The 71,617-nt window shown below is 49.2% G+C and overlaps 1 protein-coding gene and 1 pseudogene across 1 annotated transcript; both read right to left on the bottom strand.

Annotated features, from left to right (window-relative positions):
* Positions 1-22,019: 22,019 nt before the first annotated feature.
* Positions 22,020-57,587, bottom strand: SLC25A37 (solute carrier family 25 member 37). Its single transcript, XM_045853401.1, has 4 exons — positions 57,260-57,587; positions 27,034-27,262; positions 25,009-25,065; positions 22,020-23,202 (listed from the first exon to the last, which is right to left on the bottom strand). The coding sequence occupies exons 1-4, from the start codon at positions 57,467-57,469 to the stop codon at positions 22,682-22,684; spliced, it is 1,017 nt and encodes a 338-aa protein (XP_045709357.1). The 5' UTR covers positions 57,470-57,587; the 3' UTR covers positions 22,020-22,681.
* A 1,505-nt stretch (positions 57,588-59,092) lies between these two features.
* LOC123828589 lies at positions 59,093-61,210 on the bottom strand (annotated as a pseudogene).
* Positions 61,211-71,617: the final 10,407 nt, after the last annotated feature.

Genomic DNA, 71,617 nt, shown 5'->3' with positions numbered 1-71,617 from the left:
GTGAAGAGGACACTGGGAGCTGGGGCTGGGGACACCCCGGTACACAAGGACACACCCTTTGTTAGGCTGTGCTGGCAGCTAAAGGTCGCTGGGCCTGAGCCCAGCTGAGCCCAGGGCCACAGGCCTCCTCCCACCCCGCCCACCTCAGAGCTCCCTGATGTCAAGGGCAAACAGCAACACCATGCAAAGGAGGAAGTCGCCTTTGTCTCAGTCTGGTGCTCAGTGAGGTATGTCGGAGATGACACCTGCTCAACAACCCAGGTAAATCAGAGCGCTGTGTTCTGGCTGCCTCCTAGCCCCATGGTTAGCTCAGGTGCTCTGTGCGCCAGGGCGCACATCCTGGTCACATTTCCTCAGGCCTCACTGTCCCAAGCTGTGTTTCAGGGTCAGTAATCTTCCAGAAAAATTGCAGACAGCTCTGCATTTGCCCCTCCTAGAAAGGTGTTCCTCTTTTGTGCAATAACTTCCTGAAAAAACAATAGGTGCAAATCTCATTGTTACCAGTCACAGAGCATAAAAAATGTCCAGGAGAGTTCTCCCGAAAGCATGCCCCTTCTGCAAATCGCAGTCTCCTTTTGTCTCCCATCACACACACACATGCACACACGTGCACACAAACACACATGCACACCTATGCATTTGCCTGCTTCCCGGGCTATTGAATCCTTCTTGGTACATGGTGGGGACTTTTGTCTGCTGAGCCAGGCAGTCGTCACTCTCCTGGTTCCTGAAATCACCTGTGCCTTACAGCAGTGATTCTGGGAGGTATGACTTGACCTTATCTGCTGGATTTCAAAACCACTTTCTGCTGGATTTCAAAACCACTTAGGGGAGCTTCAAGCTCCTGACAGAATTTCCTCTTCTTTTTGTGGCACAGCTTCTTCTGCTAAACTCCCAGCTGCACCAGGCATTCCCACTGTTGCAGAAGAAGGCAGCACCTTAACTCAACAGGATAGACTTTAAAAAGCATGCAGTTAGGAAATAAAAAGAAATGGTCAGATTGCGATATGAATGCCCTTTCATATTGTCCAAATACACCTAGAGTTTATCTTCTTACTTCAAGGTTCTCACTTCAACTGGAAAGGATCCATTAATAGTGCTAAATGAAAATATGTATGTATATACACACATATATAGCTAAATGTTTAAAGTTAACTGTAAATCAAATTTAAATGGTTAATTGCCTTATCACTGACAAGGGAAAGAGCATCCACTAATAAGAAAAAGTCCTCCAAACCCTGATTCTCCCCCAAGCTCACCCGATGCTACCTGAGCTATCTGGTGAAGCAGAGTCACAGGTCTGCAGGCCTGAGAAGCAGCCGGGACCCTGCCCCACCTGGCATGCCAAGCCAGGCTCAGCCCTGAGGACACACAAAAGCACCAGCCACAAGCAGAACTGTTGAACAACCTCATAGCTCTGAGTCCTTGAGTCCTACCCCCACATCAAATCAAAAACGTTAAGTTTACCCGCCTCCCACATCAAGCCTGCTTGGAACTGCAGCCGCCCCATCCACAGGGCAGGACATGCTCTGGAGCTGACCACACGGAGGCCAGGATGGGGTCGCCCAGAGGACGAGCCTCTCCAAAGGGACAAGAGCCTCCCACCCTGAGGTCCTCCTCCAGCATCACCCCCAGTGTCACCTCCTGCCCTGAGGAAGAGACAGGGACAGGCCTCAAACCCTCTGGCACCCTCTGAAGAGCCATATGGAGCAGTCCTGGGCAGTACCCTAACGGAAGGGGGGCTGGGCCATCCAGCATGCAGTCCTGTCCCCGCCACTTAGGATGGCCCTTGGGGGCTTTAACTCCCCCCACGCACTTCTGTGCGTTCTGGTCACACCGGACCCAGAGAAAGCACTGAAGCAGCAAAAGGCTGCTTCTTCAGTGAAATGCACACAGGCCACAGGACCTGTGGCCTTGAGCACATGTGTGATGTCCCCACACAACTGGACGGGAAGCTCCTCGGGTGCAAAGGTTGTACGAGGAGGAAGGAAACAAGGCAAATGGCTCCACCTGCAGAGGAGCATGATTTTGACTAAAACCTTGAGGTCATCTGCTCTTTGCTCTTTTAACTGGATGGCATGTTATCCATCCCTTACCCCCAGGCTCTCACTCAAAAGTAAAACCCTCAGACCATTTATATGGCACAGTCATCAGATAAGGAAATACTACAAGATAAACAGTTGTCTTCCTTTGTTCACCAAGGCTGCAGCTGTGCCTGTCCCCATTTTCGGGCTATAATAATGCAAGAAACGTGAGTGAAGAAATCGTACTTTTGTCCTTTAGGTCCTTTGCTGACCCTCATTCCGCCCATCCTTCCACAGCAGCATCAGACCAGAGGGTCACGGCGGCCATGGACTGGTCATTTTAGCTCTCTGGGCCTCAACCCCCTGACCTGTGAAGACCTGTGAAACAGAGACTGAAGCAATGCCAACGTCACAGGGGCAGCCTGAGCATTAAGTACGCCGCCCGTCTGAAAAGGGGTTGGTAGATGGAAGAAGCTACTCAGGTGTCAGCGTGATGTCCAAAAGCCTGCCCCAGGGGCTCCCTGCCCCTTGGGCCAGCCCAGTACCCAGCGGGACAGGGGCTTCCTTCTCTGGAGCACCCAGCTCAGGTTTCAGACCATGCAAGAGCACATGTCCCAGATTGTCCTGACTAAGCATTTACAGAGACAGAATGTGTATCCTTTGGTGTCCCCCACGGGCGATGGCACCATGCACTTGGCACTTTTACAGTGTGGTCAGGTGGCTGAGACCTGGCTATACCAGCCGAGACCTGCGACTCTCCTCCCCGGCCCTCTGCCTGCCCCCCTGCCCACTCACTGAGAGTGCTGTCCTCCCAGTTGGCTGCATGCTCCCCATGGGGCTTCCTCCAACCCACTCGAACCTGTATTCTGGAGTCAGCTTCACTCCGCTCTTCTGAGAAACCCTTCTAAGGCCCCCCACCCACGTGTTCCCTACCTATTTCTTTCTTCCGTGTTGACCAAGGCTGGCACTGTGTGAGGTGCAGGGGACACTGGAGTGAGCCTGTCAGAGTTGACCCTTCCCTCGTGGATTGGAGACACTGCTGGTAACAACATTTTTCCTGCAAGGTCACTTCCTGCTTATACCTGGTATAGAGACAGCCTGATAGCCAGATCTGTGAGGAAGGCTCTTTGCAGCACCTCCCCGGCAGCAAAATAACATGAGAATGTGTCAAAATAGTTTACGCCTCCACTCTTGGCTGTAAGGCAAAGAGACACATGGGGAAATTCCCAAACTCCAAAGGATATTCAATCCAATGATCAATTTAAAAATTTAAAAAGCAGAAGCAGGACTTGATGACTTATCAGATACAAAAGGTTTAGTTCAAGGCTCCTAGATGAACACAAGTTAATGCAAATTCTTTTAGAAACGTTTCCATTTGAAAAAGAATTCTGAATAAGTGTCCAGAGGCTGACTGAGGTCTCCAGTTTGCTAGGCAAGAGATGGAGTGAATTGTGTATTTATGAAAATCAGGTGCCACCTTGTGGCCAGAAATAGAAATGCAGGGATTTAGCTGGGCAAAGGAATGGATTGCTCTGGGAATCCTGTAGTCGTATAGAATTACATGCCACAAGCAACATGCTCCGTCCCAGAGGGGACAGTGTGTGTCCACATTTACCCTCAACACCCTTCTTTTCTCTACCCTATGATGTCCTCACAGACATAATCTTTAATTTCCACTCACAACATTACAAGCCTACTAAAGCCTGCCCTCTAATCTATAGGGCTGGCTGTCCCCTCACCCTAAATCCAGTGTTGATTAATCGTTGAGAAATTCTCAGAAAAATGTTAATCTCTGAAGAGCAAAGATGACATCACAGATCTTTTCAAGGATATTAAGTGAAACACAATTTCATTTCATAAGCAAAGAAAATCTCAGAGACAAGCAAATGGATGTTAAATAGCTTATAGTTCTTAATATGTATATTTTGTGATAATTTATGAATTGCACGTTTGTTTTAAAATATTAAGTTACTTATATTTTATAAAATTAGTAATTTTTGATATTTATAGTCACATGAAAGTGACTAATTTTGATAGTGCTGAAAGTTCAGAATTTCCTTCAGACTAAGAGGTATTCACTAGAAAAGGTCAATATAAGCATAATCATGCCTTACTACAGATACTACCTATTTGGATGCTTTTTAAAACAAAAGTTTAGACATGTGTCATAAAAAGACAGAGACTGTCAGAGCAGATCAAATAATAAGACCCAACTGTAGGGAACCAATCTGCCTGGCAACGGCGATTGTACCTCAGCCCTCTGGGAAAGTTCAACAGGCACATTGTGGCATGCAGGAGCCAAACCCACAGATCGGTTCTCCTGTGGGAAGCCAGGCCTGCATTGTACCTAGGCTGCTTTGGGACTTGCTCTTGCTAAAACTCCCCCACCCTGAGTTCAGGCAGCAAATGCTTACTGCATATCTTTAAAGTAACTCCCTGAAGTCTGTGCTAATTCTTCCAAGGATTGAAGTGTAACCAGACCTATTACTCTTATCGTTCCCTTGCATTTGCAACATTTTTTCCTTGTTAATATGTAAGAAGTAATCAGAAACATCCTTTCCATTGCTATCTGTAAAAAGTAATTACCTAAAGCAAACCTAAGCATAATGAATGAAAACCTTCTTTGATGTATACTATTAGAAAGCCAATAAAAGCCTATCAAGGCAAGGGTTGGTGCGCTCTTCCCTTGAGAGAGTGGCCATGCCATCCCTTTTCCTCCACAGGACTCGGTGGTCCATGTGAATTTGTCTCATCTCATCCATAATGCTGCAGACACTGCAGGCCATTGTCTGCATCACCCAATTATACATTGTCTACAGGAACTCCCCCTTACATAGAAAGACATAAATAGATGAAAAGTAAATGCATTGAGAAAGAAACATCAAGCTAAAAAGAATTAAAAGAAACAAGTACATAATTTCAGACAGAGTGGACATCAGAGCAAAGAAAGTCACCAGGGAAAGACAAGGCATACACAATGGTGAAGAGTCGGTTCTCCAAGCAGTAAAGCACTCTCTAATGCGGATGCTCGGAAAGCAGAGCGGAAAACACATCAGGCCAGAACTGATAGGACTGCGAGGAGAGACTGATGAACCCTCCACTGCAGTTGGAGACCTCAGTACCACTATCAGAAATGCACAGATCCGCAGGCAGAAAATCGGCACATAGTGCATAGTTGAACTCAACACCACCATTGATTATCTGAATATAATGGAAGTCTACAGACTATTTCACCCAGAAACAGTCAAACACATTCTTCTCCAGCTCACACGGAACATTCACCCATGGCAGACCACACTCTGGGCCCTAAAACACTCTTCAGAAAAAGTAAAAGAAGAGAAATCACACAATGTCTGCTCTCAGAGTACAGTGGAATTTCATAGAAATCAGTAACAAAAAATAGCTAAGAAATACTTAGAAATGGAAATTATGCACTCTAAATAACATGTGGACCAAGGAAGAAACTCAAGAGAAACGTTCAAATATTTTAAACTAAATGAAAACAAAAACACAATTTACCAAAATTTGTCAGATGCACTGAAAGCAGTGCATAGTGGGAACTTTATAGCTTTAAAAGCTCACTTCAGAAAAGAAGATCTAAAGTCCATCATGTAAGATTTCACATTAGGAAACTAGAAAAATAAGAGCAAATTAAACCCAGAGTAAGGAGGAGGAAAAATTAATAATTATAGCAGGAATCAATGAAATTGAAAACAAAATTCACTAGAGAAAATTAATGAAACCAAAAGGTAGTACTTTGAAAATTAAGCCTGTATCCATGCTAAGAGAGGACATAAATTACTAATATTAGAAATGAAAGAAGGGACATCACTACAGATCCCACAGACACTAAAAAAAAATAATAAGAACTACTATGAAATTATATATCCATAAATTTGATAAACCTAGATTAAATGGACCAATTCCCTGAAAGAAATCATCCACCAAAACTCACACAAGGAGAAAGAATCTGAATAGTCCAATACTTACTATGGATGATACCAGCCTGCAGTATCCATCTCAGCTGCGGATGTTCGTCAACACGCGAGAAAAACATACACAGAGACTACCAGGTCCTGTGGGGGAATAGGAACAGCAGGGCCACTCCTCACATGGGGAGCGCCTTGGCCACCCTCTATCCTGGAGGGCACCATGGCCACTCCTCACTTGGGGAGCACCCCGTTCCCCCTCTAGAGAGGCTTTTTATTGGTTTCATTTGAATAAGAATTCAGGTAAAAGCTCATTACTCATTGCTAGGAAGTAAGGATCAAACAATAGATAACAAGGAAGTCTGAGGGCCTATTTTGAGTCAGGGTCAAAGAGCTGTAAGACTTTAAGGAACAAACTAACTTCCTCCTTGGACCCTTCTCATTCAACTGAGAGCATTCTAAATAAAGCAGGTTTCACAGGATTTTACATATTCTTTCTTAGGCCTGATCACCCGGGGAACCCGCCCTTTTCAGCACAGGGCTGTACCACCCTGTCATTGTTTCAGGCTTAGGTGGAGGAAGGGAACTAAGGCAACCAAAAGATTAGGAGATTTTCTCCCAGACAATGAGGACTCAGGCTATATCACAGCCGAGGAGCAAGGGTCCATCACCCCCTTTTGCTGTAGTCCCCAAAGTCCTTCCTTGAGGGCCTCCCACGTGATCGTGCCTGTCTTAAGTCGTTCCCCCTTGGGGAATCTTACCCATCATTGGCTAACCAATCAAGCATTGGGGTTCAGATATGAATGAAGCAGCAGAAGCAGCGCTCCTGCCAGGGAGATAAGCTTTTGTCTCCTTGCTGGCTTGCAATCCAAGGCCACTCCCCCAGCCTTAGCCTTGGTGGAGGTTACAGCTTCTGATACCAGGCAGGGCAGTTCCCAACAACTTACTAAATAACTTGAACCAATAGTAACATTTCAAATGGAAAGCACCAGGCCCAGATGGCTTCACTGATGAATTTCTACCAAACATTTAAGGAAGAAATTATACCAGTTCTCTATAACCTCCTCCAGAAGATAGAAGTGGATGGAATACTTCTTAATTTCTTAAGTCATTCTGTGAGTCCAGTTACCCTGATACCAAAAACCAGACAAAGATATCACAGGAAAAGAAAACTACAGATCAAAAATCTCTTATGAATATAGATACAGAAATCTTCAACAAAATATTAGCAAATCAAACCCAAAAATGTATAAAGAAAACTACACTGCAATCGATTGGTATGTATCCCAGGCATGAAAATCAATTTGAAAATCAATTAATGTAATCCATCACATCATTAGACTAAAAAACTAATCATAAGATTATATCAATAGATGCAGAAAAAGCATTTGACAAAATCCAAACCCATTCATGATTAAAACTCTCAGTAAGCAAGAAATAGAGGAAACTTCCTCAACTTGATAAAGAAGATCTACAAAAAAGCTACAGCTGACGTCATGCTCAATGGTGAGAAACTGAGAGCTTTCCCACGTGACCAGGGTCAGGGCAAGGATGTCCCCTGTCACCGCTCCCTTTCAATAGCATGTTGGAAATCCTAGCAAACACGGTGAGACAACAAATAAAATCGATACTAATTGGTAAGGTAGAGATAAAACTGCTTATGTTCACAGATGAAATAATTATCTATGTAAAAAATTAAAAATTGGCAAAAACAAAAACCTTCTGAAACTAGTAAGTGATTATATTAGGGTTTCTGGGTATAAGGTTAATATACAAAAGTCAATTATTTTCCTATATACCAGCAATAAACAAATGGGATTTTAAATTAGAAATACATTTTAAATTAGAAATACATAATTTGTAAATTAGAAATACAATTTACATTGGCCCCAAAAATATGATATACTTAGGTATAAATCTAACAAAATATGTAGAAGGTCTATATGAGGAAAATTACAAAACTCTGATAAAATGAAAGAAAAAAACAAATAACATTCATGTATAAGCTCAATATTGTTAAGATGTCAGTTTTCCCCATTTGATCTATAGATTCAATACAATTTCAGTTGAAATCCCAGGAAGTAATCTTGGGCATATTGACACACTGATTCCAAAGTTTTCATGGAGAGGCAAAAGACCCAGGATGATGAAGTCAATGTCCATCCTCAAGACTTACTACATATAAGCTTCAGTCATCAAGACAGTGTGGTTGTAGTACTGGCAAAAAAAGAAAAAAGAAAGAACCATGGAACAGAATAAAGAGCCCAGAGGCTTCATCAGGTACCAGATTTAAAATCTGGACTCCCAGATACATTTCTAAAGTTGGAGAAGAGGTCCAAGCTTACCCAGTTCTCTAGCCTTGCCTCCTAAAAGCAATGTGATTGGGGGAATGTGGGACCTGCCTTCTGTGACAGTGTGGCCATGAGGTGACATGTCAGGGTTCCAGTGTCCTATTGACGTGGCTTCTCTAGGAAGATCTTCACTTGTTCTTAGTCACCTGTCACAGTCATGATGTGTCACAGTCATGATGTGTCACTTTCCATAGTAGCTGGGACATCTGGGGACAGCCACCAGCACTCTGCTGAGAGGACACAAGTGCCACCTTGGGAGGACAGCCCACCTGCTGTCCCCTGAAACTCAACAGTGAGAAGAAGAAAGATAAATGCAGGGGATACTGGCAGGGGTTGGGCCTTTGACCTGCAGTTGCTGAGGCCTGGCCACTGCCTTTGAGTGCCCACGACAGATCTCAGCTGCTGCCAGGGACTGACTGCTGGAAACACTACTGTGCCGCATCCCCTGAACTGGCATGGGGCCCAGAGCTTCATAGATGTCTGGGTGCTCACTGTCACACCGGCCATGGTAGCTGCCTTGAAGGGAAGAGGTGGGTAGAAGAAGAAATTCAAAGTAATACCAGGAGCATCTGTTCCTGCCAGTTTGTGGGTTTGTGGAAGTAGAGGCTGGCTCTCTGCTGAAGAGGGAGGACATTCTCTCCGTGGGAGCCTTTACGAGGTTGGGTGGGCTGGTGACAAACATATATCCCAAGATTCCTATTTTCAGCTGGATGCAACCAGGTGAGTGAAATATTGCAGCAAATCCTCTCCTTTCCCTTGAATGCAACCATGTAAAATTTAGAACAATGTGAAAATTTTAATGAAGATACTTGTGGATACCCATAATGCCTTTTTTCTGTAGCACTAGGCTTCTCAAGGTTTTTATGGGCATGGCTTTATATTACAGTAAGCACTTCCCATAGTGAAGGCCCCTGACCACAGAAATACCAGAGGACTCAGCAATGTCCAAATATCAACGGCCTCAGGTCCACGACTGAACAACACCGTGGTCTGGTAGCTGAGCCCCAAGTGCCAGCTGCATCCCGTGCTCCCATCTCCTTCTCTCCTAGTGATCATACCCATGGTTTCCTCTGTGACCTTAATAATGAAGCTCCATGGCCCATGCACAACCTTTAGGCAGGGGGCAGGGTCCCAGGGCCAGCTGTCCTGTGCCACTCCCTCTCGTGCGTCCCCTCAGTCTCATGATGTAACATCTGGGACATCAGGAGCAATGGTACTGAGAAGGCAAGCATGCTGGGAGGAGCAGCCAGGAGGAAAGAATGTTCTGAATGGAAAGACAGGATCAAATCCTGAGGCTGTTATTCATCATGGTAGAAAGACTGCACACAAGAGGGAACGTGAGGTTTTAAGGCTCAGGATATCCCAGTGAGCTATGGTGACCGTAAGCCCTCGTTCACAGTGAGCGTTCTCAGGTTCTACTCTCAAGATTGGTCTGATCCAGCTTTCCACAGTGAAGGAGATTATTTTTACTGATTTGACTTGGGTAGATAACAACCTTCATTTATCGATGCTATCTTGAATTTCCACCTTGACCTCTATAACATAATGCTTTTGTTTTTAAGATCAGCAAGTTTCTAAAAGACAAGTTTGCAAAGGATACCTTATAGTGAATACCAATACAAGGATATTTTTGTGGGTAGAATGAAATAATTCCTTTTCTCTAGTCTGTTTCACCCACTGAGCACCCAGTGGCTAAGTCAGCATGCCCAGAGGCTCAAGCACTAGTCCTGCAGGTCACTAACTAGTCCTGCAGGTCACTAATCAGTTGGGCGATCATGAACGACCTTGGGCACATCCTTTGGTCAGCCTGGTCTGCAGTTTCCTCATCAGTAAAATGAAAGGGTTGGGCCAGAGGACCTGTGACTGTTCCTCCAGCTGGGACAGCCTGGGATACTACTGTCCCCATGCACTCTCTAACGTCAGTCAGGTACGCTTTCATACTTTTCATATAAGACTAGACAGACAGTCTTCACAGGCCTTTCAGCCCACCTGCCATGAAGAATCACTCATTTTTCTCTATGTCTCACTATGCTACAATGAAAGATAAAAACCTGGCAAGTTGGTATAGGAAAATGATGGCTATCAGTGTGTTTCACATGGCTGTCATACGTTTTTAATGGCTGCATTTCTGTGCAATGGTAGCTGAGTGAGAACACTTGATCTGTGTTGAACTCTGAGCCAGCACAGGGTCCAAAACAAAACGGGCCCACCTCAGGCCCACAGCCTGGGGAACGTGACGGCAGCAATGACCTTATTTTCACATTGGACACAATGTGGCTTTTCTGTGGCATTTTCTATAGTAGAGTCTTCATGTATATTGACATATATGTGTGCGTGCTTTATTTTTGGACTAGTTTTGGGTTCACAATAAGATTGAGAGGAAGGTACAGAGAGTTCCCATATACCCCCTGACCCTACACAAGCACAGACTCCCCCATTATCAACACCCCCCCCACCAGAGGGGTGCACTTGTTACAACTGAAGAACCTACAGTGACACAGCATTGACACCCAGAGTCCGTAGTTGATATTGAGGTTCACTCTTTTGTGGAATGCACTTCATGGATTATAACAGCTGTGTCCACCAACACAGTATCACTCAGGGTAGTTTCACTGGCCTCAATGTCCTATCCACCCCTCCCCTCTAACTCCTGGCAACCGCTGATTGACTTGCTCTCCCCATGTTTGGGCTTTCCCAGAATGCCATATAGTTGGAATCATACAGCATGTAACCCTGTCGGATTTAAGATTGGCTTCTTTCACATAGTTCTATGCATTTAAGTTTCCTCTGTGTCTTTTCATGGCTTGACAGCTCATTTCTTTTTAGTGCTGAAATATATCCTATTGTCTGGATGTACACAGTTTATTTATCCACTTGCCTACCATAGCAATTAGACAAGAAGAAATAAATGGCATCCAAATTAGAAACAAAGAAGTAAAACTGTCTTATTTGCAGATGGCATGATACTGCATATAGAGAACCCTAAAGATTCCATCAAGAAACTGCTAGAAATGATAAATGAGTTCAGAAAAGTAGCATGATATAAAACTTTTAATATTCAGAAATTAGTTGCACTTTTATATGCCAATAATGAACTAACAGAAAGGGAAATTAAGAAAACAATCCCATTCACAATTTCTTCAAAAAGAATAAAATACCTAGGAATAAACCTAACCAAGGATGTAAAAGACCTGTGCCTAGAAAATTATAAGACACTGAAGAAAGAGGTAGAAGAAGATACAAATAAGTGGAAGCACATACTGTGTTCATGGATAGGAATTAACATATTAAAATGTCCATGCTACCCAAAGCAATCTATGGATTCAATGCAATTACTGTCAAGATTCCAATGACATATTTCATAGACCTACAACAAATATTTCAAAAATTTGTATGGAACCACAAAAGGCCCCCCATAGCAATAGAAATCCTGAGAAAAAAGAACAAAGTTGGAGAAATCATGCTACCTAATATGAAACTATACCCTGGTCAGATGGAGGCATAGGTAGACACTCTTTGCCTCCTTGCATAATCATAAGAAGGATTACAACTAACCTCCAAACAAAAAAACACCCAGAACTGCCAGAAAATCAAACAGTATGGAAGTCTGACAACCAAGGATTTAAAGAAGCCATATTCATCCAGGTGGCAGGAGGGGCAGAGACAGGGAGCTGGGGTGGTGAGGACGTGAGTGGCAATGGCGAGGTGGCAGCAGCAGCCAGTGGAATGGGCAATCCCACATTCATGTGTGGTGGATAAAAAAACAGGATACCTGAGAAGAGGGCAATCCCAGCCCCAGGCCAGACCACACAGCCCAGGGGTCCAGTGCTGGGAAAATAAAGCCTCATAATTTCTGGCTGTAAAAACCAGTGGGGGTTGGGGAAGTGGAAGAAACTGCTGGTCTCTCAGAAGAGTCTGTTTAAAGGGCCCATATGGTCCTAGAATGTATGCAAACCCACCCACTCAGGGAAACCACCACCAGGATAGCAACTAGAAGGGCACCAATCACATACAGAAAGTGGGTGAAGTGACTGGAAATGGGGCAAGTACAAGCAAGCCACCAGTCATCAGGCAGTGGCATTGTCCCCTCTCTGAGCCATCTCCCCCACACAGAGCCACAAAGTGGTGAAGTGGGTTGCCCTGCCCTGGCAGATATCTAAGGCTTCAACCCATACAATTTTTAACCAAGACAAGAAGTCAAAGCAGCTCTACCTAATACACAGAAACAAACACAGGGAGACTGCCAAATTGAGAAGACAAAGGAATATTGCCCAAATGAAAGAACAGAACAAACCCCAGAAAAAGAACTAAATAAAACACAGACAGCCAACCTATCAGATACAGAATTCAAAACACTGTTAATAAAGATGCTCAGAGAACTCATTGAGTATAACAAAAGCATAAGGGAAGAAATGAAGGTTACACTAAGTGAAATAAAGAAAAATCCACATGGAACCAACAGTGAAGGGAAGGAAGCCAGGGTTCAAGTCAACAATTTGGAACATAAGAAAGAAATAAACAAATAACCAGAACAGAATGAAGAAACAAGCATTCAAAAAGGGGGGGGGGGGTGGGATAAGAAGTGGACATCTCCGAAAGTGCCGATATCTGAATCATAGGGATGTCAGAAAGAGAAGAGGACGAGCAAGAAATTGAAAACTCATTTGAAAAAAATAATAAAGTAAAACTTCCTTAATTGGGTGAAGCACATAGACATACAAGTCTAGGAAGTGCAGACAATCCCAAATAAGTTGGACGCAAAGAGGACCACACCAAGGCACATCATAATTAAAATGCCAAAGGTTAAAGAGAGAATATTAAAAGCAGCAAGAGAAAAGCAGACAATTACCTACAAAGGTGTTCCCATAAGACTGTCAGTTGATTTCTCAAAAGAAACTTTGCAGGCAAGAAAGGACTGACAAGAAGTATTCCGAGTGATGAAAAGCAAGGACCTACAACCCAGATTACTCCATCCAGCAAAGCTTTCATTTAGAATTGAAGGGAAGATGAAGTGCTTCCCAGACAAGGTAAAGCTAAAGGAGTTCATCATCACCAAGCCCTTATTATGTGAAATGTTAAAAGGACTTATTTAGGAAAAAGAAGCTCAGAACTATGAACATTAAAATGCCAATAAACTCACAAACATCAACAACTGAATCTAAAAAAAAAAAAAACAAAAACAAACTAAGCAAACAACTAGAACAGGAACAGAATCATAGATATGGAGATCACATGGAGGATTATCATGGGGAGAGGAAAGAGGGAGAATGGGGGAAAAGGTACAGGGATTAAGAAGCATAATTGGTAAGTACAAAATAGACAGGGGAATATTAAGAACAGTGTAGGAAACGGAAAAGCCAAAGAACTTATATGCACAATCCATGGACATGAACTAAGGGGGGGATTGTGGGAGGGAATGAGGGTGCCAGGCAGAGGGGGCAAGGGGAGAAAATTAGGACAACTGTAATAGTATAATCAATAAAATATACTTTAAAAAATAAAAAGAAACTATACTATAAGGCCATAGTAATCAAAACAGCATGGTATTGGCACAAAAACAGACACATAAATCAATGGAACCGAACAGAGAGCCCAGAAATAAACCTACACCTTCAAAGTCAGTTAATATTCAACAGAGGAGGCAAACACATACAATGGACTAATGATAATTCATTCAATAAATGGTGCTGGGAAAACTGGACAAATAACATACAGAAAAATAAAGCTAGACCACCTTTTCATACCACACAAATGGATCAAAAACTTAAATGTTAGACCCTAAACCATAATAATCCTAGAAGAAAACATAGGCAGTAAAATTTCAGACATTGCTCATAGCATTGTATTTTTTTATCTGATATGTATCCTCAGGCAAGGTAAACTAAAGAAAAAAATAAACAAATAGAACTACATCGATCTCATTATTGTTTTATAGTTTGCATTTCTCCGGTGGCTTATGATGTGGAGCACCTTTCCACCTGCTTATCTGCCATCTGTACATCTTGGTGAGGTATCTGTCGAGGCCTTTGCCTGCTTTAAAGTCAGATTGTTTCCCTTAGTGTTGAGTTTTAAATGTTCTCTGTGTATTTTGAATAACAGTTCTGTATTTGATAGGGATTTTGCAAATATTTTCTCCCAGTCTGTGGCTTATCTTTTCATTCTCTTGACCATGTCCTTTGTACAGCAGAAACGTTTTATTTTGACAAAGTCCTGCTTATCAACTATTTCTTTCATGGATCGTGCTTTTGGTGTTATATCTAAAAAGTCATTGCCAAAATCAAGGCCAGTCATCTAGACTTCAGCCATCATTATCTTCTCATTTTATAGTTTTGCATGCTGCATTTAGGCCTGTGATCCATTTAGTGTTAATTTTTGTGAAGCATGTAAGGTTAATGTCTAGATCATTTGGCACGTGTGTGTCCAGCCAGTTGTTCCAACACCACTGTGTTGCTGTCACTTTCTCCCTGTAGTTCTGTTCATATTGGCATCATAGCCCTTGGTGCTTCTACGTTGGGTGCATATGTTTTTACAAACGTTGTATCATCTTGTTGGACTGGCCCCTCTATCATTATGTAATGCCCTTTCTTCATTTTTTATCTGTCTGTTTAAAGTCTAGTTTTTTCTGCTATGAGTATAGCTACACCCACTTTCTTTTCATTTCCATTTGCATAAAATTTTGTCATCCCTGGACTTTCAGTCAGTGTCCTTACGTCTGCTGTGAGTCTATACAGGCAGCATCCCAGCAGCACGCATGATACTGTCTTATACTTTGCTCTTTACTGCCTCACACACAAAACTACACTGGGCACTGGCATATGTAGCGGAGCCTGTTCCTAAATTCAGTGAACAATTAGCCCTTTAAGGTTCTGAGCAAGTGAGTAATGTTCCCAGACGGGGCCTGGCCCTGAGCAGGTCTGCCGAGGGCCAGCTGCAGTATGTAGGTTCTTGGCTTCGTGTGGGGAAGATCCACAACATGAGTCCAGGTGACTGTGAGGGTGCGTTTATTAAAGCTGGGGACAGTGAGACGAGGAAGGGCTCGGCATAGAGGAAGCAACTGGAGAGCCCAGGCTGGGCTGCCTTAGCTCCCTGGGAAGTCAGAGAAGAGGGGGCCTTCGGGACAGGATTAGGGGGTCAGCCTGGGACAAGCTGCCGGCTGCCCATTGCCTTAGAGTTTAGGAGACACCAGCCCGTGAGGAAAGAAGTGGGGGAAGAAGAGGGAATGTCACAGGCTGCTCCCCAGAGGGAGAGTGCAGGCTGGGTCCTTTGCCTTGAGGCTTTTATCTCTTGCAGGCGGGAATCTCAGGGGAGGTCTCAGGAGATGTTTCAGTAGAATATTTGTCAATTGTCCAGGTGTGCCTCTTTATGGTCATGGTCTCCTCTGATTGGTAAATGATGATGAGGCAGGTGGTGTTTAGTCATTGCAGTTGGTCTGGCTTTGTCCACCTGGTTTTGCCGCTTTTTGGGCCTGAAGCCGAAACACAGCTGAGGCCCAGATGTCTCCAATGCGGAAAGGACAGAGAGGAGAGGTTACCCTCGGGGCCAGGCCCTTATTTTCCCAGTTTTGCCCCCTGCCAGGCACTGGGGCCTCCCACCTTGGTGACCATCAGCACCTGTCTGTGAAATGCTCAGCCATCGTGTTCAGCCATCTGTCTGTTTCCCTATTCCACTCACCAGGGAAGTTTCCTAGCTTCTCACTATCCTATCTCAGTAAGATGGTGAGTAGGCCTCTGGAAGCAAGGGCAGGAGTCTCTCGGGTTGGTGGCGGTGCGGGGAGGGACAAGCGTCGAGATCTGGGAGATGTCCAGCAGGCACTTGGACATGTAGGTCTGGCACTCAGGAGAGAAGTTGGGGTGCTCCAGCCACATGCAGGAATTGTCTTTCCACAGGGCCAGTTGAAGGTGTAAAGACAGGTCAGCACTAAGAGTTGATGAGAGACAGCAGGGCCAAAGGCAGCACCCTCCAGAGCAGCCAGCTGTAGGAGACCGTTCTGTGTGGCGTGGGCCCAGCTCCCACTTAGAGATGCACAAGACCCACACCCATGGGTAGGTTCTCCTGTGGGGAATCAGGCCTGCAATGTGCCTAGGCCACTTTGAGACTTGCTTTTGCTAAAACTCCCTCACCCTGAATTGAGACAGCAAGTACTTACTGTAACTTCCTAAAATCCAAGCTAACACTCCCCAGTATGGAGTGTAACTGGTTCAACCACTCTTCCCTTTTCATTTGCAAATATCCTTCTTCTGTGAGGTGATTAGCGGCATCTCCTTTGTTTTCTGTAAAAGGTAACCACCTAAAGCGAGCCTGTGCATAGTAAATGAGGACCATCATGCAACGTGCCTGGAAAAAGAAATAAAGGCCTGTCATGGCAGAGGCCGCAGCTTTTGGCTCCTCTTGAGAGTGAAGCCGCCTGCCCTTTTCCTCCACAGGACTCTGTAGTCCATGTGAATGTCTCTCCCTCATCCACAATGCTGCAGACCCCACAAGCCAGGGTCTGCATCAGCCAGCCACCCTGAAGTGGCCCAATGGAACAGAAGCTGGTGGGGGAGCCAAAGAAGGGCAGGAAAGTGGAAGCCAAGAAAGGGGAGCGGACGTGGGAGCTGTTAGCTGAGGGCTCAGAGCTCCAGTTTGGCGCATGCCAAAGGAGAGGCTATTGGGTTTAGAGACAAGGCACTGCTTCTCCACCTCCACCTGCTATTCCCCCACCAGGTCTTCCTCCCAACACTGCCACTCCTGTGAGACAGACGGCTGTCACCTGCCCTACCATCATACCCAGTCCCTGTTGATTCCACCTGTGCGCTCATCTGTTACACATGCTCTGTTCTAGTCTCCCTGCCTTTCCCTCAGTCGCCCTTCTTCTGCACACTTTCACTGTGCACCAAGTGTCTGGCCCCCTCCGTGTTCACTCTCCACTCCGCCCTGTCTACTTCTGCCAGATGATTCTCCCTGAAGCTGACCACCTGCCACCATGTCCTCTGTTAAAGACCCTTAATGACTCCCCATTACCTACTAATTAAAGGTCAATCTCCTTATGATGGCAGTCAAGCTCTTATTCACAGCCTATCCCTGGCAAGGGGACCCTTTGTTACCCTGTCAGGAGTACTGGCCCACCTCTCCTTCCTCCCAGTGGCTGTGTCTCTTCTATTGGGTTGGCCAAAAATTTTGTTTCTTTTTTTCCGTAAGATGGCTCTGGTAGCACTTAGTTGTCTTTAACTTCATTCAAAACAATTTTGTTAGACTGTGTTGTGACAGCTGTCATATCAACATGCATTAAAAAAAAACTTACCAAAATTGGTGAATTTTTGTGTAGCCAAATTGAATATTAAAGATGGGAGAAAATAAGCAACATTTTTGACATATTATACTTTGTTATTTCAAGAAAGATAAAAATGCAACTGAAATGCAAAAAAAAGACTTATGCAGTGCATAGAGAAGGTGCTGTAACTGATCAAATGTGTCCAAAGCGGCTTACAAAGTTGTGTGCTGGAGATTTCTCTCCGGGCGATGCTCCACGGTCGGGTAGACCTGCTGAAGTTAATAGCAACCAAATCAAGACATTAATTGAGAACAGTCAATGTTCTACCATATAGGAGATAGTGGCCACACTCAAAATACCCAAATCAATCAAGTTATTGGTGAAAAGGAAAAATGTGTTATTTTACGGAACAAACCATATAGACTTTTTGGTAGACCCAATACAATGCTGGGCTTGGAAAAGAGCCCTGATTACAGCACTTGTCTGCTTCAGGGGTATAGATTGCTACGTTTGCTGACTTCCAGCTAGCAACGTGATGTTACCAAATGTGGATGTGCATATGAAGCTCCAGGGGGCATTCCAGGGGGTGGAGGGGCTGCTCCAGCTCACCCCTGGGGCGATAGAGCCGTGAATGAGATGGACAACCTGGCTAGTGGCATCATGTTACTCTGTGATTTCTACAAAAACTAACTGGGACTTGAAGAAAACACAACCAGCACAGAAAGTCTGTGGGAAGGGCTAGGGCCTATGGAAGTCCCATAGGCAATCGCAAGAGCACACAAGAACTCTACGGTGGAACTCGATGCTTGCCATAAAGCTCTCTGGTTCTAGCTTCCCCTTCCCATAACTTCCTTTTCCCTCCATGAATGCTCCTCCACCTTGGCGGGCAGGCCTGAGTGTGCAAGTGGCTGGCCATGTCTGTGTGCACTGGGTGGCAACCCTTTCTTTTTCTGAATAAATCCTTTCTGGAGACGAAACACCTAGTCAATATTAATTTTCAGTTGACACTTCCACGGTAGCCTCCAGGACTATCTTGGTGGGGCTGGATCTGCTTGCCTTAAGGAAGTCTGTGGCTTCCCTCATATTCTTCTGTGAGGCTCTAAGGCCTGAAAGGACAAAAACCACCTTCTGCCTGGGCTCTTGTCCCCACAGCACCAGGAGTAGTGCCCTGCTCTTGGAAAGACTTCATATTCACTGGCACATCAACATTGTAGGGCAGGGGAAGGAGCATCTGCTGAGCAGATACACATCCACTGAAAACAGGCCCTCCCACACCTGCCTCCCACCCACCCAAGTGGGAGGAGCAACTGAAGGCACAAGTCAGCTTTGAGAAGCACAGGTTGGTCTTGGGTAAAACTGTGAAGCAGGAAGTGTATCTCCAGCCTTCTTCACCCTCTAGCCAGCACCCCTTCCCACCTCCTGGCACCCCTACCCTTGGCTGGCTCTCAGCCTGACCTCAGTTCTGACCCTCTGCCCTTGCTTGAGCCTCCAGTGCCAGCAGGCACTGTTATCCCAAAACCACGTGCAGGATTAGGAGCTGACCATGGTGTCTCAGAGGGCTCCGAGACCTCCCCCTGCCCACTCCCAGCCCGGAAAACGCTCAGTTATCTGCTTTACACTGTGAGCTTTAGGAAACAGGTGTGGGTTCTCATCCCCGAGAGCTTCCCTCGTGGAGGGACCCCTGTGACTGAGGGTCACGAAGGGGCTAATTGGTTAAGTACATGAGAACCAGGTATGAGGGCAGCGTGCACCTGGGTGTGCACATCTTGCATTGCAGTGTGTCACACTCAGGCGCCCACACTGGAAAGAACAGCTGCTACCCTCCCTGGCACGAGGAGCAAAGCCAGGAGGCACCCAGGCGCTGTCTTGGCACAGTAATATGACCTCTCCCGGCTGGCCATTTGAAAAGAGGGCAGAAAGCGACCTTTCTGTCAATATCACAGATCACGGTACTTCCTGTGCGAGCCTGGAAGAGGTGCAAGCCCCAAGAATTGGGTTTTTCTCTCCACCTTCCTCTTCCTTCAGCACTCCCACCAGAGCCCCACCCAAAGATGAAGGCTTTGTCTGTCTCTAGCTCTGTGTCGCAGCTGGAGCAGCATGTCAGATATACACCCCCCACAAAACAAGCATTTCTCCCTTCAAGGAGCTGGCAGCAGCTGAGAGGCAAAATCAGCGATTATTATTACTACAGGCGTTTAAGAAACTAGACTTGCTTATCCTGGTACAGAGTGCGCCCAGCAGGCAGGAAGCAGCAGTACATTAGCATTTAACAGGCACAATCAGCCTCAAAGCTACCGGCACTACAATGTGTTGGAGATGCAGCTTTCAGGGACTTTGGAGGACAGGGCTTAGCATAAGACACATGCAGTAAAAAAAGAAAGAAAAAGAAACAGAAACCATACAAAAGGATGTAGGCCGGTATATAGCTGGATTCAATGCAAAATTTTAAAAACATAGTCCTGGGTTGAACATTTACCCCATTTGAAAAGGAAATCAACCTTTTATTTGAAAATAAAGCTCTGACCTACAAGTGGCTGAATCTCAAACCACGGTCTGAGCGGAAGAGCTTTCACGCAGGTGCGAGTGGCCGCATGCTCATGCGCGCAGGGCAGCAGGGGTGGCCTACCGGCGGCCAGGGATGGCGGTGGATGTGGCCCAACATGAAACCATAAGTTTACTTAAACCCTTGTGTTTTTTTTTGCTCATCAGTTTTCGTTAGTGTTCGTGTATTTAGTGTGTGGCCTAAAACAACTCTTCTTCCAGCGTGGCCCAGAGATGCCAAAACGTTGGATGCCCCGGAGTGAGGACTGTACTCAGTGGCGTTGCCTGGCTGCAGACACCACTCCAGAGACACTGACAACCAAACGCACGCCACAGTGCTACAAAGCTGATCATCACCGGGGCTGGGGAGAACACGTTCCTGTTTAGCTTCACAAGGGCAAAGTCAAAATCCACAACTGCACTGCAGTCTGCACGAGGCAACAGTACACACTTCAGGTCTCAGGGCAAGTGGGGGAAAAGAATTCCCCAATAAATGACCCATATTTTAGTGTTCTTTCCACACCAGAGAGACTGCCCCAGTGGGGAAGGCAGGGCAGGCAGCCTCCCCGCTGCTTCCCAGCCGATCCACTGCACGGTGAGAGGAACAACAGGACCGGACCTGTGATTCTGAGCCCAGTGCTCTGAAATCCACCCTCTACCTCTGCTTCTTGCATCTGCCCACCCAAAAGAGTTTTCCCAGAGCAGCAAGCAGCTTTTCTATCAAAGACAAAATCCTGTAAGAAATAAAAATTTTACAACAATGTGTCAAGCTTAAGTAGACAAAAAGGAGTGGTTGGATAATTATTTTAGAATCCAATCTGTGGTTTTTCCATCCACAGAATCTAACACTAACACAGGCCATGTTTAGAGAGATGTAAACACTTCCCAAGGCAGCGTGGTCCCCGAGGGCTTTTGTATCCCGATTGGGGCAGACGCTTGCTGCTACAGGTTTCCACTGAAGGTGTTAACCCTGAGGCGGGACAGGCCAGCATCTGAGCCCCCGGCCCAGGAGAAAGGGCCCGCTCTCCTGTCCCTGATGAGATGCCCAGCACTGGGTGCAGGGTCCCAAGATGCAAACTATCCCAGTGCCACTGGAGTTCTTCCCAGGGTTACAGGAGCCGGGGCTGAGCCTTGGGGAGACACCCGGGAGTGTGCCTGCAGCACCTGTATACAGCTGGCCTCTGAGAGGGAGCCATTGGGCCTTCTCCTGAAGGCCTGGAAGCCCATGGAGAGCCCTGGCCAGAGGGAGCAGGCTCCAGTTTTCTCTGTGAGGCTCTTCAACAAAGCAGTTAGGCCTCAGGGTCTCAGCTGACTTGGACCCACAGAGGCTGAAGATGCCCCAGGGGCATCCTGACTCAGGCACCAAGGCCCTCATCACCTGGGCCCTGGCTAGAGGGCTGGAACTCTGTTGCTGTGTGGTGAGAGGCTCTGTGGCAGGAGATAGACAAACGCCATAGATACTCTGGCCGGGTTTTTTTTAATCTCTAAAACTGACAGGGAAACAGATCGGGAGTTCAGTCAGAACACACACAAACAAGAGCCGTGAAGTGTCTGAGTCAGAAGGTGGAGGCAGAGAGAAGTCCTAGGGGAATAGGACTCCTCCTGCCGACAGGCAGCCAGATGGGGGCATTTCAAGGGCTCCTAAGAGCTGGCCCAGGGAGGCTGTATTCATGCCCCAGGGAAGGAGACGGTCTCAGCGGGTGTAAGACTGTCACTATGGGCCACTGTCCTCCACTGTGGTGGTTCCTGTCACCGGCTTGTGTGCGTGCCCACGGCAACAGAAAGCATCCCTAAAGTTCCAGGACTCTGAAGACAAAGGCTAAAGGCAGGTGAAGGTGACTGCATGTGTAAAAGAAAGCAGACGGAAGATACATATTATTTTGATTTTTTTCAACATTAAGGTTTCTCCCCATAAAAAGAGAAATTCAAAATATAAATTTATATTTATTATTTTACATTCATTATTTTACATTCAAGTGAAACTTCCATTTGGGGGCTCACCACAACTTTAGGCCACATTTAGCGATTACTTTGGTGCCTTTTCACTTAACCCAATGGAAGAGTTCAGCCCTCCGTGTTTAAAAACAGCTTTGCAGTCCCAGCTGTCACACTGATTCACACACGCACAGGCACACACACAAACCCAAAAACCTTCTACATAGAAAAATAAAGAATAAACACCATCCATCTATTTTATACTGTGTACTGGAACTTTTACATACATAACTTTGTTTTTTGCTTTAATGTTCTCAGTCACTGCACATCTTCTTCCCTCCCCATGACCTACAACTCGAGGGGAGGGGCTGGCCACACTGAAGCAGAAAAGCTGCATCATTCCCCTGAGGGGAGGAAGTGCCCCTTCCAAAGCCTTGCCCCACCTGCCACCACCTCGGATGTCTCCACAGATAGCCTACATGTAAGTGGCTGGTCTATCCGCCCCTCTCTCTCAGGCACCGGGGAGCGGAAGGCCCACCCTGAAAACACCCTGCAAAAATGCTTTCGGGGCAAGGGCGAGGTGGTGCAAGCAGGCAGGGAGAACCTTTTAAAAACACAAGATTCTGGACTCACGGCCTTCGGCCTGTTCCTTTAGTATGGCGCTCGACTCTCCAGCTTGCGCTTGGTGAGGAAGTATTTGAAAAACTCGTACACGGACCAGGAGATGGCAGTGGAAGGCATCTGGTACAGCACTCGAGCCTGGATGCCCTTGAAGTAGCCGGGCAGGCCGTTGAGCTGATACACTGTCCGGAAAGCGTTGGCCATGCCCGACAGCCGGCCACTGATGTTGGCCAGGTTCAAGGCCATGTTCTCCTGAGTGTTGAGAAGGGTCTTACAGACGTCCAAGGGGGTGGTGGCGGCCGCGGCCAGGGCCCCGGCCAGCCCACCTGAGATGATGTGGGACTGCGGGTTGTAGCGTCGGTGTGGGTTGACCTGCTCCTGCAGGAACTCGTAGGTGATAAAGTGGATGGACTGGAAGGGAATGTTCATGGTCAGCTGCGTGGTGTAACTCCGGTAGAAGGCCCTCAGGCCCTCAGTCCTCCAAACCGTCCGGACGCAGCTGAGGGCCGACCGGTGTGGCGAATTGTACATCTGCATGCGCTGCTTCACAACTGTTGGCGGGCCGCAGGGCACAACAGGCGGTGGGCAGTCAAGGGGCAGGTGGTTGGTTTGGCCCCACCCGGTCGGAGTGAAATGGGAAGCCAAGCCATAAAGAGAAACAAGCAAGTTTAGACAGGCTGGTCACAGGTCCTGGAGACAGCACACGCACAGCCCCAGCCTGAGACACACAGGGCCAGCTCCAGGCAAGCCCAACCCCGTGCCAGTGAAGGGGCTCTTCCCTACCGTTTCTCCAGCCTGAATCTCGTTTACAGTGGTCCCCAAACCAGACCGCCACTTCCAATTCTCTGACTTGAACCTGGGGTCCCTGCTGCCTGGGGCATCGTACCCACCACAAACTTAAACCCCGCCCCTGGCCCTTCTGCCCTCCTCTGTCCTAACACATCTCCTGGTCACACGTCCTGTCTTGTCTGTTCTGGGCTGTGCCCCTGACACAGTGTCATTAGCTTCTGTATCACAGCCCTCTTGCCAGAGACACTAGAACTGAGTCACCTCCAGTGAAAACGCCCGCTTTGTTAACACAAAAGTAACTATGGACCAGAGACCACGAGGCCAATGAGGGCCAACTGTGGTCCCCGAGGCGTGGAGCTGTAACCATCCCCATGCGTTGCCAAAATGAACACATACGGCGTGTTTTTCCTTACTGTTAAAGAAATGAAGTCCTTAAATCAATATAATGTCAAGGAGGAGGAGGGAGTTGCACTCATTTCTCCTTTAAAAAACAGAAGTAAAACTCTTGCCTGGATGACCTGGACTAAGTAGTCACTGACCAGGTCGGGGCCTGTATGAGTTGCCATGAACACACACAGAGGAACCCACCTCCCCTTGGGCCCGTCACGTCCCTGAAGGACAGGGCAAGTTCCCTGCCTGCTAGGGCACGGCAGACTGCTGGGGGCCAAGGAGCAATTTTAACCTTAAGACAAGAACAGAAAAACTTGTAAGACTAAAAGTGTTGACATTTTTACTTCTGATTCTCCCTTCTGGAAAGGGGCCATTTTAGGGAGGGCAGGTGGAGAGAGCCCCTCGTCTCCAGAGACTACCCCAGGCAAAAGCGGGCCCAGGGCCAGGTCCCAGAGCTCTCAAGGTCCAGACCAGGCAGCCGAGGGCCGGGGACACAGCAAGGCTGCCAGCACCCGAGTCTTCACAGCTGAGAACTGTCCTAATGCTCCCCAAACCCAAAAGGAACAAAGAGGCTAACACAGGAGGAGAAAGCTAAAACCAAATGGCCAAATGCTCGTTCACGAAGTAGAGGGGACTCCTTACGCTCTTGTCTCTACATTTGCAAGTGTTTGAAATTTTCCATAATAACCTCAAATTTCCTTTAAAAAAGCAAACTGAATTTTGTCATGTCTCCCCTAAATCTGTCTAGGGTTGAGAAAGGCTAACCAGGGCTAGAGGTGTATGTGCATGTGGCACAAAGTTTCAGACTAGTGCAAAAGAATCCCCAGCAGAACTCATTAACACAAACTCCCCGTCCCTACCCTGACAGGCAGATTTAGGTAGTCTGGGGTGGGACCTGAAAATCTGCGTTTCTAACGTGCTCCCAGGACCGCTGATGGCCGAGACTGCCCAGGCCGCACCACACACGGCCCTGTTGAAGAGAACAGGGCCGCCCAAAGCTCGAAAGCCCGGGGCCCCTTCTCGAGGTCTTTAATAAAATGTGGTTAAAATAAATTCTCCTTATTCTGCCTGGGGGCCAGGAATCCACTCACCCAACCTCCTGTTCCCCACCCGCCCACCCCCATCACTCCTGCCCCCTGATGTCCCTTCTGCCACTCCCTGGGACCTTGGAACATTACCTTCTGCTGGATTCATTACTGCATCGTGGAGCAGGGTGGCCAGACTCCCAGCTATCCCTGCAAAACAAACTCCAGAAAATTACCCTCTGGGGCCAGGCGCTCTGAGAAACTTCCCGGAACCTAAAAATCAGACAGAACCCTGGGCACACCTTTCTGAGAAGCAAAATTCACTATCAACTCCACCTAGGTGAGCATGGACTCGTAAAACCCTAAAGGGATCATGAAAATGCTAGATAAACACGGGGAAGGAAGCACAGGTGCAGGTGCCCATGTTTTCTCCTTGTAGAAATTTCCTTTTCTCTCTGGCAGTCAATCCTGGGTGAAGGTTAGACCTGCTCACACTGGATGGGACCCAGGAAGGACACTCTGGCTTTTTCCACCCTCTAGGTATTCATTCAAGCTTGTCCCTCGCCTCCGTCTACAGACAAACTCACTCAGCAGTTACACTGGGGCCATCAGAGGGAATGACACCATGTATACGGCTGAGAGGGAGAAAAGAAGTCTTTAAGAAAATTACTTAATAAAACCTGGGCACTTTAAAGCAAACAGGCACGGGAAGAGAGTGCCAGGAAGACCTGCACATGGTAGATTTCAGGGTTAATTTACGAAGATATGACTTGTCTGAGAGATGGCAGCCCATTCATCTGGCTTCAAGAACCAGGAATTTCAAAAGCCTAATTCAGCCTGGAATTTTGTTTTTGGACTTGGATTTCTTCCCTCTGTGGATCACGTGCCCAGTAATTCAGATAACCGCTGGAAGGCGAGAGGAATGAGGAGCAGCGGCTTCTGAAATACACACACCCCCCTCTCCCTCCACACACACTTGTGATTGTCCCAGAAAGGTCAAAGTGCAACCACCACACATGCCACAGTGAAGCAGTCACGTCACAGCGAGGGGCAGAACTGGGTATAAACCGGTGCCATCAAACTGCAGTCCAAGGGTCCCCAACCAAGGACCTAAACCATTCCACGGGCAGTTTCTGCCAACAGACAGCCACGGGCTCAGGGGTGGCCTCAGAGGGGCTCTTAGTGACCATCTCATTAAGTGCAACTAATGCCCAGTTTTTAAAAAGCAAAACAAATGTCTGTAAATCAGCCAGATATACTTATTATTATCCAGGTTGGCTGATGGGAGGAATGCTTTTGGATTCTGAGCAGAACAGGAAGAGAAGGGAAAAAAATTATTACTGGTCACATCTACCTCTCCATGGCTGAATGATTAATTTTGTTCCAATAAGAACAATGTATCATCCCACCCGTGGACCCATTTCACACCCAAACAGAAACCAACAGAAGCCCAACCCCAAAGGAGAAGCTGCAACAACTGCTGAGCTGAACCCAGGAAGACATGCCTAGGTCAGAGCTGCCCGCCAAACTCAAGCCCCCACCCAGCTCCCTCAGAACCACCGAAGAAAACCCTTTCGGCCCTTGATCGCAGAGAGATGCAACTCAGACAAACAGAGGAGCGTGGGGCGAAACTCCCAAATCCCCAGAAGCTTAAGGTGGGAAAGGTCGTCTGCGCTGGAGCAAATCCTTTGTCAGCCATAAAACTTCTTGACCTTTTAAAGCTTAGTTAGATCTTGACGTTGTAGAGACCTGTTGAACCAGTTTTTAAATAGTCTGAAAGAAGCTGTCCAGATAACTTTTTTTTGGAATCCAGCATTCAAAAGTTTTCGTTTCTATTCAGGGTGTTTTTTCCTAGATCTGATCATTAATGGCTTTAGAATGTTTAAAAAAAAAGAAAAAGAAAAAAAAGAAATGAAAAACCCACACAACAGTGAAAACTGAAACCCCTCTGTCACCAATCTCCCCCGGCTTCAGAAAGCGAAAAAGGGGGACGGAAAAGGCGTGTGCGTGTGAGTGTATTTGTGTGTGTGTGTGTGCACACACGACTCTAGAGTTCTTTATTCATAAGCAAGCGTGGCGGAGACGAGGCAGCAGGCTGCTGGGTCACAGGGAGAAGACCCTGGGGAAGGGTCTGCTGAGGACAGAGCTTTCTAACTCCAGACAAACGCTTTCTAATACCGTTGGCTAGGTGGCTGTTTCCTTGGTGGTGGAAAACGGCATTTAAAGTCCTTTTCATGTTCTCATAGCAGGCAAAATACAGGGCGTGGGCTGGCCCTGCGCCCATCATCATCACGTTGAGGCCGCGCAGGGGCCTCCAGAAGCCTTCAGTCCGAATGATTTTCTTCAGGGCTCCGTGGACGCTCGTGTACTGGGCTTTGGGATCTGGGTTCAAACTCTGCATTCGTGTCTGCAGGAGGGCAAGAGAACAAGAAACGCGTGTGTGTTAATGAGGGTGCTGAGGAGGGAAGACCCAGAGAGAGTGAGAGAAAACAGTCCATTTTCATAGTTTCACAGAATTTCTGGGTGAAGAAAACACTGACTCCTTCCTGGGTTGCTCACTCCTTCCCTGCCCTCGCTCCCAGACACAAGCATGTCCACAGGGATTCCGTAATACCCAGCACAGCGGGGAAAGAGAAGGGGCGAGGGGCTGGATTCGGAGGAGGAGCCCTCGCAGGGGATGTGTGGCTCAGCTGGTTGGAGCAAGACTGAAAGGTCATGGGTTTGACTCCCTGTCAGGGCACATGCCCAGGTTGTGGGCTCCATCCCCAGTCATGGTACGTACGAAAAGGCAACCAATCGATGTTTCTCTCTCTCTCTCTCTCTCTAAAAAGCAATGGGAAAAAAAATATCCTTGGGTGACTGCTGATGAGCCCCTTAACCTCTCTAGGCTTTGGGATCCTCAATTAAAAAAAAAATCACAAGGGTATAAAGTGCAGCATAGAGAATAGAGCCAATAATACTGTAATAACTGTATATGGTACCAGGTGGGTACTGGAAATATCAGCAGGATCACTTCATAAATTATATGTGTCTAACCCTACACTATACACCTGAAACTATATAATATATATATAATAATATAATGTTGAATGTATATAATAATATAATATGTAATATATTATTACATTATATTGAATAATATGTGTTGAAAATATAATATAATATAGAATATAATATTGAATGTCAACTGCAATTGATCATTTTTTTAAAAAAACAGTTTTCATGAGCATCAAATAAAACAATGCATGTGAAAATCCCAATAAACTTAGAGCTCTAGTCAATTGTAAGAACTGCGTATTATCATCATCACCCCGGGGCTGCCACTCTGGTCCTGAAGCCTCCCGTGCCTGCACAGATCTGAGCCCTCCATGCTCTGAAAGCGCCTGCTCAGCCCCAGCCCTGGAACCTCCCACAACCCTTGTGCCCGTGGCTGGCGGGTTCGCTGTCAGTATTTTTGCTGTAAACATCTCTGTGACAATCATTTCCGCAGCACAACTAACTGGCCAAGAGGCAATTTTGACATAAAAGCTAAAACTAACAAAAAATAAAAAGGGGCATTAAAATGGACACAATGAAACATGAAAAATTAAAAAAGACTTTATTGCAAAAAATGAAAACACAGTGTCTTCAAAGTCTTTAGTACAATATGTTTATTGGCTTGTTGATTCATCTCCTCATTTAGCATTATGCTTTTTCCTTCTCTCTACAATTTCTTCCTTCAGTGAGGGATGTGTGCATTTCCACTGAATCGATAATGTTCTTGAAGATGGTTGTGAATGAGGTAGCAACCTCTTCGATATCTGCACAGCTTGATAAGCTGTTGGTGTTGAGGGTTGTGAGGGCTGACCGTGGTCCCTGAGGCGTCTGCAAACTGATTCGTCATCATTTCCTAGAATAGGATGTAATCTGGCTTTACACGTAGTTTTGTAATCTGCTCTGTACTTGCTTGTCACCATCCTGTGTCATCGCCCACAGTTTTAAGACCACCAGGTCTACTGGTCACTGAACAAACCATTAGGAGGGCTGAGACTTATGTAATCTGAACCCAGGAGTAAGTCAGAGAACTTTGCAATGGAGAAGTGAAACCAAACTCACAACTAGCTTAATTAAATACGTGAAGTCTGCCTCATCGTTAACCATACTCATACTGTCAACTAGGTGTGGCAGCAAAAATGTTTATGGCAAAAATACCTAGAACCACCCTCATTTCCTCTAAATACTTTTCACATTTCATCTTTACAAGATAGCATCTAAATATAAACAGTCCTGTTCTTAATTCCTCCATATGCAGCCTTGACTCCCTGCAGCAGAGACCCGGCTTTCCCTACCTCCATTAGTGTAACCATGCTTCCCAGGTGCTGGAGTAGTCGTGACACTTAATCTTACTGTCGCCCTGGTGAGGCCATGCTCCCCACACAGGCTCCAAGTGTGGTCAAACACTAGGGGTCACTGGGAAGGTTACTGTTTAGACTCTGAGTAAAGCGGGTTCCCCTCCACAGGGCAGGCAGGCCTCCACTGAAGGCCTGAAGAGGAAAATACTGAAGTGCCGCCCCCCTGCCCCAAGGGAGAAAGCATTCCACCTCCAGGCAGCCTTTGGACTTGAGCTGCAATATCAGTTCTTTCCTGGGTCTCCAGCCAACCCGCCCTGCAGGTTTGGGACCTGCCAGTCTCCACCATCACTAAACAAAGGGAGAACCACTAAATAAAGTCCTTGCACTTTTTAATTACGACCTCCGTCCAGCCTGTGCAGTGACAGAGTCACCCCCAGTTATGTGAGGAGGGGCCAGGGAGGGGGACTTGGGGGAGGGTAGAGAGTGTGGAGGGGCGGCAGCAGAAGGCAGTGGGGCACACGGTGCCAAGCCAGCACCATCCACCGGAGTTCTCACTGTGGCACTTTGAGCAGGTTCCCTAACCAGGGTAGGGGGAGGGTGGTGTGAAGTAATCCCCAGAGAGCCGTTGTCAGGCTGCAGTAACGGTGGGAAGCACCTGCTACCGACAGGCAGCCAACAATGACCAGCCCCTCTCCTACTCGCCCTCTACGTACCAAAGGCCTCAGGAGGGTCCCTCCCTTACAGAGCTGCTCCCGTAAACTTACAAGGGAAAGTTCAGACTGATTTCTCACCTCCCATTTTTACACTTAGGACTGAGGCAGTGGGAGGAGAAGATGTTACTGAAGCAAAGCGTACCACCCTCCTGTGGGGAAGAGGGTATCTGGGCACACTCGGGGGTCTTCTCCATCCTCAGCGGTGGGCAGACCATGCTTAACGACACACACCTAAAACAGAGGTCATGGCCCATGAGTGCGGAGGGCCCAGTCAAGGCCCACCTGGGCCCATCACCGCCATGGTGGCTGGGTTTGGGGCCAGAGCTTCTTTAGTCCTGCAGCACCTTCGTTTCTGCCACCTGCCTGCAGGGAGCACCCACTCAAGGTCCGACACCAGGACACAGACAGGAGAAGTCGATGGGGAAAAAGGAAAGTGTGAGATAAGGGGAGAATGACACAGACTGTCCAGAGTGCCAAGAAGGAGCTCAGAAGAGCGACCAGGAGGGACCAAGCTGCACCATTACAGTCACGGTAGCCTTTCAGCACAGAAGTCAAGAGGGGCTGGAGGCAGCTGGGTAAGAAGTGAGGCACAAGAGGCAGAGCCAGAAAGGAAACCATGAGTCTAGTTTCTCTTTTATCTGTTCCATGACTCTGCTAATACAACGTACAACTGAGAGCTGGGCACTTTGTATCCACCTGTGGACCAGAGAAGAAGAAAAAAACAGACGTGGCTGGAGAAAACCCAAGTGTTCATCAGTGGACGGAGGAATGTATAGCAAAGCGTGGTCCATCCATGCAATGGAGGTCCATCCGGCCTTACGAAGGAAGGGCATTCTGTCACCTGCACTGCACAGAGGAACCTGGAGGACATGATGCTCAGTGAAAAGGGGCAAATGCTGTCCGATTCCACATAAATGAGGCACCTAGTGCAGTGAAACTCAGAGACAGAAAGCAGAAGGGCAGTTGCCAGGGGCTGAGGAGAGGGGGAGAAGGCAGTTAGTGTTTAAAGGGGACAGAGGTGTGGCTTCACTGCTGGCAGAGTTCTCCAGACGGATGGTGGCGCTGGGAGCACAACATGGCCAATGGACTCAGGGACACCAAACTGCACACTTCACATGGTTAGGATGGTACCTATGATGGTATGTGCATTGTACCACGACTTTCTTTAAAAGCCAGGGAGAAGGTAGGAAAGAGGAAAAATAAAATAAATGAAGTAGGATCCACAGAGGGCAGAGCTAGGGGAAAAAAACAATAACAAACAAACAAAAAAATGGAGACAGAATTTCACACGGCACCTCTCTTTCCGGCCCTGGGTTTCAGTTCCTGCTCAAGGCCTAGCTGCACAGCTCTCCCACTTCCTTATAATACATTCCCACTCTCTGCATGTTAACTCTCCCCTCTTAAAAAGTCCCAGTGCACATGGGTGCAGTAAAGGCTCCGGCAGGCCCTTCAGGAAAGCAGCCCGTTGAACTTGGTTTAACAAGGCCCTTCTTAAATGTTTGTGTCTTTAGCAATGGAAGCCCTGGCTCATTGAATAACCGGTTCCACCTTGCAGAATGTACTTGAGAAAACACAGCTGTAGCCAACGGTGGGCCAGGGAAGCAGGAAGCGCAGCGCTCAGCTCCAGGTGTCATCGGAAGGAAGGATTCCCGGCAGCCCCCACAGAGCGTCCGCAGGAGCAGAAGCAGCGGGATGACGAGGCCTGAGAAGGGCGGTGGACAGAGGCAGGGGGAGCCCTTGCTGCGTTGTCACGTTACCCCACACAGGTTGCATAACTGCTGCCCTCCCTCAAAAGGGCAGGATGGAGGAAAGCACCCTGGCCCAGAAACCAGGAAGACCTGAGCCTGTGGCCTGCATCTGCCACTCACTGTGGGACCTCACTGAGCAGGTCCCCTCCGGCTCCAGAAGAATGACGCCACGCCACCCATACAAACTCTGTATCTGCACTGAACTGGTCAAGACAGAGTAGGGTTGGCAAGCCAGTCCTCAAACTCTCCCCCAGGAAGACCAAACAGAAGCAGCCGGCCTTGTTGGCCTGTTCTGGTATTGAGGGGAGGAGGGGGAGAGAATGGAAAATGTGCATGCCATCCTAGGTGAGCTTGCAGGATCAAATGACGGGAGCCCAGAGGGCCCTGGGCACAGAGCACATCTAGCTCAGCACCTGCCTTTTCAGATGGGACATTGGGGCCAGAGCAGGAAAGCCACTTGCCCAAGATCATACAGATAAGGAGGCACGGATCTGGGATCTGGGATCTGGGATTCGGGCCAGGGCCAGAGCAGAAGAGCGAAGGAAGCAAGCTGAGCCTGGGAGGGAGACCTCAGACCTCCTCCAAGGGCATCCTGGCTGATACCAGCACCACCCTGCCCCTGCAACCTAACTCGTCCACGGTCCACCCCCACCCCCACCTGGACATGCTGGGGATTCCCAACCGTCCTTTCTGAAACTTCTCAAAATAACAAACAAGTAATAGTATAAAAGACTCCCCATGCCGAAAGTACAATCCAGGTGGTAGTTCAAGGACCAGGAGAAGGCAACAAAAAATCTGCCCACTGACCCATTCAAAAGCATCTGTGCAGGCCCTACTCTGGGGCAGGTGAACAGGGAGCCGGGGCAGGGGTGAGGCTCCCAGGTCCCCTGCGAACTAGCGAAGACCCTGTGCAGCGAGAGATGCAGCTTTCCCCCCCCCACCCCCCCCACCCCCCGCCCGGGGGCCCAGCTGCGTGCTGCACTCCAGAAGGCTGGCCAGCAGTTCTTTTCCAGACTTTCTCCCAGAGAGAGGAAAGAAGGTCCAGGCTCCTAGAGAGCACTACAAAGATGCCAAATAACATTAGCATCACCACCCAGTATCTGCTTCAGAATCAGAAATCAAGTTGATAAGTTTAATTCTACCCCATCTGCCAGCTGCTGCCAAGCAGCACGGAGTCACTAAGTCGAACCACAGTAAATGTCTAAGCCGGACAGCAGGGCCCAGCCCAGTCCCCACCCAGGGTCACCGCCTCTCCCTGAGCCCCGCAACTGGAGCTCTCCCGGAGCCCATCTACCACGGCACCGTGTGCCCGCTGGGCTGGGGTCTGCTGATGCGCCCCAGCCCACCCACGACCACCCAGGGCAGACAGTGCAGGGCCAGAGAGCCCATTCCTACACCACCTCACTCGCTGAGACACCACCCACAGATTACAGCTAAACTGGGAGGAAGAGGCATTTTTGGCACAGTGCTTTGTGGGAGAAGACTGCTTTCTGGAACAAAGCCACGGGCCTCACTGAGGGCTTGGAAAGCCTTGTCTCACGCTCCAGAATCCTTGGAGGCACAAAACCACATCAAGGAGAACCATGCACAGGAAAACTTCCAGCACTCAAGTTCAAAACCACCAGCGCTGACTCGGAACCTGTACCCAATAACACTCATTACAGAAGAGGGACTTCTCATGGTGCTTCCGACAATCACGGCCTGGCCCTTGAAGACACAGGCAGAAGTCACCCAACACAAGGCATCAGGACACCATCCAGCCTCACCCCACACGCACCACAAGTAGGAAGGGCAGGCGCGATGTAAGAAGTCCTGGAAGGGGTCCAGCGCTCCCAGCACGCTGCGGCACCTCCAAGGGTATTTATTCACAAGTTCACATGTCCAAGTCACCTCTCTTTACATCCCTCAAGCTGGAACAATGTGCACAAAGAGAACATACTTCGTCTTTCTCTTCCTTTAATCAAAAAGAAAACCTGATCCTCTTGAAGTTTCAGAATCAGCAAGAGAAAAATGATTCCTCAAAAACAGTCCTTGCCCCCATAAAAAAGGGGTGCTGGGGTATGATGTGCATCGGAAGCAAGTGGCAGGTGTGCAGGGCAATTCCAGGCCTAGGCATGCTGAACAACCCCGCTGAACCAAGATCTTAGAGTAAGCTAGGGCCAGCTCAACGGAGAATCAGCCCGAAGGGCTGTGCAGAGAAAGGATGAGAGGTGGCAGGTAAATCGTACCAGCGCCAATTTCCTCGACTCTTCTAGGGGTCCCGGACACCCCTGAGTTTTCAGGTCACCCTGATGCTGGGAGGGTGGCAGGGAGTGGCTCACACAAAGGAGAACAGACTGTCAAGGCGGGTCAGCCTTTTCACCTGTGTCCCCTGCAGGGCCAGATATCAGAAGTCACTATTTGAGAGGCCCACTCCAAGACACATCATAATTAAAATGCTGAAGGTTAAAGATAAAGAGAGAATCTTAAAAACAGCAAGAGAAAAGCAGTTAGTTACCTACAAGGGAGTTCCCGTAAGGTTGTCAGCTGATTTACCAAAAGGAACTTTGCAGGCTAGAAGGGACTGGCAAGAAGTATTCAAAGCCATGAAAAGCAGGGACCTACAGCCAAGGAGTCAGATCCCAGAAAAGCTATCATTTAGAATCAAAGGACAGATAAAGAGCTTCCCAGACAAGAAAAAACTAAAGTTCATCATCACCAAACCATTATTATATGAAATGTTAAAGGGACTCATCTAAGAAAAACAAGATCAAAACTATGAACAATAAAATAGCAATACATACCTGTCAACAATTGAATCTAAAAAACAAACTAAACAAACAAAAAGAACATGGACAGAATCATGGATACTAAGAGTGTTTTCATGGTTGCCAAAGGGGTGTGGGGGAATAGGTGAAGAGGTGAAGGGATTAGGAAGTACAAATTGGTAGCCACAGAACAGCCATGGGGATTTGAAGTACAGTACAGGAAATGGAGAAGTCGGAGAACTTACACGCATGACCCAAGGACATAAACAATGGGTGTGGGGATTGCCTGAGTGGAGGGTGCTGGGTGGAGGGGGGGCACAGGGGGAAAAATCAGGATAACTGTAATAGCATAATCAATGAAAGATAATAAAATAAAAAAAAAGTTACATTGGCCCTTCTGAACAGACCAGCCACACTCCCACATTCCTGTCACCTGCCGTCTCTGAGGTCAGACCTGGACGGCACAGGGTTCGCACCGGCCAGGAATACTCTCCACACACAATCCTGAAACCTTCAGAGCCCATTAGGAGCAGGCATCAGAGAACACTGCTGCTTCTAGGGACAAAATGACAAAGTGAAGAGCCTTCATCATAAATTTGGCAGAAAACACGAAGTCCATCAAACAACCAGAATCAAGTTCCTCGATCCTCCGCCCCAGGAAAGAAGCCACAACAGCACCAAACACCACTGCCCCTGGGAAGAGGCCACAGTGGGAGGAGTCAGATCCCAGGCCAGAGGCAAGCCGGGAAGGGTGGCAGAGGAGGGGCATTCGAGTCGCCCCAGACAAAGGGAAGACATTGCAATCGATAAGGAATGGAGCTCTTGTTACGGTCCCTTCTATACCATTGGATTTTTTTACTATGTGCATGTGTGACTTTGGAGCCCCCCAAAAGGCAAAGAGAGCACAGAGAAGAAGAGAGCAACTCCAGTTGGGGGGATGTGAATGTGCTGGTGGGTATGGGACCAGAGTAGAGTGTTTCGGGAGGTGTGTGGGATGCAGAGGTGAGGCACAGATGGACAGGGAGCCCTGGACTCCAGAGGGTGGCTGAGCACAAAATGATCAATAGAAGTCTTCTGGGAGAAAGGCAGGTTGGGGCTGGACTACGGGAGGGCCTGTACAACTTGCTAAGGAGTTTGGAATTTACTTAATGGTCAAGTGTTTTCCATGGTTACCTGCTGCAGAGGACGCAGGGAGCCTGGAAGAGCTGAGCAGTGAGCACGACCAACGGGGTCTCCTGCGTCAGGGAGAAGGGAGCTGGCCTCTGCCGCAAAGCCCTCCCTATGGGTCTCTTCAGAGCTGTGGCTGCCTACAAGGCCACTGTGACGCCCCGGAGGTCTCCATGCCCACCCTTGGGCAGCAGCTTACCACCCTGCCTGCAGTTAAACCATTCTTTATCCTAGGAGCTAAACCTGGTCACTCCTCCCCTTCTCTAGAAAATTCTACAGTGGAAGGAGGGAAGGATGAAAGACTGTGCCTGGCTCAGGCCCAATGTACCCAGGACACACTCAGTGTGAGGCCCACCCAGAGGATTAAATTATTTCAGCTCTATAGGTAGGCAAATTCCCAAGCTCCCCAGTCACAGAGACATGTGGCATGGTGGGATCGGTGACCTCGCCGGGAGACTAAAGGACAGGCGGAGCTGGGCTGGAGGTGGGACGGAACCTGGAGAGAACAGCAGGGGCCTCGGTCCTAGGTTCTAGGCCCACATCTGGCAACTCACAGACTGTGTGACCTTGGGCAAGCCAACCTGCTCCTTGGAGCTCCAACGCCTCTATTCACAAAACATCTATAATTAAAATAGTCATATAAGCAGCTAACTATCCCCATTTACAAACAAGGAAACTGAAACATAGAGAGGATAAGCGACTTGCCCCAAGGTAATCGAATGCAGAATTTGGAAGCTGGGCATCTGACTCCAGAGCCATGCCCTGAAGCACAAGGCAACACAGCCCCTCACCAAAGGGTGAACTGGAAGGGATCACAGGGGATCTCCAACCTCTTCTACGACCCACTAAGGCATGTGCACACCACTCCCTGCGTGCTTTCTGAAGAGGGAATAGGCTTGACTATAACAAAGTCAGCTAGACTCCCAAGTTTATCAGCTCCTGATAGAGCCCGTCTATGTGCTCCTTGCAAGCAGTGTGCACTTATAGTCACAGGCACAGTGCCATGGAGGTCACAGCTTCACTGCTTCCCGACCCTAGTCGTCAGCCTGGCCACTGGTCCCAGATGGAACTGGCTGATTCAACACATACCCGTTCTCTCCTTGAAAAGTGCACGAACCATCTGCCCACCCAGAGTGAACCATTTGCCCATCGATGGAGGCCTGGCACTCCATTGGTACTCGAAGGCTAAGAATGAATATTTCAATAGCCAGACTGCTTGAATTCACTGCTAGTTACCTGGCCTTCCTGGGCCTCCCGACACAGCAGCCTTGTCCATGGCTTTGGCTTCTAAACGCCCCACCAACAGGTGAGGACACGATGTCAGAGGCAGAACTGGAGAGAGACCTCCTTCTCAAAAGCACTGCATTTTCCTGGCATATAGGTAAACTTGCGGCAGCATCATCACGCCACATGTAAAAACAAGCTTTAATACAGGAGTTCACATAGAAGTGCCCTAGAAGCATATGAAGCCAACCCGAGCACCAGGATACCTACCAGATGAAGAACAGAGTCTGGGAATGTTCCAGTCCTCTACACAATAGCTGTTCCCTGCTGCCTACTTCACTCCAGCAGCTCTGCCCCCAACCATCTTGCACAGCAGGGCTCCCTATGGCTTTCGTTTGCTTTCAGAGTTTTCCACCCTTCTGGTCTCTTCCCCCCTACTTTGCTTTGCTAGTGAGCAAACAGTTACATGCCCTGTCCACGCTCCCAGAGTGGGTCACTGCTGAGCCAGGACCCTAGAGTGCTCCAACTCCCAGGTCCTGCCCATCGGACCATCCTTCAACCACAGTTTGCTGAACATCCCAACCACGGATCTCTATGAAACCTCATTCAACCACCCACCCAATGCTCATCAGTCCCCTGGGCTTGGAAGTTCATCCATTCACTCAACAATTACATATTGACTTTCTGCTCCATGCCTGAGGCCGTTTTAGGACCTGGACATGAAGATGGCCTCTGTCCTCAACTACCTCACAGTACAATCCTCTCATGTTTTGCAGTTGGGTGCACTTGGGGAAGTCACTAAATGAATAGCGGCTCCCTCACCTGTGAAAACTCTCATCTCACATGCTAACTGCGATGGATGAATGACAAAGCACACCAACCACCCAGCCACATCAACCAGCTGGTACAGTACAGTACAGTACAGTAAGTGCTCCACAGATGCTTATCATAGTTGTGATTATTTCCAGACAGGCTCCTGTATGTCCCCTAACCCACCATCTATGTTAATACAAATGGCTCTGAAATATTGAGAACCACCACCAAAGCCATCTTGCTGTTGCCTAGCAAGTGAGGGCTTATTCCCCTGCTTGCTGATAAATGACCACATGACACAAAGGATCTCATTACAGGTTTAAACTGAATCGCTAGACTGCAGTATAAAACAGGCGCTAAACCGCACAGCGGCCCCGTTCCAGAGGCACCTACCAGCCTCAGAGCGCTGCTCCTACCTTTGCACCTTTGCACATTAGCAGGCAAAGCCCCGTCTCTTTATCCGTAAATGCGTAATTGCACCTATTTCCTCAAGGCTCCACTTAGGAGGATTAAAGGAAACAATGAATGAAAAGCCCCTTGCCTGGGAGCTGGCACTCCCTGCTGTTGCTTTTATGTATAGTTTGGTGGGGTTTTTTTGCATAAACAGTGACTTCCTAGGATGTGTCACATTTACTCTTCATTCCTTCATAAAACCCTGGGGATCCGGCCTGCTTGGGAGCAAGCACCCCAGCAACCTGCACACCAAAACTGGACAACTACAGCCACTGCCACCACCTCTTGAGCAGCCCCTTTTGACAAGTGAGTCCCAGGTGAGCAAGGGGACTTGCCCACAGCAGCCCCACAAGGGACTCTGTCCCCCGACTCCCTCCTACAGTCATCTCTCTTCCCTCCCTTCTCTAAAAGAGTGCATCAGCCACTTACCTTGATCCTGCTTGTGTAACAAAGGAAACTGAGACAGCTAGAGAGGTCAGGGAAAAAAGTCACCTGTGCCAAGTTTACACAGGCACAAAGGGCCCAAGATGACAGTGCTGCAGAAGCTCGCTCACCTGGTCCGACTGCTCAGCGCCAAGGGCAGTTCTGCAGACACTGAACTGGTGCCAGGCTGAGGCCGGGACAGGGACCTAAATACCAAGGTTCCCTGACACGGCTGACTGGCACCCGTTCCCATGAGGTCCTGCTGTTCAAGGACTCATTGGCCTCTAAACTGTCGGAAACAGCCAGATGGGGCTGAGCTGAGCTATGGTGCAGCCTGGGCACAGAGCCCTCTGTGGGCTCTGCTCCTGCCCCACACTCCCCTCACCTGGCAGGACTGGATGTTTCCAAGAAGTGTGGCTCACTTTCCTGACAGGAACGATCCCCCATAATGTGCACCAAAATTCCTTCGGAGAGCCCTGTTCTAAGTGCCAGAGACCCAAATTCCCATGAGCTCTGCCTCCAAATCCCCTCAGAACTCCAAGCAGCCCTTTCACCTGGCTGGGCATCAACAGGAATTCCCACCGGTAGGTACACGCATGAGGGCAGGGGACTTCTGTTTTGTTCACCCATATAGGACAATTGTCAATATTTGTCCAACGAATAAATGGAGTTAATAGGCTGTCTCTAAGGAAGTCCTTTTGGCTTCTAGCATTCTAAATCTATGCAACCAGTAAAGAAGTCTTCGAAAAATAAGTGTGTGCACGTACGTTTTATTTGGAGGGAGCTAGATCTACATATCCACGCATCAGCTTTAAAACACCTAGGTAAGAAAAAAATCCCACCCTTGTGGAAAAAATTGGAACCCTTGTGCACTGCTGGTGGGAGGTAAAAGGGTGCAACCCCCACAGAAAACAGTATGGAGGGTCCTTAAAAAATTAAACAGAAATTTACCATAGGACCCAGCAATCCCACTTCTGGCTACATATCCAGAAGAACTGGAAGTGGGAACTCAAAGAGGCAGTTGCACACCCCGGTTTACAGCAGTGGTATTCACAATAGTCAAAAGGTGAAAGCAACCCAAGTGTCCATCCATGGGTGAATGGAAAAAATGTGGTAGATATGTCCACTGCAGTATTATCAGCCTCAAAAAGGAAAGAAATTCCGACACCTACTTAGGTAATACGGCAGCCATTATCCAAAAAGCCAGGTATTATATGATGTCACTTATTCGTAGGAAGTTAGAATGGGGGGTGGGGTACCAGGGTCTCGGGCAGCGGGCAAGGGGACTGTTGTTACTGCGCACAGAGTTTCAGGTTGAAAAGATAAAAACATTCTGGAGATTGGCTGCCCAACAATGTAAACGTGCTTATTAACACTACTGACTGCACACTTCAAAGAGGCTGAGAGAGTAACCCTCAAACAATCCTAAAGCTAAGCAACAGCGCCTCCCACATGCATGTCATAGTCTGAAACCCTGTCACAATCAAATAACTTCCTTGGTTTCCTTTGTCTCCTCAGTGTCTGTCTGTTTTCAACTAAGGCAGCCGGGGGGGGGGGGGGGGTCCCAAACGCACCGTGCAATCCCCTGGACACAGCAATATTTCTGGCTACAGATCCTTCCTCGGAAGGAAGCACCTGGAAGGTCAGCCCAGGGGCTCTTGATCGGAAAGCCATGCTTTAACGGGAAGCAGAAATGCTTAAGATGCAGACTTGGAATCCTTGCTCTTTCCCACATACTGGCCCCACACCCCTACGATGCTGCCTGTGCCACCCCAGAGGTACTTTCCCAGAACCAGGACTCCAGCTGCTCAGGCAGGGAGGTAGCTGCCAAAAACCTGCCAAGTGGGAGAGGCCACCGGAGCCTGGGAGCAGAGGGGCCCCGAGCGCCAGGGGTGACAGCGCCCCTGGAACCCACAAGGACAGGCCCAGGGAGCTGGGCCACTCAAAGGGCCCAGGCATGGCTAGTTCTCAAGTCAAGTGTGGTCCTGCCAGGTTCTGCAAGCCCGGCGTCCGAGCCCTTCACGGGGCCACACCTTCTGAGGCAGGCCCCACTATTAGCCTATTATCCACAGGAAAAGGACTTCTCAAAGCAGCCCTGTCGCCAGCCTTCTATTGCTCATTCCTCTACTTGTAATTACATCCGATGATATGTCTGCAGGCCTGTCTCCCATTAAAGTCTGAGAAACACAAGGGAAAGGACAGCCTCGTCCATCAGTGGTCTGGGCCCCACACGGCGCTCGAGCTCACACGGGCACTACACCAACGGTCCAGGGCTCAGACACGCACTAAACTTCTCCCATAGGCATTTACAAAGCAGGCCCTGGGAGCCCCTTCTCCAAATGGCTCTCCATCTGGCGAGGATCTGAGTTCTGAAGTCTGGTGCGCCTGCCCATTTTCTGGGTTCTACCACCTGGGGTACGGCCAAGGACATAAACCCCATCAGGGTCAGGTCCAGGGCTCAGGGAACACTAGTGTTCTCAGTGAATGTCCAGGTAAATTTCCCAGACGTTCCCGAAGCCAGATTTCCCACAAACACGACTGCTCGGTTATCTGCATAATGCTGGACGATGTGCGTGGAGGCAGGGCCTGGTCACAGCAGGAGGGGACATTCTGCTGCTTTGGTCACACACCTTTCCTATCAGACAGCAACAGGAAAGACGACAGAACACCAGAACCCCAGGCTTGATGTTCCCAGGGTCTGTGGGGAAAGAACCCAAAAGGAAGCATCCTAAAGAGTCACTTTTTCAGACTCTGGGGTCCACTTGCCCATACAACATTCACAGGTACAAATTATTTCACGAGCATTTTGGGAAGTCATTTTTAAGTTTTACTGGAAGCCAACAGGAAGAGCAGGAGCCCTCAATCCTGGGTAAGATCTCGTGCTGACTCAAACCCTTGACCTGGAAACGAGCGCTGGGGTGTGCGATCTAAACTGCAGCCGTCTGGCTTCCGGGAGAGGGGGTGCCCAGGACGCAGGCGAGGGGCCAGCCTGCAGTAGCCTCCAGTTGGGAAAGCAGGGTCCTTCCACCAGAAAGTCCTCCCTGCCCTGTAAGTGTCAGCATGTCTTCAGGGGTGCGGGAGCAAGCAGAGTGAGCACAGGTCCTTGCCTTCGAGGAGTCTTTAGCCTAGTTGGGATGGAATGAGTAAACCAAAAATCATACAAATAAATAATGGCGAACTCTAAATGTCCTGAAGCAAAGCAGGTGGAGGGGCCGCGGCAGCAATAGCAGGGGACCTAGCTAGGTCAGATTTGGGGAGGGGCCCAGATATGACTGTGAAATGGAGGCCTGCAGGCTGGGGGCAGTAGGGCAGGTGAAGCATAGGAGCCAAGGTGCTCCTGGGGGCATTGGTAGGGTACGTGGGATGCGGACAGAGGCCTGAGGAGGCTGGTGTCTCTGGCAGCCTGCTGAGTTCCAGAAGGTGGGCCTGGGAAGGACATAAGGACATGGAGAACATGATGAGCCCTAAAGACCGTGGCCTTCGAACTGTGTGTCTGTCTGTCTGGTCCTGGCCTCCCACCTTGGATTCGTGAATGGAGGAGAAGGAAGGTGGGAAGCAATGAGGTGGATGAACCAAGAGGTTTCTCACTGTGAAGCCTAAGGCAGCAAAAACCGAGGGAGCAATGGTATTCCTGTCACCAGGAGGGAAGACACTGCTGCAAGCCTCCCCCAGCCTGTCACTCCCACCACCGCTACCCCAAAACGCTGGGGCACCCAGCCCAACCCCTTCTGTGCTGCCAGTGGCAACACTGGGCGTCCGACCTTGGCCATGCCGGCTGACCCCCTCGATGACTCAGCTTCCTGGAAGAACACTTGTAAAAGGTCCCCGTCAGGAAGGAGTCTGAGCTATAAACAGGGCCTTCCAGAAGCATCTGCTCCCAGCTCCCCTAGATTCCAGGGTGGGGCTCTGGCCAGTCAGCATTTCTGGAATTGCCTGAATGAATGGTCTGCAGCCTTTAAGTGTTGTGGTTGGAGGTTTCAAAAATTTAAACAAACAGTCATTTCCAATCAGGCACTTGGGGGTGCAGGGTCCCAAATGGTATATCAGCAGCTGGGTCCTCTCCCTGCTCCTTAGCCCAGGGTAGAGTTGCAGGCAGGGGTCTTCCTAGCTTCCTCCCAGGGAAAAAAGGTGCCTGTAAGTCTATACTTCACACTCAAAGTTGTTGTAATTATTTCTAGAAAGGCTCCATTTGTCCCCTAAACCAAAATCAAAAGTGGGTGTCTCAGCTCTGCCCGGGTGGCTCATTAGAGCATTGGGTGGCTGGTTGGAGCATTGTCCCATACACCAAAGGGTTACAGGTTCGATGCCTGGTCAGGGCACGTAGCTAGGTTGGGGTTTCAATCCCTGGTCAGTGTGTATGGGAGGCAATCTATCAGTGCTTCTCTCTCACATTGATGCTTCTCTTCTCTCTCCCCTCCTCTCTCTAAAAAAAAAAATCAATAAATATATTCTCAGATGAGAATTTTTAAAAAAGGCACCCCAAAGGTATACTGCTCCATGGGGAAATAAGGAGTGAACATTTTAGAACTAGAAACTTCCTGAGAGATGGTTGAGTTAGAGTTCAATCTTGCCATTCCACAGATGCAGAAACCGGAGCCTCAGGCCAGCCTAGTGTCCCCCCAGGGCCGCTCAGCTGGCAGGCCTCTGGTCCTCTGAACCTGACTATAATTCACCCTTAAATGTAAACCCAAGTGTGATGCACGAGTTCACACAGAAACACTCTGCTCTGGCCTTGCTTCTCCAAGTCCCCTTCCCGGCCCTCCGCACCCAGGAACCCCACGCTGGTTCTTGGGCTGACAAAGCCTCTCCCTGTCCCTTCCACTCCGGCTGCTTGGAGATCAGGTATCTGTTTTCAGTTTAAAGCAGCTTCTGGTAAAGGCCCAGCTTTGTGGTAACTTTCCGTTTTTAGGATCTGAAAGAGAATTTCATAAACTATCTTATGATTAGATTATCAGAAAATACAAGAGACCCTTGGAAGAGACACTCAAGGGAAGCGTATTAAAGCTAATTCTTTCCCAAATGCCAGGGGCAGTGCCCCTGGCCAGCCCCTTCTCCGAAGCCCTGGCGCAGCCCTGGCGGAGCAGCACTCACTCCAAGGATCAGTGGGCCCTGTGGCCACCCAGGACTGTACCACTTCACACCCCATCACAACAAACCCAGGTATCAACCTTCTTCTCTACCTTCCTCCAAAACCTGAAAGACTTGTTTTAGAAGCAAATAAGGAACTAACAGCCATTTTAACTTGTCAATGTATTTCTGGTTGTTATTCTGTTGTTTTCACATTTCTGAATCTGGTATTCCCGAAGCTGTCATGGCTAACTAGGAGTCTTCCGTCATTTCCAAAGCGAGTCTAGTTAATGTGTCACCCTTCCTGGCCTGCATAATAAATAGTGTCATCCTTCCTGGCCTGCATGATAAATAATGTGCATTAATTCAGTGACTGAGAAGTCCAGATACAAGGGGAAAAATTTAAACCCAATTACACTACAGGAGAGCTCTCTAGTCTCACACACACTTTAGGTGTTTAACCCTTTCACTGACAACTCCTCTCCCCTAACAGATCATTTTCTGTGGGTCACGTAAACCAGATCAAATCTCCCTCTTCTGTTTTGTCCGAGTATCAGCTCCGTATTGTCTAACAACACTAGAAAAGGCCCACACGCGTCCTCCCCAAAGCACCCGGCAACCAGATTTAGTAACGAGGACCTCCTGTGCCCGGAAGCCCGCCAACACAGACACAGAGGCCTGGCCTTGGGGTCAGCCCGTTCTCACCCATACCGCCAGACTGGCCTTTGGGAGGAGCAGGACTCAGTTTCCCCACGCTGTAAGATCCAGGAGCGTCTGTCTGAACCTGGCACTGATACAGGAGCCAGGAGGAAAATCTACAAGAGCCCAGTTTCAGGCCCTTTATCTCAGTTTGTGGAGACTGATGGACAAGCCCAGGGGGCCGAGGCCTCTGCCTTCCATAGGAGGGTCCACCAGAGACACAGCTCAGCGTCCAGAACAGTGCTGCGGGCTCCAGGTCCATCTCTGTCCTTCAGAAAGCACAGTGGTCACCCACACAGTCCGTCAGCTCTCTTGCTCGTCACCCTGTAAACTGACATGGGCTGGTAAAGGTCATACGGTTACTCCCTGAGCCTCCACAAATCACACGGCTGCACTTCCAGCGGGCACGCGCCACTAATGTCAACCGTTAATAGGGACAAATTATGAGCAGAAAGTTCTTTAACACAACAGCTCTCTCCCCTTCCTCCTCATCCCACCTTCCTTTGGTCTTCGGCTTAGCAGTGAGTGTCCCCACCCAGGGCAGAGGCCAGGCTTGTCTGGGAGCCAACACACAGCTATCTGGTGGCCAAACAGGGAGTTCAGGACGTGGGGAGAAGAAGAAATGTCAGAAAAGGAGGGCAGGTCCCCCTGGAGGCCCCAACATGGTGACCCCGAACCACAGAACTTTCTCAGCTGATTCTGCAGTCAGAAGACTCAGGGCAGAACCCCAAAAGCAGACTGTCGGGGGGTGCAGGTATCCTGATGATGGTCAGGCCCCTTGGGGCCAGGCCGTGGCATTCTGGGGGACAGAGAGAATCATTCAGCTTTGTATGAACATCCAAATCCCCCTCTGTCTAGATGTGGACGGTGAGATGTCATTTCCTCGAGGAGCCCTTCCTGGACCCCTTCCTGAGGGTCAGGTCCCCTGGGGACAGGCTCATCGCTGTCCTCCCCCCAGATGCATGCCTCGGTGGGGAGAGACCTCAGAGGCGTTGACCGCCTGGCTCCCTAGTGCCTGCTACATGTTGACACACAACTTTACCCCGCTCCTTGGTTAACTGAGTCATTCAGTGAAGACCAAAGGATGAAGTTGCATTTCTGCAAATACCTTTCAACTCTGCCTCAGGAGAGATTTCTCTGAATCAGGCTGACACAAGCCCACATCTAGCAAAGGAGCTGTGGAGACAGTGACTAAGGAAAGGCGGGCTTGGTTCTTCTGTTAAAACACACCCTGGGCTTGCCCCCTACCCTCACACACTAGCACAAACAGAGGTATCTTCTGTCCTTTGGAAAGGCTTCCCCACCTCTCCAGTCTGACTTCTTGGATCAGGTCCTCAGCCGGCCACCCGGCTCCTTTAATCCAGGCTCTGCCCAGCACCGGTCACCTGCAGGACACCCTTTATTCCAAGGGGGTGGAGCACCGAGAGTCACAGGCCTGGCTGGCGAACTTCCTGTGGGTGGCCCTGTCCACCCTGCACTTTCCTTGCACGCCGCCAGGCCCAGGTCAAGGCCAGGCGCCAGCAACACTCTCAATGTGGGCGGCATGAGGGAAGGAGGACGGGGACCCCAGGACAAAGGCATCTGTGTCCTACCACCTTCCCCTCATACTTTGCTATGTCAGCATCATGAGCAAACAAGGAAAACAGAGACGGGAAGGACCAAGGTGGGACTGTCCCCAGCCTCATGTGCCTGGCACTCAAAGGGGCAGACTCATTCAACAAGTAAAAGTGAATATACAATAACAACCCTACAGAGGTGACTGGGCCCTAACTGCCCTGGCACACTGCTGTCTTCCTGACGGCAGCCTAGTTCTTCACCAGCCTTCATCACAGCGGCCATGCCCACTCCTCCCACTGCCGTCCGACACTGCCAGCTGTAAATTGACTTCTGAGCATGCTCGCAGTATAACTTGCTGTTTGCCCGACAGACGGGAGGCACTGTGCAAGGAGAGAGGGCAAGCGCCCAAGGCCGCACAGCTGCAGTGACTCCTATGGTCCCTGGAAGGGAGCCTCTATTTCCCATTCCAATGAGCTAACCTCACCCCTCTAACAGGATCCAATTGGATAATAAATACCACGGCCTGGCACCTAACCAAAGCTTTATCATTTTTAAGCTGTGTTCACAGCAAACCTGGCTGCATTTTCTTCCTAGGTGTAGTAAGCGGGCCCGAAAGGAGAGCAAGACAGGCAATGTTACTCTTCCCTATTGAAGAAGAGAAAGCTGCAGCCTAGCAGACTGAGGAGCTCTGATTTACCGCTCTTCCCAACAGCTCATTTTATGCTGTGATCTGAAAAGAAATCTTCAGGCCAGTCCAAACTCAAATCATTACACTGAGTCCAAAGCTGACCCCTAAAAAATGAGAAGGTGCAATAGCAGAGAAGCCCAGCGAAGTCAAAAATACCCTATGGCAATAACCACTTGTCATCATCCCCTTGCCCTCCATACTGGAGTATTTGATCAAGAAACTCTTGCCGATATGTTAGAGCCCTAGCTTCTTCCATGCCCTGCTCTGATTTCTGGCTGGCACTCCCTCCACTCCAGACCCTCCCTTCCAAGAATGCAGCTGGGGCCCCATGCTCTCCTCTCTCAGGACCCAGCTCCAGGGCTCTGCCGTCATTAACATCTGACTTCGCACCCCAGCACCTCACTTGCTTGCTCCTACCCAATTTCCCGATTCTCCCCTTTCAGCTCTGGTGTAGCAGAAAGAGGCTTGAGTTGGCCAATGCATGTTATTTTGCTGAAGCTGTTTTTCCATCTAGGAAATGAGACAGCCTTTTCCCACCTTCAAAGAAATAAGAGGATCAAATGACAGCACGTAGGATGAAACAATCCAAAAAATTGCAATACACAATTGCAACAGCAACATTCGAGCTTACCCAGGCATTCAAGTAATAACACTTCCAGAAATGATGATAGAAGCTAATACTGAGTGCTTACCATGTACCTGCCACTATTCTTTACTCCCTAGGTGTGTCATAATTAATTCCCATAGCAGCAGGTAGGTACTGTTATTATCCCCATTTCACAGATGAGAAAAATAAGGCACAGAGAGATTTCAGCAACCTGGCCAGCCGCCACTCCAGGCAGTCTGGCCCCAGCGCTTGCGCAGCTAACCTGAACCATTCTATTCTGAGTCGTTGAGCATGCTGCCTGTGCTACGACCCATCATCCCCTGGACGTGGGAAAGCTGATGAAAGCCACCCACAAACATGATCCCACCTGGGCTTCTCAACAGCCCCATCAAGCAGATAAACAGATGACAGTATTGTAGGAGACTGACAGTCGTCTGCCAGACACAGAGACACTGGCCCAGAGGAGTAGCTCACCCAAGCTTTCAAAGCTGGTTAATGCTGGGACCTAGACTTAAATTCATGGGCCTTCCGCTCCCTCTGCCCAGTCTGGAGCCCTTTCTAGAGGCCACCACGCCAGCACCAGCCTGATATGCACATGCCCCCCACCAACCCCTGCCCAGAGGATCCCCCAGTGCAGCCCTCCTGGGCACACCAGAGTGCAAAAGCTGTGGCTGCGGGGGGGGCGGGGCATCAGGTCAGGGGCTTCTGGCAGCCAGACCCTAGGGGTGGCAGATTTCTGAGCCTCCCACCAGGTGTGCCCGATGGGTGCAGAGGCTGGTGGTCCCAGGGGAAGTTCTCTCAGTGACACAAACCAGGCCCCCAACCTGACCCACAATGGCCAGACACTTCCTAAACCTACTGTGCAGCAATTGCTTCAACCGAGCTGCTGCTGGGAATTCTCTCTATTTCAACATGTTTTCTTTTCTCTTCTGAGAGAAAGCATGAATGTGAAACCATAACACCTTGCAGTAACCAGACAATGGCCCTTCCTCCTGTCTGGGATTACGGGTAGGTCAGGGGTGTTTGCAAAGTCATCCTCTGTGAGCCAACTTCAGCTTCCAGAGTGACTAACCACCTCAGGAGTGAGGAGGGGGTGGGCAGCTGTAGAACTGAGGGCCCCTGTCAGTGACGTTGGTGGGGGATGTGACTAAAGCGTGCCTGGTTGAGAAACCCCAAGGGACAGTCCCAGCAGGCTCCAGACCTGACGGCAGCCCGAGCACCCCAGGGTCCAGACAGCCCCGGCCTTGCACCCACTGGAAAGTAAAGACCAACTTGTGCCTTTCTTTTCTTTTAAGGGACCTAGTTCTCTCACCTAAGCTCAGGGTCTAATTATAGGGAGCACACTTGGAACAGGGACTTTTGTTGCCGGGCATCTAGCATGAAGCCCAGCACAGTGCCTGTGGAGTGAATGCAGTGGTGGACTCACAGACTCATCACGATACACCTGTGTCTTGGGGGTTCTGCCGCAAAAAAGGGACAAACTAAAGGGCAGAAAAATATTTTTGTGGCCAAGACACATCATGGAATCAACAAAAACAACACAAAAAGTAAAAACAAGCATTTGTTTAATAGCAGTTTTAAAGTATTTTTCTTCACATCTCTTGAAAACAACGGTGCTTTCACTCCCTCAGCCCCACTCACAGAATACCTTCCTGTGGCTAGCCGTAGGGGCCGGCTGTGTTTGCAAGTGTGGGAGGCACCTGGGCCTCCGCGCACGCCCCACGCAGCAGTTCAGGACTTTCCTAAAGGCAGCAGGGGCAGCTGGGGGAGCGGCAGGCAGGGAGACTGCGCCCGCTGTGAACTGCAGGCCTGGGGCTGCTCCTCGTCCCCGGTCCCCAGGCTGCGCTACACCCTGAAGAAGGGGCTGGATTTTCCTTGGACGGGACTGCAGGTTGACAATGGACACCATGAGCTGGCACCTACATACAGCCTGACGCTTTTTAAAGGCAGAAAGTTGTGTTCCCCTCGAACCCAGCTGCAGCTCCTTCCCGGATGCAGTCAGTGGGCAGGACGGGCGCCGTCACTCTGCCGGTGAGCTTCGCCCTTTCCCATCTCACGGCACAGGTGCACTAGTCACTACGATCCTGCGGCACCCCCCAACCCATTGTGTATTTTTGGCTAATCTGACAAAAATAGATATAATTTTGATTAATTCACACCAGACGGCTATGGTTCTCTTGGCTGTTGTCATTTTTTTATTTGACAATCTAAGGGAAAAGAGGTCAGGACCCCTGACTAAATAGTCAGGTACTGCATGTTTTAAAAATTCTTGCGGCATACTGGCTAAAATCACTGCTCCAGCCTGTTTACGGAGAGGAAACCACCAGGAAACTGGAGGGCTCTGAGGCCGCAGTGAGCGGGACCCACTCCGAACCATTTGTAGCGACTGAGTGACCAAACACTTCACTGAGCAACTACTGGGCACCCACAGCTGCTTCTGGCGAGGGGGTGCACCGGAGAGAACCAGACGGCAAACACTCCTGCCCAACGACAGCTTACCCGTGAAGGCGGGGAGCAAGCCCATAAACGACATAAGTAACATTACAGACACCAACAGAACATATAAACAATGTAAGCACAAATGAAATTAAAATAAACAGCATTAATAACGACTGTAAGTAAATGGCGCCGTGCTTCAGAAGGTGGTAAGTGCTGTGGAGAGGGACAAAGCAGCGCCAGGTCACCGGCAGCACGGGCGAGGGGCAGGCGTGCTGCGTCCAATCTGGGCAGTCAGGGAAGTTGTCAATGAGAAGGAGAGGACAGGTCCCTGAACCGAGGTCGCGGCAGTGGCGACAGGGAGAAAACAACAAACTCAAAAGGTGTTACAGAGGCAGGACCGGCCAGGTCTGGGAAGCACGTGGTGGGGGGAGGGGAGGGGAGGGCAGGGAGACACTGAAGACGACCACCAAGTGTCTGAGAGGGGGCCCAGGCCGAGTGCAGGCCAAGGGCAGGTCAGTGTGTCCACACTGGACGGGCCGAGGTCGAGGAGCCAATGAGGCAGCGAAGTGGACACGTCGGCGAGGCAACTGGATACCCAGTTCCCGGAGAGACTGGACCAGACACCCATCTGCAAGTTATCAGGACCCAGGCGAAAACTGAGACGTGTGTCCTGGGGAAGAAAAGAGGGTGGAAGGCAGCACTCTGAGGAAGACCAGAGGCTGCAAAGGGACCCAGCAGTAGCCAGACTCCAAGCGCAAACAGAGAGCCACAGGGTCCCGAGGCTCCCCTCACAGAGAGGTGTCTGGGTCACCACAGAGGAGGGGCCAGGGGAACAAGCCAGTTCATCGTGGAGATGTGGAGTGGTGGGCACACGCGCCAGGGGTCTGGGGGCGACAAGGGGAGGGAGACCCAGTGTCCAAGATCTTTCTGTAACATCTATTATTTTAATGACAAAAAAATAAAAAGAGCAGTAAGCCTCTGTCTGTTTCCAGGAAGAAAGAGGGTGGCCCTTGGGGCACATGGGGCCAAGGTAAGCTGTCTGTGGTTTGCTTGTTTATTTTAGATGGGACAGATAATGACTTGGACCTAGATAAATGATTTTAAGAAGGAACCAATGGGGCGGGGGGAGGCTAAAGATACTGGAAGTGGGTGCCTCAAGAGAGACGACCAAAACCACTGCCTCTACGGGCATTTATGGAGAGTGTGCGCACCCAGACTCTGCATGTGTTGCCTCATTGAGTTCTCCCCACAGCCCTGTCAGGCAGGCGCTGGCATCAACGCATTCGCTTTGCACACAAGAAAACTGAGTTTGGAGGGGTCAAGCTGTGTGCCCCGGGTGTGGGGCCAGGATTCAACTCCAGGTGTGAGCGTGGTTCCCATGCACTGCCCTTTCTTGCCCCCAATGTCATGCAAGAGGAAGAAAGCACCCTCTTACCTTCTATAGGAGGAGGGGCAGGGGTCAGAGGGCAGTGACAGAAAGATGACTTTGATGGGTCTCCCAGTTCATCTACGAACTAGGAAGCAAGATGCCGCACATTGGAGGCTGAAAAAAGTGGAGGAGGTAGGGAGGGCTTCAGAAGCAAGAACGAGGTCTGAAGCCGCGGTTGGGGAGGACGGAAGCCTGACCAGAACACCTGGAGGGACAGGCAGAGGGCCCAAGAGGCCTGGGCACACAGACAGTCACCGACAGTCTGTCCCAGGTGGGGGCCTGAGCCGGCCAGTGTTGGAAAAAGCAGACAAACGGCAGGTCCAGTGGCAGCAGCGATGGGCCAGAATCCGGGCCCAGGCCAGATGAGGCTGACAGGACAGGGTGGAAGGGGGAACCCGGCCCAGGGTGACAGCAAGAAGGCTGTGACCGGGGTTTGAGGTTCAAGGCCCAAATTCAAGATTTCAGAGGCGGGAAGGCCCTGGGTTCGGACAGGCCCCAGGAATTAAAGAACGTCCACCTGAAGGGCGGGGGGGATTAGAGGGGTCTGAATGTGAGTCAGGGGCCCGAGAGGAGATGTTCTGGGGCGATGACGGGACTCGTGGGGAAGCACTTTGTGCGCCACACCACAGTGTGCAGAGTGGAGGAGAGCGGCTGCACCGCGTGGGTGACAGGACGATGGCGCCAACACCTGGGGAGCGTTCGCTGCAGGCAGGCGCTGTGCTAAGAGTTTTGAGGAGGTAGCCCGCACAGCCACCCTGGGACATCGCCGCCCTCTTTCCCCCTTTTTACAGCTGGGGAAACGGGCACAGCCAGGGGAGGAGACCTAAGTGGGAACTGGGACCCGTCCAAGCCATCCGGCTCAGGGACCATGCTTGAACGGTTCAACCTCCTGCCTCTCGGAGTCTCAGGTGCATGGGTGACAGGAAAGGGAAAGTGGATGGCAGGAGCCTCAAAGGGGAAGGACAGGTTCTCAGGAGGATGGTGGAGTAACGGAGAGAAGGAAGCAGTCCCACCCCCACCCTGTCGTGGACCAAAAGGCTCCTGAGTTGATGGGAACCCCTTTCCTTGGATTTTTATCAGACGGGGAGACAGAAGGACCGCTCAGCGCAGTGGGTAAGGGAGCGAGTTACCAAGAACTCCCACAGGTGCAGTGGGAAACAAGGGAAGGAGGAAGCGTTGGAAAGCTGGGCCAGGACAGAGAAAGCAGGAAGAAAATTAGTATCTGCACTTCACAGATAAGGAAATTAAAACTCAGAAAAGCTGTGTGTCCTACCCAACCAGGAGGTCAAAGACTGGGTTCTGAATCTCCCCAAGGTAGTTCTCTGAGGGTGAGAAAGCCCAGTCCGGAAGGCACTAGAGGGAAGGATTACAGTTAAACAAGACAAGGTGATAGGCACATCCCTCCTATGAAAAATGCGTGACCATTCAAGGTGGGGAAGGGGAGGGGAGGGGAGGGGAGGAGAGGGGAGGGGAGGGGAGGGGAGGGGAGGGGAGGGGAGGGAAAGGGGGAGGAACAGGGAAGAGGGAGAGGGAAGGGGGAGGGGGAAGGCTGGCTCTGGGTGAGGCAGAGCTCCTCCGCCTCCCAGAGCACTCCAGCAAATATGCCTGTGGCCAGCACCCATGGGACCAGATTTCAATTTGTGGAAGATGAAAAACAAACACAAAGAAAATTCTTTGAGAGGGAAAGGTTGGGTATTAGGGGAGACAGGAAAAGACACAGAAAGTTCTAGGGTTTAGAGTTCAAAAGACTTTTCAAAGGCTTCATTCAATACAAGCAAGCCAGTTCATCCAGAGGGCTAGGGAAAGGCAACCTCCTGAATGTGGAAGGGGGTCAAGACCCAAGCCTGCCCTAACAAGGAAGTGGGACACAGCCCTCATGAAGGAGATAGCCACAGGGAGCAAAGCTGTGCCCAGATGGGACCCAGGGAAGGGAGTGCTGGACAGAGCGCCACTGTCCCTTCCACACAGCAACCCCCAACACCCACCTGCACACCCCTGCGCGGTCGCCGTCACCTAAAGCCCCATTAAGCTCCACGTGACTCTCTCTACGGAGGAGCTGATGTCACCCGAGGCCACGTTCACCACCCACTATATAATGCTAGGGGCGTCGTCCCTCCAAGCCCTCTGCCCAGCCTATCCCTCCCCCACTTCCAGGCAGAAGAGTGGCCTCATGGGGCCAAGTGCTGACCCTGGGGCTGGGTGAGATCCCCACTCCTTCAGCCATGCAGGCCTTAGGTGCCACTCTGGGTGCCAGCACACAGCCTGGGACTTTAGGACACAAATACCAAGACTGACACTCAACAGTGCTCCTTTTCTGACTCCACAACCCCCACAAACCCACCTTTTAGAAAAGCACCTCCCCGTGAAGAACAGAAAAGGAGAGGAGGAATCTGAAAGAGACAAGACAGGGGAGGAGAGACAGCAAAATCACTATAATTTTACCGGAATAACTAAAGCATTGTGGGATCTCACACCCTTTTGAAGTTCAATGGGATCCGCCACACTGTACTTTGTTTCAAAAGCAATGAAATGGGTGGGACAGGACTCCAGCAGCTGCCTTCCCCTCGCTGAGCAACGTCCCCCTAGTCAACCTGCACAGCTCCGGCCACGGGGAGCAGGCTCAGAAGCTGAAGAATGCTGGGTTGTCCTGACACCTGCCTGGCACAGTGCTGCTCAGAGTTCAGCAGGGCTGGCTGCAACCTTCCCTGCTCTGGGGCCAACCCAAGGCTTCCAAAAGGCTCGGCACCTCGAGGAGAGAACGCTGTCACCCATCCACTGTACCCTGGCTGGGAAGGAGGGCTCTTCCTAGCAGAGTTCAGGGTAACCGTTTCCCTGACAAGCAAAGCAAGAGAAGGGCTGTGAAAGGGTCAGCGGATGTTCCCTCGCTTCAAATCTTTCCTGTTTCCTGTGGGCCCTGCTCTCACCACCGCGCAGGATTCAGCATGGCCTACATGGTGTGCCTAATCTGGCTGGAATTTCCTCCTCCACCCACCTGGCATTCTCCCCACAGTCTTGAGCACTCGGACCAGAGGTTCTCACATCCACCCCAAGTGCTGGTCTACCTGCCCCTTTGGAGCACCAGGAAGAAGCTCATGGAAAACCTGCTGCAAACCCCACATGGAAAGGAGCAAGGACTTGCCAACTGTTTGGCAGAAGCCCTAGGGAGCCCCCATGCTCTGTCCCTCGTCCCACTGCAGGGGCTCAGAACCAACAGGAGAAAACACACAGCCACGGGTCCCCAGAGCCTGGACCTTCACAGATCAGTGAACATTCACATCCCACCACCCTGAAACCAGGTGAGAGAGGGAGACACAGGAAAGGGCAGCACTGGCAGATGACAGCAGGAGCTCGAGATATTGCTGATCATCAGGTTCAGTACAGTTCACACTTTTTTGACCATGACTCCAGCCAAGAGAGCACTTTCCACAGCCACGCAGGGACAAACATACACACAAAACCCAAGCAGAACTTTTCGGAGCAACACTTCCCCTTACTGCGTGCCGGGCACTGCATCCTGCAATCTCACCAACCTGTCTCTTTTAAAAGGATCCTACTAATGGGTCACGACCCCCAGTCTGAAAAACACAGGCTCTTCAAGTGACATTGGGAGTGGGGTGGGACTTTATGGCAAAGTGCATTTACTATTATAATTTGAAGCATTAGCAAGGCTAGCTTCTTGCACTCATGACCATAAAACCAAGCAGCTTGCTTACGATCTGTGGTCCCCCCTACCTAGGATAGAAAAATCGGAAAAAGAAGGCCCACCTAACACTCCTATTTAACACACAACATCAAAGTGAAAAATGTGTGCTTTAGAACAATTAAAGAAAACATTTTCTTCCAAGACACATTTTACATTGATGTGGCTTCAGTTGACAAAATTATTTAAAATTTCAAATAACAAAAGAGGACAATGGGTGTTCTGTGCTCATAGAAAGGGGGGCAGGTTAAAAAGGGGGAGAAATAGTGAAATGGTACAGCCCCATTTTATTTACGAGTGGCGAAACTGAGGGACAGAACAGTGCCTAAGACATGAAGCAAGTTAGGGGCAGGGCTTGAAACCCAAACCAGGGCTCCTGAGTCAATTACTCACAGTCTCCATCAACCAAAACATTTAAAAACACAGTCAAGGTCTCTCCCAATGAAGCTCTGCCCCAGCTGAAGCATGGATGAGTCCCTGATGCCTCGGGCTGGGCACAGACAAGCATGCTGATCTTGGCAGACCTGGGCACTCTGCTGCAGCCCTGCCGGGGTCCTGTAAGGGTGGGTCTCAAAGGCTCAACTCTCTGTGCCTTTCGTCTCAGCTGAAAAAATGCAAAAGAATAAGCCTTCCTACCCCTTCTGAAAATGTAGCAAAAAAGGAGAGGTGCTTTAAAACCAAGCCTGCATGCTTAAAAACAGAAGCAGCACTGTGGGTCATTATTCAGAGTCAGAGTTAGAATCCCGGAACCCAGAAGACCTTATGCATCAGCTGACCCAAGGCTTCATTTGCCAGTCAAGCCCCATAAGGTGACAGCCAGACCAGCTCCTTCTGCCACATACTGTGTTAACCTGTCCACTGGAGAAAACAGCCACAGAAAGTAACACTAGGTACACAGTGACATCTGGGTCAAAATACACCAGCATCTGAGGGCCGGAGGAGGGCCAGCGAGGCAACTGAACACAGATCACACAATTCAAATATGTGAGAGGCATTCCTCCTTAGAGTGTCCAAGGGAGTTCAAAAGGCATGACTAATTTTTACTAGTCCTCAAGAGAAGCTCAAATGATGCTCCAAACCAAACTTGGAGCACAGAGGGCAAGGGCCTGGGAAGGGGCACGACTCCCTAATGGAACACTCACCACCCCCACCCAGTGGGTCCACTGCCTGCTCAGATGACACTTCCCTGCTCCTGACTTTCCCTGGACTCTGTCCAAGGCACTTGAGACAGCAGCTTCAAATATGGGGAATTTCACTACACAGGAGGGATTCTTTCCTATAAAAATGCAACCTGGTATCTGTCCAGAGCGTTTCCTGGAGGAGCCATGAAACACTAAGAGACAAGATCTGCCCCGTCCCCTCCTAACCCTAGTAGGCGAGGACCATTCCTTTAATTCCCCACGGGGACAATAAGGGTCAGAAGGGGTGAGGCTCAAAGCCAGCAGCATGCCTTCCCTCACTGGGCAGGTGCCTCTCCAGCCACGGACTGCCAGCTCTGAGAGCTGCCAGGGCAGGGAAACCCTCTGAGTTGAGCATTCTGGCCTTCAAGCAGTTCATGTGGGGCCAGCTTCAGTCATTCAAGACAGCTAGTGGGGGGTGGCTTTGTAGGCCCTGCCTTTCACCAAAACAGCCACCTAGAGAGGCCCCCATCTTCCAAAGCACAGTGGGGCTGGAGTCAGAGGAGACAGCTGGAGCATGAGCCTGGGAAGGTTAATCGGCACACCTCTCTGTGCCTCGGTTTCTTCACCTGTTCATTGCCAGGGTTGCTGTAAGAATTGGATGAGTTATGCCCACAAAAATGCATTGTGTCAATAGTAGTAGTACTTCCCTACACTAACTAGTCTATACTTTGGGCACTCTGTATCCTGTACAGGCTGAGAGAGCAGCTGTCTGTCAAACAGACAGTATCTACCTGGCTAAAGCTGCCTCCTTGCAGAGACGCTTAATTAAAAAAAAAAAAAATACTCTACCTGGGGAAGCAGTTGGAGAATTGAGTGTCTATTACACAACCCAGTCAGAGCTGTACAGCAGCGCACACACTCCTTGCCCGCCCATTTCCCTGCTCCAAAAAGAGAAGGCAAATGTTGCAGGTCTCACTACCTCTCTGCTGTCTGGCTGCCCAAACTCCAGGGGAAGGGGTGCAGAGCCCTAAGGAAAGGTGATCACACAGGGTGCCGCCGAACAGGCACCCTCAAAAGAGCTGCCAAGACCCTAGAGAACCTCTGTCACTCCAGCGACCACCAAAATACCCAGGGAGCAGAAGCTACACGCCAGGGCCGGAGGGCACGCGGCCCGCTGAGGGCCACGTTTCTAAGCTGGAGCGTGGTTAGCGCTTCCCGGCGGCCAGCTCCCTCAGAGACCGCGCACGTGCGGGCAGCCCGCGCCACCCATCACCGGCGGCGGACTCCTCTCGCTGTGCCTCGGAAACCGGGCGCACCAGCAGGAGCCGTGCTGAGCCAGGACGCCAAAACCCTCGGATCGCGTGGGCTGGCGTGGTAAGACTGTGCAAAGCTGCACCGATCGCCTCCCTCGGGAATCACGCACGCACGCGCGCTCTCCTCTCTGCTCGCTCCGTCGCTAAAGTCTCCTCGCGCCTCACCTTCACTGAGTCTACCGGGTACATGACCGTGTGCTCCAGGATCCCGGCCATCGCTCCGGCTGTCATGTGGGTGGATAAGGAGGCGCTGGTCGGCAGGTTCTCATAGTCCTCCGACCCCGCGTCCTTGCTGCCGCCGCCGCCATCTCGGCTGTCCCCATCCATCCTGCGCCCCACAGCCTGGCTCCCCACGCCGCCACAGCGCAGCTCCATTCGCCAGCTCTGCGGGCCGCGGGAGGCTGCAGGAGGTGGGCAGGGAGGGGGAGGGGGCAAAAAACTTCACTTCTTAAAGTGGGAACCACCTCCTGGGTGCTGCGGCGCTTGACGCCATGGCGGGCTGGGGTGGAGCGGAGGGGCCTGAGACACCAATCACTGGAAAAGAAGGGGCTGGCCGCGACCGCGCCATTGGCGTGAGAGCCGGTGGGGACCCGCCTCCCTGTGTGACGTCACTGTCCAGTGCAAATTTCCAAGCAACCGGACGGGGGCGAGAAGAGACGTTGGGGTGTCCCGGGAAGTTGTAACACCTCTTGGGTGGTGCTGCCTCTCTAGGAGCAGGCTAGGGGCGGTTCCTGGAGAGGGTCAGCCGGGCCACAGAGGGAGTATGCATAGGGCTGGAGGAAGAGGGGGAACAGCAGCTCGGGGGAAATAGGTCCCCAGAGCCCAGGGTTTTGCAAACAGCATTGCTCAGCAAGCGCTGGCATTCCTAGGGCCTGGGGGTGGGGAAGGAGTTACTGCAAATGTCACCATGGAGCAGTTATGGTGGCGGGATGGAAGTGGAGGAAGAAGTAGGGTCGCACGTGGGAGGGGAGTCCTAGAAGTGAGGACAAGCTGCGCCATAGCCATAGCCATAACCGTAGCCGTAGCCATAGCCATAGCCATAGCCATAGCCATAGCCATAGCCATAGCCGTGCAGCGCTGGGACATAAACTCAGGGTCCTGTGATAGGCTACTTGACAGGGGGGAATACCAATTTATTTGAATGTTTATTCTCTCACTTCAAACAGCAGAGAGCTAAATTTGTTCTTTCCCTTGTTCTCTCTCACAAAGAGGCTAAATTCACCCTGTCCTGGACTGACCAGGACAGTAAGTTGTAACCAAGATGGAGGCCTTCTGGGCAGGCACCTCCAGACCATTTTCCTCCTAGATGATGTGCCTGGAAAGTCTTCAGAGGTCTGATCCCCTGGTTAGAGCTGCAAAGCGGTGGAGAATAACACGTTGCAGCCTTGCATCTATCTGCCTGTCTTCTAAGACTCTAGGCTTCTAGTTCTTAAACTCATCCCAAGCTGGCTTCTTTATTTTAACCCAAATAGTACTGTGTTGCTCCATCTGGGGAAAGGGGAAGGAACCAGAAAATAAGGGACTGATCTGCTTATGGAAGTTGCCATGAAAGCATGGCATTTGCAAGCCTAAACATACACACATGTTCTGGGGCTGAAGATTTGGCCCTAGCTGATTGACTTCTACGACACCAGACACCTTATCCAGAGAAAGTTTCTGGTCAGGAAAGCTGGGCCCCAAGATATGAAAGGGAGGAGACCCTGAAAATGCTGTGCCCATACTTTGTCCTCACCCTAGTCCCAAGGTTCACATTACAACTACCCTGACAGCACTTGGGAATTTGAGGTACAGTGATGTGAACAATAGAGGCTTCAAGGCCAAGGGCTCCCATTGCCCCATTTTTGGTAGCTGCCAATAGTGGCTCACAACATGAGTGTGAGGATGTGATAGACAGAAACAAGCTTTGTGTTTAGTGTTTGCTAGAGAAGAATGTCCTTGCTTTTGCCAAAAGTGCCCCTCTTTTTTAAATGGTAGCAGTATGGTTTGGTAAGGTGTACTTTAGTACAGGCGCTGGGGTCCGCCCATGGTGCTCTCTATGTACAAAGCCTGGCTGTTCTGCCAGTCCTTTTTGAGCAATGACACCAGCAAATTGACAGCTAAGTGGCTGTTGTACACAAGCTCATCATCTGTCATCTTCATGTAGCCAACAGCCACTGCCAGACACAGCAGCCTCTTCATGTGGAACTTGATTGTGGATTTCACTCCATCACTTTGCCCACTATGGTCCCACTGTGGGTCAGCTGGGAAGGGAACCTGCCAGCCTCATTCAGGCCTGAGCCCAGGATTCCTAGAAACAGCTTGATCAGAAACTCTGAAGCTGAAAAGGCATCGTACTTCCTGGCCAGCTTCTGGACCAGTTTCTTATTCTTGCTGAGATTCTTCAGCACCTTGATGTTCACATGGGAGATGCCCATTTGGGAGATATCCACAGCCTTGGCCTCGTCACAGTGCTGCTGGTCCCCCAGAATGCAGCCAAGGACTTGAGGTGGGGAGTGGACTTAAGCTGACGGTGCCTGGGAAGTGTTTGTCCTTCTGAGGGTCACAGCTCTTCAAGCTGATCTGGAGCTCCACCATCACCCCAAACCTGCAGCCACTTGCGCTGGTTCCTGTGCAGGACTTCTAGCACTGCCTTGTGCAGGGGGTGCAGGGTGTACAGGGTGCCATGGGAGACTCTGCTGCTCCTGGTTCCTCACACCACAGAAACCAGAAAAGAGCCCATAGGTGATTTTTAAGAAACATTGAGCCCTGGCTGGTGTGGCTCAGTGGATTGAGCACTGGCCTGAGAATCAGGGGGTTACTGGTTCAATTCCCAGTCAGGGCACATGTCTAGGTTGCGGGCCAGGTTCTGGGTGGGGGATTGCAAGAGGTGACCACACATTGATGTTTAAAAAAAAAATAAAGAAACATTGAGAAAAAGCCATTGATACTCATTTAAAAGTGGATACCTTTTAACCAGTACACACTAACCCATTATCCTGCTTCCAGAAATGTGACACAAAACTCTGAAAATTCATGAAGCTATTCTTCAAAGCAGTATTTATAGTCATAAATAATTGGAAGTGACCTATATGTTCAACTAGAGAGAAATGGCTAAGTAAATTATGACACATGTATTAGAGAAATATTATAGGGCCATTAAAAATTGTGGTTACATTTTGCAACATGGGGAATGGTGAGGATGCATGTCAGGTTAAAAAAAACAAGATTTTATAAAAGTTACATTTACAAAAATGTAAATATACTCATCAAAAGAGTGAAGTGGTTATGATAGTAATGTAGGATTACAAGTAACTATTTTTACTATTTTTTCATACTTAAAAAATACTTATTTTCATAATTAAAAAATGAAAATGAATCATTCTTTTTAGGATATAATCTTCCAATGGATGGGAAAACCTCTGAACTTTGCCACAGTGATATTAGTGGGGAGAAGTCACCTTGCAGGGGTTAAGCGGACTGTTAGCAAATAAGAACATGCCCATAATCTTTGGGGGCATAAGATTTTTTAAAATTATATAAATATTTAAATTTTTTAATAAATGTTAATCCAGAACTATTTAGAAAACCTTTGGAATATTTTTATAAGCACTATTTTCTCACCACATATGGTAGGTGTAGGGGTTTGGCACTCAGCATCCATCCTAAACTGCTCCTTGTACAGTAATGTCCAGAAAATTTTAAACTACATTTCTCAGACCCCTTTGCAGCTGGGAGTCTAGAGTGACTTCCATTGTGCCAACTAGATGGACTAGGGAGATCAGGGAGGTGGAAGGGAGGGAGAAGGGAGAGGCCACCTTCCTGTTGCTTTGATATTCTGCTGCCTAGCAATGTCCTAGACATGTCCTCGCATTAGGAGCAGTTGGTGTTGGCAGTGGCTTCCCTATTGCAACAGCACTGCAGGGTCTGGTCACCACGTTCTCGGCAAGGTGGCCATGGGGACGGCAGCGGTGATGGTAGCGACTTCCTGATCCCTGCGCCGTAGCTTCAGTAGATGGCTTCCTCACCTGGGTGGTGGAGGTTCCCTTGGGAGGGCAGGTGGACCTTGTGCATCTGAGAGTCATCCCCAGAGGCCCAGCAGAGGATCAGTTCCTCGTCCACACCGACGATCTTGTGCATAGTAGACGAAGCCTGCTTAGAGATGGGTGATGTCCCAGACACTGTAACCCCAGGCTTCCACCACACTGCCAACAAGGAGGGAACACAGCAGTGATCCTCTCCTATGTGCGGGGCCAGGAGACTCAGAAGGACTTGCTGGTTCCGCCAGAGTCTTACCTCAAGTCCCTGAACATTGGTGTTGTGAAGATGTCATTATGCTGTCCTAGCCTAACTGGGAGCCAAGTTCCACGTGGAAAGGGGAAGCTACCGAGGGTGTCAGGTAAAGAGCACTGGCCTCTGAGTCACGATCCATCAGGCCCTGCTGCTACCATTCACTAGCTATGTGCTTCTGGCTCATTTGGTAAGCATGCTTTCTTGTCCGTTGACCGTGGGCACTGATACTTAACACGTGGCAAATAAAATATAGAAAAAAAGTAGAATAAAATCTCATGGTGCAGTATATATCATTTGGAGGTATTGGGAGGAAAGGAGAAAGGAATTATGGATGCAGAGGGAAGAGGCCCAGGCTTTCCCCAACCCCACTTTTTTTTCTGAGTAATTGCTCTAGACCAGATACCTGCCCGGCCACACGGATATCTTCACACCCTGCCCAGAACTTAGCCAGTGCTATGTCTTCCACTGGGGCCCCAGCATTCCTCTGTGGGAGCAGTGTGGCATCCCTGAGCACCATGTGGTATGGCCCCAGGGTGGAGGGTGTGGCTCTCTGTCTTTGTTTTCCTCCGAAGACTCCATCCACAACCCAATGAATTTTAAATCTAGTTTCTGTGGGATGGGGGTGGGGGGTGCCTCAAGGGCCTCTGGACTTGCAGGTCCCCCCTCACATACAGTCCTGTCATCCCAGAATTCCTTGGTTTTCCAAGGACAGCACTGTTTTTCCTAAAAGCATATCTGTGTGTCTCCCATTGAGGAAAAAAAGAAAGATGAACAACAGCTAGCCCCACTCTGGAGTCCCAGGGCAAATACAGAACGGGTAGGAGGTAGCCATAGCTCACTTCACCAGGAGTTCTTTACAGAGGGTGCTGACCGGCCAGGGCCAGAGCTGGGGGCTGAGACCAGTGTTGGCCACTTTGGAATCCAATTGCCCAGTGCGACGTAGGCCACGTCCCACTGCTGCAAGTCGGTCCGTGGACTCCTGTGCCGTCCTCCTCAGCAGCTGCCCCCTGCGCTTTCACTGCCAAGAACCAATGACTTCAGCTGTCCCCTCATCACATCAGCAGCCACCCTGTCTCAGCCCTGCTCTTGTGTCCACTCTCATTCAAGAGTCTGCCCCTGTTGGGTGGCTCAAGGCCCTAGAGGTAGACAGAGGGGGTGGCAGAGGAGCGCTGGGGCCCCAGTGGAGGCAAAGCATTGGCTGAATTCTGGGCAGAATGTGACAAATCCATGTGTTCGTGCGGGTGGGCCTTGGGCCATCCTTAGCTTCCCACCCCAAGAGCTTACCTCTGTCAGCTTCTACTCTCCTCACCTTTCCCCACAAATAAACTCAGTTCTCTAATACAAAATCCCCCTTCCCTGCTGCATACCTTAAGCTATCCTACTTCTCTCCTGGTCCTGGAATCCCTGAAAGAACCCTCTCTTCCCCCTTGCCAGTCTGTCCTGACTCGCAGTGTGCTCGCTCATGGAAGCTCTGTCTGGCAGGTTCTCACTCCTGCTCTTTTTGAAAGAAGCTCTTGACAAGGTTACCCATGACATGAATGCTCAACCGGCCTGCTCCCCCAGTGGGACCCCATGACCCCTGCCTCCTCAGGAATTCCTCTCTCAGTCCTGCTCTTCCTGCCCTTCCCACGGGCCCCTCCACCTCCTCCTCCACCTCTCCTTCCTCTGCACATCCTGTCCTCAGAGCATCTCTCCTCACTTCTCCTTGGGCCTCCGTCTCACTCCCATGTCCCTGTTACCACCCCTGGTTCTGTTTTAAATATTGACCCTTCCTCTGCATCCTAGCCCCACACTTTCATGGGCCTCCCAGACAGCTCCACCCGACTGCTGCAGCTGAACCGAGAGCTCAGACAGTGTATCAGTGTCCCAAGGCTGCCGTGAAACAACAGACATGCTCTCTCGTGGTTCTTCAGACTAGACATCCAAGACTGAGATGTAGACAGGCCCATGCTCCCCCCAAAGGCTCTCGGGAGGATCCTCCCTTGCCTCTTTCTACCTTCTGGTGCCTCTGGGTGATCCTTGGCATCCTCGGCTTGCAGGTGCACTGCTCCAATCTTTGCTTCTGTTGTCACATGGCCTTCCCCCTATGTGTCTCTGGGTCTATGTCCCGACTTCCCTCTTCTCATAAGAACACGTGTCATATTACATTAGGAGCCCACACTATGCCAGTAACCTTCTCTTAACTTTATTATGTCTGCAAAGACCCTATTTCCAAATAAGGTCACATTCACAGGTTTTGTGCAGTTGTGAATTTGGAGGGATACTCTAACTCAGTTCCATGAGTCAGAGAAGCAAAAAGTGCAAACAAGAGGGCAGAAAGCCTAATACCTCTGTCCTGAGCAACAGCTCTGCCCGGTTCTCCCTGCAAAGGGAGGGCTTGGCTCCAGTGGTGTGCAGGGACCCCCTATAGCTCAATCTTTCTGATCTAAAACTGAGTTCGTGCAATCTTTCCTTGTAATTGGCAATTTCTTCTAATGACATTTTTTTCTGTTATCAGGCAACCAGCCTCTGTTTATCAGGCAACCAGCTGGCAAGCTCAGAGTCACTGCTGCTCCTCAGACCCTATTAGCCATGCATAGATTCAGCCCTCAAGACAGTGTCATTTATGGCTGTGGTGATGACATCATTTATCCCACCTGGGGTGCTTTTCGAGCGTGAAAAGGGACACTGTTGGTAATCACCCCAGAACAGAGGAATAGACTGAGGCTATCTTGGGAAAATTAGAACAAAAGATCACACTACTTATAGCCACCCCTTATTGTTTATCCAAAAACCATCTCCCTAAATCTTTGTCCTGTCCCCTCCTTATGCCCTCCTCCAGGGGAGGGCTCCCCACACCCCCATCTGTCAAGATGGTACTCATTTCTCAGCTCAGGTGGTTCCCCTCCCACAAAGCTTTCCCTGACCCACAGGATGTGAGCTGAACCCGCCACTCTTCCACACGTCCTTATGACCCTCACCACCTCCCACCTCAGGCCACAGCTCTAGTGGCCATGTCTTTCCCATCCCGGGCATATTCCAAGTTCTTTGAGGATGTAAATAGAGTAAATGATACATATTTATTAAAGGAGTAAGAGGGCTTCTGGACAAGATGGTGGAGGAGGTAAATGCAGTATTGGTATCCTCCCAGGACCACACCAAAATTACAGCTAAACTACAGAACAGCCATCATTCAGAACCACCTGAAATCTAGCTGAACAGACAACCTACAGCTAAGGACCTACAGAACAGCCACATCGAGACTGGTAGGAGGGGCAGAGACTCAGAATGGGTTGATCCCACATCCATGTGTGGCAGTTAAAACTGGGAGGGATACCTCAGCTGTGGAGGTCCCACCTGAGGAGCAAGGGGTCCCAGCCCACACCCAGGCCCCCCAGCCCAGGATTCCAAGACCAGGAAGAGAAGTCCTCATAGCTTCTGGCTGTAAAAACCAGCAGGGATAGATGCTGAGGGAGACAAAGGGCTTCTGGAGTCCCAGGCAGTTCCTCTTAAAGGACCCACACACAGACTTACACAATTTACTCCCTCTGAGTTCCAGCTCTGGGGCAGCAGTTCTAAAGGCACCAGGGACCTACGGGGAAGAACTGAACTGCCTGGCTTCAGGGCAAGAGCTGGGAGGCAGCTTTCTCCCAGACGGAACTGCTGGCAGAGGCCATGTTCCTCTTCTGAGCCCTCCCCCTACAGAGCCTGCAGGAAGGCACTGTATCTGAGTCTCCATCGACCTGGCTCACCCTGTTCACTCAGCCCTGGTGATGCCTTGAGGCCCTACTCCACACAACATGCGGGCCCACCCAATCTGCTTCCAGTGGCTTTTCCACACAAATGTTGTGTCTTGCTTCATGCTTCAGACTTTCCTAAAATCTCTCCAAGGTTCAAAAAACCCAAACAAGCAGCATCTGCTCTCTACGTGCCCTATATCTCTTATTAAGTGGCCCCTGGCCTGGCATTAGCAGCAGCCAGACTCTGTTCACAGCTTGGCCTCTCCTGGGTACCTCCAAGCCCAGCACAAGAGCAGCCATCTACAGATTAATTTACAGCTCATGCTAGGTTTCCCTGGGCAGAGCACAGGAGGCAGCTGACCTTGGCCTGCACCTCCCAAGATGCCCCACAGCCAGCACACTGAGTGGACAGCTGGAGAACCACCAAACCACCTCCACACCAGACACACTCAAGGGGCAGACTCAGCAGGCACCAGAGCCCTACTGAAGTTCTGCTGTGTGAGGTCAGCCTGCATAGCAGGATCTGCTGTAGTCTCAGCTGGTCCCCTCAGCCTGGGGGTCAGTCCCTCCCACTGATGTGCCAACAGCAATAAAGTCTCAGCCACAGCATGAGGGTGCACACAGCCCATATGGGGCAAGGGCACACCTGGAGTGCCCAGCTAGAATGACCAGGGACACTGGGCCCCACAGGAGACCTACTATATAAGGTCACCCTACCAAGACTGTGAGACATAGCAGATCTACCTAATACATAAAAACAAACAGAGAGGCAGCCAAAATGGGGAGACAAAGAAACAGGTCACGAATGAAAGAACATGAGAAATCGCCAGAAAAAGAATTAAATGAAATAGAGGCAAGCAAGCTACCAGACACGGAGTTCAAAACAATGGTTATAAGGATGCTCAAGGAACACAGAACTTCAATAACATAAAAAAGTACATAGAAACTATAAAAAACCAGAAATGAACAAAACTAAAATGAAGAATACACTAGAAGGAATCAACAGCAGAATGTATGAAGCAGAGAATTAAATCAGTGATTTGGTAGACAAGGTAGCAGAAAACACCCCATCAGGTCAGCAAAAATCAAAACAGAAGTTTAAAAAATGAGGGTACTTTAAGGGACTTCTGGACAACACGAAGCATAACAACATTTGTCTGATAGACAGGGGCACCAAAAGGAAAAGAGAGAGAGCAAGGCATTGAGAACCTATTTGAAGAAATAATGACAGAAAACTTCCCAAACCTGGTGAAGAAAAAAAGACACACAAGTCCAGGAAGCAAAGAGAGTCCCAAACAAGATGGACAAAAAGAGGTCCACACCAAAACACACACACATCATAATTAAAATGGCAAAGCTTAAAGACAAGGAGAGAATCTTAAAAGTAGCAAAAGAAAAGCAGCTCATTATCTACAACATAGTGCCCTTAAGACGTCAGCTGATTTTTAAATAAAAACTTGTAGACCAAAAGGGACTGGCACAAAATATTCAAAGTGACAAAAAGCAAAGACTACAATGAAGATTACTCTACTCAGCAAAGCTATCATTTAGAATGGAAGGGCAGATAAAGAGCTTCTCAGATAAGAAAAAACTGAAGGAGCTCATCACCACCAAACCAGTATTATATGAAATGTTAAAATGTCTTTTTTAATAAGATCAAAAATACAGACTATAAAATGGCAATAAATACATATCTATCCACAATTACTTTAAATGCAAATGGATTAAATGCTCCAATCAAAAGACATAGGATGGCTGATTGTGTAGGAAAACAGGACCTTTTCTATGCTGTGTACAAGAGACTCACTTTATATTGAAAGACACACACAGACTGAAAATAAAGGGATGAAAAAAGATATTTTATGAAAATGGAAAGAAACAAAAAATCTGGAGTAGCAATACTTGCACCAGACAAAATAAAGTTTAAAACAAAAGCTGTAACAAAAGACAAATAAGGACCCAGCTATTTCACTTCTGGATATTTATCCAGAGAAACTCAAAACACTAAATCGAAGAGACATATGCATCCATATGCTTATTGCAGAATTATTTACAATAGCCAAGATATGGAAACAACCTAAGTGTCCATTGATAGGTGAATGGATAAGACAGAGTGATGCATATATACAATGGAAGATGACTCAGCCATAAAAAAGAATGAAATCTTGCCATCTGCAACAACACAGATGGACCTAGAAGGCATTGTGCTCAGTGAAATAAGTCAGACAGAAAAAGAAAAATGCCATATGATTTCACTTACATGTAGAATCTAAGAAACAAAATAAACCACAAGAACAATATAAACAGAGTCATAGATACAGAGAATATTTTGATGGTTGTCAGATGGGAGAGGGGTTGAGAGGAAGGGTGAAAATAGGGGAAAGGATTAAGAAGCACAAACCAGCAGTTACAGAACACTCATGTGGCTTTAAGTGAAGCACAGGGAACACGGTCAACAATATTGTAATAACTGGGTGTGGTGTCAGATGGGTACGAGACTTAACAGGGTAGTCACTTTGTAAGCTATATAGCTGTGTAATCACTGGGGTGTACACCTGAAATTTACATAATGTTGTACATCAACTGTAATTAAAAATAAAAATTATTTTTTAAAAAGGAGTAAGAGTTTCCTTCAAAAGATCTCCATATCCCTCTATAATGTAATATAAATTATTATGGCAGACATGTATAATCTCCAGGAAATTAAAACATGTTGTGCCTTAGGTCCCAAAGCTCTGGACACAGTGCATGGAGAAAAGAGGGGAAAAGTGGCATTTTTTTTCCTTCCACGGGGCATGTCACAAACACTAAACTGGGGTGCGTCTTTTCTTAGGGATGCAGAGTTGCAAAGCACAGGCACTGGGCAAGACCTAGAACATGACGTAGTCTGTAAATCCCAGCTCACAGGTGAGCAAGAGCAGTCCAAGGGCTGAGGTAACTTGCCCAGGGACACAAACGTGGTTAATGGCAGAAGCGGGATTTAAAAAACCCCACAAGTCTCACTCAGTACTCTTTCCTTCACCTACCTTTGAAATAAACTTAAGGCTGATAAGATTCCTTTATTGCTGTCATTAGTGTTATCTCAGTGCCTACTCTGTACAAATCAACAGCCACCAATCCTCCACCTTGGCCAGGTTCACCTGACACAGCACGTTAGCACAGGGGAGTTTTACACTGAACTCTACGCATCATTAATGAGTTCATCGATCATGATCCTTTAAACGGTGGATCCTTCCAACAGCATAGCTGCCGTACTTCCAACACCTCGTGTAGTCAGCTCAGTGTGGAAGAGGCGCCTTTAGGAGAATGGAGGTGACGTAGCATAAAAGTAAAAAGCGTGTGCTTTGGAGACAGACCCAGATTCAATAACCAAATGTCTGCTGTTTCAAGAGTTGTCTTGTCAGAAATAACTTCTTTGTGATCTGGAGCACCAGCCCCTGTGATGTTCCGCTGAGGTTCCCTTTCCGGTTTCTCTGTCCATAGCATCCTATTATGCATGGAATGTCTCTCAAGTGCGGACCTGCACTTCAGTTGCTGTTGGAGGTGCCCAGGGTCATTATGGAACAAAGCAAAGGCTGAGTTAGCAGTGGTCGCCTCTCAGATAAGGGAGAAGGTTAACCAAGGATCACCACGGAGTTACCCATCTCCACAGTTCCGTTCAGAATGAATGGGAGCCAGGAAGAGCCCTGCGAGTGGCCTCAGGAGACAGCCAGATCTCCTTTTTCTCAGGTTCCCGCAAGCCTTGCTTCTTTGTTGAGAGATGGGCGTGCACATCCAAGATTCTCAACGTGATCATGATAGAATAGGCTGGATATACCTCTTGCCTAAGTTAAAGGACCAGGCTGTGGGGAATTCCTGACACATGCAAACTGTGAAGCCCTTATCTCTGCTTTGTTAGTTACCAGAGTTCATCTGATGTAAGAAATACAAACTCAGTTTAGACCAAATGCAGGAATGCACAAAGTCTGTCTGTGTCAGCAGCATGCAACATAGAAGTTTGTCCCAGGAAATAGGCCTACCTAGGACAGGTTACCCAAACCAGGGTATTAGTCCGACATAATGAGGAGTACTTTTAGTCTGGTTTTAAAACTAACTAGCACTGACACAACCAATTGGGAAAACTGTCTGACAGTGTTTACTGAACCTGAACATACACATAACCTCTGACCCAGCAGTTCTACTCCTAATACATACCCAGCAGAAACGCATACTCTGTGTGTGCCAGAAGACTCTGTGTGTGCCAGAAGACATGCACAAAAATGCTCACAGCAGCACAATGTGCCCTAAATGGAACCACTCAAATGTCCCTCCAGAGCAGAATGGACAGACAAACTGGAGTGCATGATGGAATGTGACTCGGCAACCAGGACGAATGATAACCGGCCCAAGGCAACAACACGATGCACCTCATGCACATACTACTGATCAAAAGGAGCCAAAACGTAGGCCAAATATCTCTTTTTACATAAAGTTTATAAACAGACAAAACTAATGTCAGTGTTAGAAGTCAGCACAGCCACTTCCTGTGACAGCAGAAAGCATGACGGGCCTTCTGGGATTCTGGTTGTGTTTTGCTTCTGCACCTGGGCACCGGTGACCCGCTTGGTGGGAATTTGTAAGATTCCAACACTTACCCACATATAAAAGTCAACACTTAATTATAAATGTAGAAATATTTATATATTTTGGAGGGAAAATATAATATCTCCTCATGTATTTTTTAAAGATTTTAATTTTTATTTATTTTTAGAGAGAGGGGAAGGGAGGGAGAAAGAGAAAGACACCATGTGCGAGAGGAACATGGATCAGTCACCTCTCTCACACCCCCCAGCCGGGGGCCTGGCCCATGGCCCAGGCCTGTGCCCTGACTGGGAATCTAACTGGTGACCTTTTCACTTTGTGGGACAATGCCCAACCAACTGGACCACACTAGTCATGAGGCTATCTCCTTGTGCATCAATGAGACCTGTAGATGCTAGATCCAGAACTAAAGTACCCTATTCATTCCCTTCCCTCCCTCCACACAGCGAGGGTGAGGTGTCTGGGGAAGCAGGGCTGTGGAGAATTCACTGAAGAACTCTTCCTCCCCTGACACTTTAGAATCGGATCTGGAATGACCACCACCCAGCCCTCCAATATTATCCCCTAGTTAGGAACAGAGGGATCCTCAAGTCCCCAACACACACCTACACTCCTCCTTGCTATCCCAAGCCACTCGTTGTTGTTCACAGAGCAAGCAGCCTCAAGGACGTCCCATTGTCCTAGAGCTGAAGCCACGCTTTCCAAAGCCGGGCTCTCCCAGGCCCTGCATAGTCTAACCCCAGCCTGTCTTGCCCATCTCACCTTCCTCACTCCCCAGGCCTCTTGCTCAACAACAGGCTCCAGCCACACACTTTGTGTGACACCCTCCTCGGGGCTGTGTACTTGCTGTCACTCATACTGTGCCAGCTCTTCCATAGCGGCTTCCTATCTTTCAAATAGCAGCTCTAAGTCAACTTCCTCAAAGAAAACAATTTAAACCAGTTTCCCATCATTAAAAAAATTGTGTAGCATTCAGTGCTTTCTTAAATTATCTTGTTTGTTTGTTTTATTTTCTCTCTCCCCCACCCCCACCCCCCCACACACAGTAAGCTTCAAGAGAATAGACATCGAGTGTCATGTCTTCACAGCTTTGTCCCCAGTGCTTAGGGCCATGCATGGTACAGAGTGGGCTGTCACAAAAAAAAAGATGCAAAAGCGTAAATAAAATGTCACTTCCTCCAGGAAGCCCTCCCTGACGCCAACAGTGCACACACATCTCTCCCCACTGAACTTCTCTGAAATATGTGTGCTGCATCACACACATGACAATTAACCATTTACTGCCATGTACTGTGGTTTTTTTCAGTACATGCCTTCTTTGTTCTCTTTCTAGGTCTTAAATCCCTGAAGAGCAGAGTCCCTGGTTTATACTCCTTTGTGTCCCCAGAACCTAGCAAATGGCAAGGGAGCCAATAAACCTGTGTTCAGTCGATCAAGAAGGAAGCAGAGCATAGCAGACATTGCGAACTTTGAAGTCAGAAGTCCTGACTTCCTACTTCCTACTCAGCTATATGTCCTTGGAAAAAATACTGTGTTGTTCTGAGTCTAGTTTTTCTCAATTATAAATGGCCACAGGAATCACTCACAGGATTAAAAGAGAAGTTATAAAAATGATATATATGCTGGTTCCCCTTTAGTGTTTGGCAAATGTTTGTCGCCTCTTACTCTAGTCATGGACATGTCTCCTAGCATGTTTATGGTCACCAAAGATTTTCTGTCTCTTAAGCAACAGCTGATTCTGCTTTTTAGTGTTCTCTTCCCCCACCCCTTCCCCCCAAAAATGTGCAAGTATATAAAGTCAGGGCAGAACACAACTTGTTCAACTTAATTTCAATGTTATAATAAAAAGGACCTATTTAAATTCTCATCATTTGTTTCACACCCACAGAAGTAGCTTCAAGAGCTACAGCAGTCTCTCAAAGCCAGTAGGCCTGCTACACACAAAGGAGATGAC

Source organism: Phyllostomus hastatus, unplaced genomic scaffold (assembly GCF_019186645.2).
Source record: "Phyllostomus hastatus isolate PE091 unplaced genomic scaffold, TTU_PhHast_1.1 phas_contig_98, whole genome shotgun sequence".
NCBI classification, from domain to species: Eukaryota; Metazoa; Chordata; class Mammalia; order Chiroptera; family Phyllostomidae; genus Phyllostomus; species Phyllostomus hastatus.
Note: the sequence above shows the minus strand (reverse complement) of the source record. Positions and strands in the feature narration are given on the sequence as shown.

Coding starts and splice junctions, on each gene's coding strand:
- SLC25A37 (XM_045853401.1), bottom strand. CDS start 57,469: ATGGAGCTGCGCTGTGGCGGCGTGGGGAGCCAGGCTGTGGGGCGCAGG. Junction 27,263..57,259: donor ACCCGGTAGACTCAGTGAAG/GTGAGGCGCGAG, acceptor GCCCTCCTGCAG/ACACGAATGCAGAGTTTGAA. Junction 23,203..25,008: donor AGTAATGAATCCAGCAGAAG/GTAATGTTCCAA, acceptor GCCCGCCAACAG/TTGTGAAGCAGCGCATGCAG.